General features: G+C 42.6%; 5 protein-coding genes across 5 annotated transcripts in view; 1 reads left to right on the top strand and 4 right to left on the bottom strand.

Annotated features, from left to right (window-relative positions):
* The window catches only part of ywhag1 (3-monooxygenase/tryptophan 5-monooxygenase activation protein, gamma polypeptide 1), a 16,758-nt gene extending 13,785 nt beyond the window's left edge, over positions 1-2,973 (bottom strand). The window contains exon 1 of the mRNA XM_079356040.1: positions 2,735-2,973. Within this exon, the coding sequence (XP_079212166.1) occupies positions 2,735-2,821 (87 nt within the window). The 5' untranslated portion in view covers positions 2,822-2,973. The remainder of the gene's footprint in view (positions 1-2,734) is intronic.
* Positions 2,974-5,069: 2,096 nt separating this feature from the next.
* Positions 5,070-7,531, bottom strand: atp5l (ATP synthase, H+ transporting, mitochondrial F0 complex, subunit g). Its single transcript, XM_079355937.1, has 3 exons — positions 7,370-7,531; positions 6,860-7,020; positions 5,070-5,265 (listed from the first exon to the last, which is right to left on the bottom strand). Exons 1-3 carry the CDS (start codon positions 7,419-7,421, stop codon positions 5,167-5,169), a joined length of 312 nt encoding a protein of 103 aa, XP_079212063.1. The 5' UTR covers positions 7,422-7,531; the 3' UTR covers positions 5,070-5,166.
* A 1,145-nt stretch (positions 7,532-8,676) lies between these two features.
* On the bottom strand, positions 8,677-16,750 carry nherf4b (NHERF family PDZ scaffold protein 4b). The gene is made up of 11 exons (XM_079355936.1): positions 16,649-16,750; positions 13,522-13,549; positions 12,788-12,852; positions 12,484-12,695; positions 12,193-12,397; positions 11,936-12,072; positions 11,625-11,829; positions 10,736-10,932; positions 10,332-10,544; positions 10,008-10,223; positions 8,677-9,904 (listed from the first exon to the last, which is right to left on the bottom strand). Exons 1-11 carry the CDS (start codon positions 16,680-16,682, stop codon positions 9,872-9,874), a joined length of 1,545 nt encoding a protein of 514 aa, XP_079212062.1. The 5' UTR covers positions 16,683-16,750; the 3' UTR covers positions 8,677-9,871.
* A 6,378-nt stretch (positions 16,751-23,128) lies between these two features.
* On the top strand, positions 23,129-62,106 carry cltca (clathrin, heavy chain a (Hc)). The gene is made up of 30 exons (XM_079355442.1): positions 23,129-23,489; positions 35,637-35,844; positions 39,756-40,024; positions 40,189-40,350; positions 40,459-40,572; positions 41,417-41,590; positions 44,233-44,430; positions 44,541-44,741; positions 45,303-45,455; positions 46,594-46,716; positions 47,378-47,515; positions 47,626-47,790; positions 47,914-48,094; positions 48,526-48,689; positions 50,578-50,703; positions 50,807-50,949; positions 51,772-52,006; positions 52,100-52,222; positions 52,308-52,453; positions 52,544-52,727; positions 53,187-53,379; positions 53,921-54,078; positions 54,293-54,565; positions 54,667-54,984; positions 55,137-55,268; positions 55,959-56,069; positions 56,165-56,335; positions 56,442-56,663; positions 59,222-59,297; positions 60,458-62,106. Exons 1-30 carry the CDS (start codon positions 23,448-23,450, stop codon positions 60,589-60,591), a joined length of 5,037 nt encoding a protein of 1,678 aa, XP_079211568.1. The 5' UTR covers positions 23,129-23,447; the 3' UTR covers positions 60,592-62,106.
* A 1,958-nt stretch (positions 62,107-64,064) lies between these two features.
* ptrh2 (peptidyl-tRNA hydrolase 2) lies at positions 64,065-66,167 on the bottom strand. Its single transcript, XM_079355628.1, has 3 exons — positions 66,061-66,167; positions 65,473-65,555; positions 64,065-64,810 (listed from the first exon to the last, which is right to left on the bottom strand). Exon 3 carries the CDS (start codon positions 64,798-64,800, stop codon positions 64,285-64,287), a length of 516 nt encoding a protein of 171 aa, XP_079211754.1. The 5' UTR covers positions 64,801-64,810; positions 65,473-65,555; positions 66,061-66,167; the 3' UTR covers positions 64,065-64,284.
* Positions 66,168-70,847: the final 4,680 nt, after the last annotated feature.

The raw sequence follows: 70,847 nt of genomic DNA, 5'->3' as shown, positions 1-70,847 counted from the left end.
ATTTACCAAGTTTGCACACATAACAAGACAACAGTCAAGACATGCTTCATGTGCAAACTTCTTCAGCTAGCTTCTGCTGCTCTTTGGAGCTCTAAGGATACAAAAAGATCGATTGTTGGGTTGATCATTGTGGGTTTGTTTTTTTATTATCTCTAAATCAGTTATAACCAGAAGCATTTATTCATTATCTAAATTCAATTAATAAAGATTTCTTTTAGTTAAGATGTCCTGTAGCTGTTACCTCGTTCCCTGTGTAGGTCTAACGTCCACTGGGTGGGCGAACCGGGTTCAAGTCCAACCTGATGTACTATATCGTCTGTCCTAAAAATAGATCTTTTTTAAAAGATGTCCTGAAGCTGTTTTCAATTTGGTGCTCAGGGTAAATGATTTTTTAGTGATCCAAAAATATCTAGCGTTGTACTCTGTGGGTTAAAGTGAGAGGAAAACAAAATGACACGACGAAAGACAGAATCAGGACACGCAGAGTGTGAGGCTGCTGAAAAAACCTGTGATGTCTAACACAGCTCCTCGAAAATCAAAATGATGAGAAGCGTGACTAAGAAGTATTTCCTTCAGGAATATGTTTGTTAGATGTTAAAAAAAATACTTCTCAATTACTGCAGGTATTAAAAAACAAGAGTCAAACCTTTCTGTCTCAACAAAAAAAATGTTAACTTCAAAAAATGAAGGAGAAAAAAAAGTCCTTGATAATGCCTATACCTTCTACGTTTAAATGAATGAAAATAAAGTGATCATGTGAAAGACGAGAGGTGAGCGCACAGCATGTTGGTTGACTCCTGATTTCTGGGTTAGAGTGAGGGTTGTGTGTGTCCTGGTTAGCCGGTTCATTTGCCACCAGCGTGGTTGCCATGTCTGCAGTGACAAGGGATTCCCCTGAACTGATGGGCGAGGCAGCAGACACACCCCACTGCCCGGTGCTGCAGAGAGACTGGCTGGGTGAGGGGCAGCTCTCGCTCTGACTCGGCAGAAAATGGGAAGGGGTGGAGCTGGGCCCCCTCTGGCATTAGCAGCACAGCCCGGTCCTATAGAGAGCGGTGTCAGAGCGTGGCCCTTAAACACGCTGACAGGTCACTTCTTGACTCTTAGAGTTGAAGCTGACGTGAGAAATGTAGCTTCTAATATTTGTTTTGTCCTGTGTTAAAAACATTTGTTACACCGCAGTTGCAGCAAACAGATATCAGAGAGAGTTTGAGAAATGAAGATATTCTGACATTAAAGGAAAGATATGGGCATTCAGAAGGTCTGTATATTGTCACTTAAAGGTCAGGATCACAGACAGATAAACTCCTGCACACACAGCCTATTGAGGCCTTTCTTTCCTCCTCACACTGCACATCATCTCCCCTGCTCAATCCATCCATTCCTCTATCATCTTATTGTCCGCTCAGTCCACCCATACAGAGATGCAGCCTTTGTGGAGCTGTGATAAAACGCTGCCCATGAAATGGTGCACTACGGGTGGGCCTGTGCTGCATCTTGGCAGATGCTGCGGCACGCCTCTGTGTGGGAACCTGCTGGAAGAGGTCGAGGACGCAGGGATGCGGTTGCTACACACAGCATCGAGTAACACAGGCTGTCCCTCGTGTTATACGGATTGCACAAACCCTAAGAAAAAGAAGCCTTTTTTTGCTGCAATATGACACCCAGAGAGAGAGAGAGAGAGAGAGAGAGAGAGAGAGAGAGAGAGAGAGAGAGAGAGAGAGAGAGAGCCTTCTAGAAAGATTTCTGTCCACCGACACCCACGTCTGATTGAAAGGTGAACGCTTCGTAGGTTTTTTCGTGCGCTGCTTCTGCGCATATCGATCAACCTTCAGCCAACATTGCTGCTCGTCAATGCGCCAATTACCGTGGAGCAAATATGAAGACCGCTGCCAGTTTGTCTTTCAGCACAAAGACGAAGAAAAGGAGAGGGGTTTTTTTCCCCCATCTGCAAATCAATGGTGCTCAGCATCATGTAAACCGGAACACAACCATCAGCCCAGCCTGTCACTCTCATCATCGTGGTACCACCGAGTGCGTCCTCTGCTCCGCCACTATGCGCATCTTTCCACGGGATAATGTCCATTCTCTTTCTTTACAGCACACAGAGTCACTAAGGAGAACTAAATACTGTCTTATCGACATTTAGTGTGTTATTCCCCTCTTTTCTGTCACAATAAATCAGCCTGGTGGTCGTTTGTAAAGGAGTGTGCCGAAAGGCACCGCCCCAAGATCAGACAGTCCGCAATTCAGACAACCACAATCCACCGCAGCACAATGCCAACCAAAGCCGCCTCTTACTGTACATATCATTACTTTTAATGGTGACCTTACAGGGTGGAAAAGGTTCGATTCTATCTGACATGGAAAGACGTTTAAGGCTGGGAGGAGGAAATAAGGCTTTACGGGCCCTGAGGTCCTGCTCAAAATGATGTTGCCCAAACGGCATTATAACAGCGCCTCATCCTCATCAGAGTTATCTCTCACTCACAAATGGAGTCTTTAATCATAAGTTTAATACACCATTTACATCAGTTTTTGTCTGGCTTATCCACTTAACTGGAATTGCTCCCTGCCAGCAGCACCCTCCTTGTCTGCGCCTTTCTGTCCCTTGTGCCAGGTTGTCGTATCTCTAACACATGTCTCACATTTACATGCAGATATGTGATGACATTGTCAATGCATGTGTTTTAAAAGAAGGAGACAGGAGGGGTTCCAGAAGAAGCCTACTTACCGATTTCATGGCAGCTGCCATATCATCGTACCTCTCCGCCTGCTCAGCCAGCCTGGCTTTCTGCACCAGTTGCTCGCGGTCTACCATTTTTGCGGAGCGTGTGTGTTTGCTGTCCGTCTGTGTCAGAGCTAAAATCAAGAGGTAATGTGAATGTTTCAATGCAGAGTAAAGGGTACCGGCTCCTCTTGCTGCAGCTGCTGCCTGCTGTCTGTGTGCCTGCCGACGGGACACCCCTCCCCCTCCGAGCACTTTCCCTGCGATTGTGTCACCACCCAAAAAGGCGTGTCTTAGCCGAGTGATGTAACGAGCCAGGCAGTCCAGGGAGTATGACAGCACAGCCTGTGGCCCCACACTTAGGCAATGTAGGGTTGACATTATTATATCTGATAAAAGAAGGCGATCACCTATGAAGGATTTCGTAGTGGGCAGTGGCGATGGTCGAATTTATTAGGGCCCTGTAGGCAAAAATGCAGGGGGCCTCCTCAGACTTTTGTGTTTTATCACAGGGATGGTATGAAGCAGGACAAAGCATTTAATTTCACACAATAAATGTGGGGAAAGTATTCTTTAAGGGATTAACAAGAGATTAATGTTTCATTTTGGTAGAACCTATATAGAGAAATAATGAAAAAACACCAATCGCAACCTCCAGTGATATAAAAAGGAAGCTGATGCAGAAAAGGACAATCCTGCAGTTCCTCGAGTGTCCACTTGAGGCTGGCTGCAGAAGTATAGGGAGTACCGTACACACCCATTGAAAAAAGCCATTAACATGTTTACAGCCTGGTTCAATAAACCAAATAGGTCTGATCATGATCGTCACACACTGTACACCTCGGCTCCAGCACTCAGCGCTCAGTCTGTCAGTAGGATGAGACAGTATTTCCAGCATTGGGAGACCGCCATCGATGTGACTCCAAAAGCCCCCTGCGGGACCAGATGGGTAACTTCACTTAGCCTTCGTCCACTAATATTTACAGTCTCAATGCAATATCTCTAAAGGGGGATCCCAAACACTGTAGCATCCTCTTCCAATCACTTCTGAAGAGTAAATGATTGACAGGTTTCATGGCACAGCCCCTCGATTTGTTGATCATTGGGCTAAAGTAATTCTGCCTGCAGGCCACCAACAGGAAGTGTTACAGACTGTAGAGACGCTAAAGACATAACTCAGGGAACAATCGAATTTTCTAAACACTGTCAAGTAAACAAATGTTTTTTGTGCAGTCAGAAATACAGCCATCGAGATGTTCATTCTCTGAGCTCGCTAATGGCAGATCCCTGTATGTTTAAGCGTCAAGCTGACGAGACAAGGCTGTAATTTTGATGGCTGAGTATTGTTTGTCAGAAACGTTGTTACCTGTGCTGCTGCCCTGCTGCTCCGCTAGCACACGCTATTTAATTCCAATGGGTTTTTTTGTCCTGATTAAAGAATGTGTGACATGCAACAAATAAAGGAGAAATCCAGCCTCTCCTGTGTAAATGTGTCTGTGAGTCGTGACTATCTACGATGAGAGAGAAGCTCGAGTCCCACTGGCTGTGTTGTTGTCAGAGCCGCGTTAACATGGACAGGACGACAGGCTCCTCCCCTTAGTCAAACACCAGAGAGCAGATCGAGCAAAGGACAGTTTTCTCCGCTGCTTGCGTTGATGGTGCTTAATTATGGTGCATTGTAATTCATAACTTCTTCATATAAACATGAGCAGAGAGGGGACAGAGGGATGTCACTGGTGGAGGCTTCAGTGTTGAGGAGGTGTCACCAAACAGCCGTTTGTTGTTGGGTTTGGTTTCATGCTGGTGCTCAATGGCGACATCTGCTGGATCAAAAAGTCACACATTCTTCCTTTAAATAAAGATTTTTTTTTTTAAAGTTACCTTTTGTTTAACTGGCATACATTTCTTCCCTTGCTTGCAGAAATTCAGCCACTTCGCTGTCCTACGTCCAAACTATATATATATATAACAAAATATATGCAAAAGAAACGCTTGATATATATATATTTTCTTTTTTACAAAATTCTATTCATCCCCGTGGGGCAATTCACGCACCAAGAAGTCGACCACAGGAGCAGCGACACGTGAACACCCTGACGGAGCAGAGGGAGCAATTCAGGGTTGAGTGTCTTGCCCAAGGACACATCGGACATGTTGCTCGCAGGAGCTGATGATCGAGTCCTCAACCTTCTGGTTTTGTAACACAACGACTCTACCCGCTGAGCCACAACCACCCCCACGTGCTAAAACTGTAGGAATCCGTTTAGACTCTAACATCCTTAGCTATAAGCTCACATGACTTATGTATACATACAGGATTTATGGACAATAAACAACAATGTTGGTTTATATACACAACTGTTTATTGGTTCCCAGGATTTTTGCAGGAAGTTGAGCGTACAGCGCTCAAAGCACAAAGAAAAGAAACAGTCCAAGGCTCAGACACTGTAACCAACGAGGCCTCCTTTGCCGATGCACTCTCCGATGTAGAACCACATCAACACTTCGGTGGCCACCAATCCATTCCTAAAAGCATCCTGTGAGGAAACAAAAAACAAAACTGGGATAAGACACAATCGCAGGGGAGCACGGATCGAGCTACGCGTAACACAAGCGTGTGACAGCAATGATGCAGCAACTAGTTTTTCACATCACCTCCTTTATATGCCTTTTTTTTTTTTTTTAGAGGTAGGAGAGTGGACAGTCAGAAATCCATTTTACGGTTTTAAGGTCTTGCTCTGTTAGAACTATAAACACGTTTCCCTCCTCGTATTTTAAAAATAAATGTGTCTGATAACTTTAGAAGTTCTCCGATCAATCCTCTACAATAACTATGAATATGCAATTCTACATTCAGGAACATAACATCTACTACATCAGTGGTTCTCAAAACTGAGGTCTCAAGATGCTTTCCATAAGCAAATTTGAAAATACTTAGAAATTAAAATTTTACCCATTACCCTGAAATTAAAACACTTTGAAATCAAACCAGAGTCCTCAAGTGAGATCTTTGATTAAAAACCAGTAAAAACTTTGAGTTTGTACTTTGTAAATAAAAATGCACACAAGAACGACATCATTATTTTAAGGCTGCTGCATTTGTTCATGTTGTTTTAATGTCCCTTTGAGGCCTGCTAGAGTGTGCAGCTTCTTTAACCACTTGCAGGGACAGTGGGGGTCTCTTGTGTCTCGCACCATTATTTTGGGGGTTGGGGAGTGAAAAGTTTGGGAATCCATGCCCAAAATGACTAAACTATATATAAAACCTGTAAACGCATAAGGAAAGCCGTTCTTCCACCTTCAGCGTGTTCAAGTTATTTCCTCTCGGGAAGTCTTCATTTTGTAAAACCTACCAAAAAAAAGCATTTATGCACAAAGACAATGTGTTAAAGTCTTTGTTGTAAATCATATGTGAGAAAAAAGTTGATGTGCACTAAGTAAATTCATAAAAAGAATCTGAACATTAACTCAGAATGTGGAGTGTGCATTAACGTGTGACTGTGGTGTGGGCACTTCAGCAGATGCTGGGAAATTGGTAGCAGGGATAAACCAATTTTCTGCTCATAGTAATTTGCACATTTATATTTGTTGTTTTTATTTGTTTCTTGTATCGTCTGCAGCAATTTTTCCAATATAGGAGACAAATGTCTCCTCAGGGAGGCAAATAAAGAAACTCTGACCTTGAACTAAAACACTTTTTACCCTCCCGTGTAATGACCGTTAAGATGGCAGGCGTTTATGTACTAATATTCCCGATGTGTCCGATACCACATGAATGCTCCATCAGGCCTATTTCCCTTTTGCTTTTAAAAACACTTGAAGGTAGAGATGCACCGAGTGGGAAAATCAGTGCCGACTGCTGATGCTCATTTCTTGGCTTCCTTTGGTGTCAGACTCCCACAGATTGTTTAACAGGGGACTTCATCTGCCCGATAAAAAGCCTAATCTCAGAATCAGAAGTTAGATGAACTAGATGTCAGCATTGAAAGGTTTAAAATTGGCTAACGATAATATCAGCAAGGAAAATATCATCTGATCCGATGAACCAGTGCATCCCCACTTCAGAGTAACTGTCACTATAGTAAACGGATGCTTTAATGGATAGTTCATGGACACTTGTTTCTCACGCACCCTCACTGTAGTCTGACCCATACGTCCGGACTGAAAACCCTTGACCAGGTTTGTTGCTCCCTCGATGGCCTTGGGGATCTCTGCAGGGGACGGGGGGACCAGCTCCACCCGGGCGTAGTGCCAGAAGGTGGCTAGCCGAGGTTTGGAGTAGGTGACAGCAGCTAGGATTGAAGAAACACTGCTATAAAATCTGGTGTAACTTTTCTGTTTCTGCAGCTTTTATACATAGCATTAGCATCTTAGCTTCAAGTCTTATTGAAGGTAAACAAACCAAGTCAAGCATGTCAGCTAACATTAACTAGTACATAAACAAAGCTTCACTACATCTTTTTGCAGTGTTTATTGAAGAAAACGGAGATAATCTGTCGTTAAATCCGGTTAATTCATCCAGTATCTCTCGGCCTTGTTAGCAGCACGACATGCCAGAAAAGATTTTTTTTCATGCTGTTTATTGACATTTCCAGACATCGTGAACAGGATTATAATCCATAAATAAAAAGGACAACTCACCACCAACCAGGGTTGGCACTTTCGCGACCAGTTTCTGCACAGCCTGTGCCATGTTGACCTGTTTTCTGCGGATGCTAAAGGCTGTCCCGGTTTCTGCTAAACACGAATGAATGTCACCTCCAGTAGCAGAAAGGACCCCGACTGTAGCTGACCGCGCATGTGCCTGAACAGAAAACCGTCCTTACGTCGGGATATTTATGGTTAACGTCACATTTGTTAGTTTGTTTTAAAGACGTACGATAGCAAGACGTTTTTTTAATAATAGCACAGTTTGACTCCCTCATCTTTTTGTTGTGATGCCTCACAGCTCAGTTACATAATCATTAAATGGTTAAACTAGCCTTTCAATCTCCACTGTATGGCCACTAGAGGGCGCCGTAAATCCGCATCGTTTTGCTCAAATGGTTCATACAGACTATTTCAATATTTGATTACAGTAGAACAGTGGTGTCCAAACTTTTTTTCTTGAGGGCCAAAATTGTCGCGTTAGAATCGCTCACGGGCCACAGGGTTTTTTTATTTTTTTTGTTTTAAATATTGGAAGGAACTTTTTGTATTTTGACCTCTTCAAAAAATAATGTAAATACACAATAATTAATTGCAGTGGGAAACTGTTGTGTTCTAATTTTTTGGAAAGAATAGTCAGGCTTTTATAGGTCTCCCTCGCTAACATGAAAAAGAAAAAAATGAATGAAATATGCCATCTGATGAGGCCTGGGGCCAAAATCTTCTGATTCTTCGATTTGAAGTCAAGGGCCACAAAAAATCCACTCAAGGGCCACAAATGGCCCCCGGGCCGCACTTTGGACACCCCTGCAGTAGAAGGTGAATATAAAAGGCATTACTGGTAGAAGGATTAAAAAGATTAAAAAGGAATTGTTCTCATTAGAGTTTAGTTTCCACAGGGCATAACAACAGGTTACATAGGATCAAGAAGGTTTTTCAGTGTTTGCAGGACTTGCTCCTTCAGACAAATCCTGTGGCTATGCTGAATTCTGTTGGCAGAAATTCATTGTAGGGCTCTCCAGCCAGAGTTCATCACCATCATTAGCAGCCCCAAGCAGTTTCCTGCCTTGCAGGTTCAAATCACTTCTCAACCAAGATCACAACATGAACAAACTTTCTGATAAATTGCATTTGGAACAAATAATTACTTTCACATTTCTTGAGAAATTGTTTCATGCTTTCATTTTTTTAACATTGATCTTTGATGTTTTTGTAATATGAAGGTTCCTTTAGGAGGTTCAAGGCGGCATTCCTTGGTAAGTAGACAGAAACAAAGGACAGATGACACTTAAGATGTGACGTAAAGGAGAATAGTTTTATTTCCAGCTCTTCGACACTTCCTTTCGCCCATATTCATAACAAACATTTGTCTATTCTAAAGAAAATACATAACGTTTTATGTGCAAGATTCAAACAAAATCATATAATTAACACTTTTTATAACTTAATACTTCACCAGTTAATTCTCTTTTCATCTATGACTTGAATTCACTACTGACCAAAACATAGAAAAACAACTTTACATTTCAGCCTATTTGAACTTCCTCAGGATAAAAGTTTCAGTTTGTTTTGTATTTATTTGAGCTCTTACATTAGGTTACTGTGCTAGTCTCAGAGTTCATGTTCTAAATGTACAGATGCAAAGTACTGAACTCACTGATGTGTTTTGAATCATGCAGACAGGATTTATTTGTGGCTTGTTTTAACTGACCCTGATGTTGTTTCATTCAGCGTATTGCCTACTTCTTGTTTTTAAACCCGAGCAACATGGTCGACATCTGTCATGATTTGTTCTTGTTACGTTTTTTATTCTGAGTGTTTTGATTTCATTTCACACAGACTTTGTAAAAAGGAAGTGTTTTTTTAATCTTATTTTTTGTTTAATAAATACATTTTCTTTTCAGCACATGGGTCCTCCCTTTTGTTTTATCACTCACCATGATAATGTCATGACGATAATAATCAACTTTATGCTCCAGAACCATCTAGAGCTGACCCTGTGCAAGACTGGAAATGACCGTGGGCTTCAGGAAAATGCTGTATTCATGTAGCGTGGAAGACATACAAGAAAAAAAAAACAGTGTCCGAGTTGGAAAATGCACATAAACACCTGCCCATGTCGGAACAACAACTCAAAAACTCAGGGGAAGATTCTGACTCCCCAACCTGACGTCAGAGTCGTCATCACATGAGGGGCAAAAGATGTTTTGTAAATGTTAAGATACTTTAGATTATTTCGCACATCGCACTTTCTGCTCAAAATAACTTTCAACATTCACACATCTTACATCGTAGCATGAACGCTGTTTGTTGCTGTTGTTACAACATTCAGACTTTCCGAAATGAAATCATGTTATCTCACTGAAGTCGGAAAGTAATGGAAAACCAGAGTCCAGTTCCTTTTATGTGCTCACATACTTGGCCATAAAACTGTTTCTGACGTTTCTTTCATTCAGCTCAGGTTTATTTCTTGTCAGCAGGCGTTTTCTCTGAAGCTCACAAAAACGATATCTCATCATTTTCTTCCTCCTGCAGAGATAAAAACAGGACAATGTTGTAAAGATATTACACTATCATTGAACTGATACAGGTGTGAACACGTATGTTGTATAAGCTGCATGTGTTTTTCTACCTCGCTGTCAGTGATGTCATTTGTGGGTGCGTCAATCTGCTTCAGTTTGCTGTAGGCAGTTTTATCCAGGACTTTCATGGAGACAAAATGTCCTCCATCCTTTATGAGCATAATCACATATTCCAGATATTTGTCCTCCACATTTTCTCCGTTGACTTCGATCACCACATCACCTACACGTAGTCCTGCGTCATGCCCAAAACTCCCATAAGCCACCTGTGAGGAGAAAAAAACCATAAAAATGAATGAAACAAACAATAATGTTCCAGCCTTTTCTGTTCTTTTTGCACCACGGGATATAGTGAAACTGTTCCTCCTCCTCACCTCGCTGATGAAGGTCCCGGGACTCTGTGGGGAGCAGGCCAGGTTAAAGCCAAACCCCAAAGGGCCTTTTTGGACAGTACAGACTCTTGGCTTGCATGTGTCATCCCTTTCTTCTTTTTGTGGTGACTGTTCTTCTGCAAGAGCCGGCGTCATCTTCTCTTTTTCTCTCTCAGCAGAATCGTCCTCACAGAAGAGAAGAGGGGAGAGGCCCAACTGTAGACATGAAACAAAGGAACGAAGAAATGCAGACCCTTAGAAACAAGCTGTACACCCACTCTAAAGGAGAAACGCAGAGTCATTTCTGATCATTATTGGACAACATTACAACAAGCAGCATCAGCTACATCTGGATATATGATGTTGTGTGTTTTGTAGAAAACTAGTATCCAGTAAGTGATGCCCACCTTGGAGTAAAAATCCATCCCCTGAGGAGTGATGGTGGTGAGGGAGACCTTCTGTCCGCTCAGTCTCACTCTGTCCACGATCTCCTGATGATTCAGTGACTCCACTAACTCTCCATTCACCTCCAGCAGAATCTCTCCGTCCTTCATACCCACTCTCTGTGCCGGACTGCCATCGTCTATCTCACGTAAAACATGAGCTGCCATTCAGAAACACACACAGACACGTTTAACACTCGGGGTCGTAGTCTATGTCTCCATAGAGACAAAGTGTTATGAACTGAACTGTAAGTAATATGGAGAAAGCCTGAGTGATGTCACCCATCTGTTCTTACCGGGAACTTTTAGTCCCATCGAGGAGGTTGAATTTTAAGCCTCCAGAAAAATCGTTTCATCTCGCCCGCCTGTCACTCAGCTCAGCTACACACCTTACTGTGAATAACTCTTATCCCTAATGAAATTCAAATGTGTTGTCATAAAAATCATCCCCCATGCAGTGTGTGCCAATTAAAACAAGCTAATCAACTATTCCCTTTTTTGAACCAGGCTGTAAACCAGGCAGTTTTTTTTGTTAAATGTGTGTTTGTGACTTTCTGTGCTTCTGCAGCCAGACTCTAGTGGACACTTGAGGTACTGCAGACATTTGCACTTCCACCTCAGCTTCACTTTTCGTAGGTCGTCTCTTGGTTATATCCCACACATTAAGAATCAGTGACATGAAGTCAGTGGTAACACACTGACAGAGTTGTCTATAATCTGAATTATTCAAAATCTGGTTAATATGGAAATCCTCTGGTGTCAGCAGGAACTCCATCATTTGTATTCAGGTTAAGTCAAACACAATGTCTGTTTGTTCTTTCTATTAAATTGGCAATTTTATCCATCCACTTACACGTGCGTCCAGATGGCATTTTCTCCAGCCGGAGCAGGAAGCCGTAGCCCCCGGATCCACCTACCAGGTGGAGTTTTCTCGCTCTATAAGGCAGGTTGTGTGGAACAGCCATAGAGGGCAGGATGGGCATCCTCTGTTGCAGGTAACACTTTTCACTTTCGCTGTCAAGCACTAGGATGGTGATGCGGTCGCCACATTTTTTCATCTGCAGCAAAACATTTTTTTCTGTTTGACAGGACTGGGAAACATGCACCCAAAGATTTTTATGTCCTCAATTTTGACATTTTGAATTACACAAGCAGATTTTATACCATCCTGCTGAGTGCAGAGTGTGAGAGATCAGACACTGCTGCTCCGTTCATCCACACCAGACGATCTCCCTTACACACCCCCGCCTTTGCTGCTGCGCCTCCTGCAACCAGGCTCACGGAGAAGCGACCTTTCTCTCCTGCAAAGCAGAACCAGGAGATCCACCTGATAACGCTGCGCACACTTCACCTTAACACCTCCTCCGTTTGTATCTAACCTCGAACATTGGACTTGTTGTGATTATCAGGAGTGGTCTTACCTTCCACAGGTGTGAAGTTGATGCCAAGACCTGAGCCAGGATCCCTGTTGATGTGGTAGAGTCTGGGTGGTTTGAAGCTCTCACCTTTGTGGGTTCTAGCCAAACCTCGGAGGTCTTGACCTTGAGACAAAGCCTGTTCATACTCCTCTCCATCCAACACGGATAAGCACAACTGGTTTCCACTCATCCTTATCTTTGCGGCCACCTGATAGAGAGTGAAACAAAGTGTGTCCAGTTAGGATCCTTTATAGCAGTTTCTGTCACTGTTATACTGTAGATAGCTCATCCTACCTCAGGATGGGAAACATCGTCTACATAACAGTTATTGACTTCCAGAAGTCGGTCTCCGTCTCTGAGTCCACTGCGCTCTGCCACCCCTCCTGACATCACGTTTCTGATGATGTGACCCTCGCGCCCCCCTTCTATCCGCAGGTGGAAGCCATACGTTTCCCCCTCCTCTCGTTTCAGAACACACAGACGAGGGCTGGGGCTGGACACTGAATCTGTGCAAAAAGAGACAGAGATGAGCTGTCGAACCTCCCCAGGAGAGTTTCCCCTTTGGTCTAAAAAAAACAAAAAACTATTCAGAATATACCCGCTTCTTCTGCCATGACCATCACTGGGTTGTCGATTCCCTCTTTAGGATTAAATGTAAATTTTCTGCAGAGACACATAAAGAAATATGTGACTTTATTTCATAATGACTGACTGATGACGTGAAGAGAATTTGTAGATATAAGACAAAAGAAAGGTGCACTGTTCTCTGTCTTAATGCAACAATCTTAAATAAACTTGGAGATTATGTAAACACAATAAAACCCAATGTCATGTATATTTTAGTGCTATAAAAACTCCTGCCTCAGACAACCTAGTGACAGGCAGAAAGCTGAAACTGAGGCAGGTTTTAAACCTCTTAACAAACCATTACACACACCTGTCAGTCAGGTCAGCCTCGAGCTGAATAACACTTCTGCATCGGCTTCATTTTAAACACAGGAGGTTGACTGTGTTCACTGTCAAATAAAGACAAACGTGAATCTAAATCTATATTTTATTACAATAGTAAGGTGAACTCCCAAACCTCACCTGTAATTATCATCACAGTAACAGTAGTGTTTATCAGTGCATGCTTGGTGTATCTTGGACCCAAAGTCTTAAGATTACTACGTTACAAAAGTCAACAAGCCCAGCAGCGTCAATAACAACTTTTAAATCCTGTGAAACGTACAATATTTACATAGATTTATGATGATATTTACAAAGTTATGCTGTTTTTAATATGAATGTTTTTGTTCTGTGATGTTGGTGTGATAAGTAAAGCAAACTTACTCTGTTAAACCGATGATTTCCACCAAACCTTGAAAAACAGAGATCATATTAATCGATTTAAACAACACAAAGTCAAAGTACTTACATTTGATATTCCTTTACATGTTTATGAGCATTTTTTTTTTTTAAAACATTGTGATTATTTTTTTTACTTTCACGCTGCATTGACACCACAATGACCAGATCACATGCTGCAGTGCAGCAACACGAAGACAGACATGATCGTTACCTGTCAATCCTAACGAGGGAATCTCGTTTAACTTACAGCTGATCTCCGTAAACGTCGATGAGCTTCTGTCTATTCAACTGTGAAGCTTCAGCAAAACAGTTTGACTTTTTATGTACCGGCAAAGGATCACATGTCTCCTGACTGGAGGCTCCATAAAACAGGGTTTGACTTTACATGATAATCTTTACTCTTTGTCCTCCTCTAAACAGGTGGGAGGGAATTAAAGAGCTTTAAATCTTCACAGTTTCACCGAACGCATCTAATGCCTGAGTTATGGATAAAAAGTCCGCAGGCTGAATATGATGAACTTAAGCTTACAAATAAAAAATCCAAAAGTCCAGGTACACTTTGATCTTCTCTATTTTGCAAATCTCAGCCATCGCATGCTGAGATAGGAAAAGTGTTAGAAGGTTACTGTAATTCAAGTCAGGCCATGACATCTTGTGGGTATAAACACAACTTCAAGGGATATTAAAGGAAAGATGTGCGACTCATGTCTCCTTCAGCTGGAAAAAAAACGTGACTATTTTACTCCTCACTACAGCCAGTGACAAACTCACAGTATAAACTCCATCATCAGTGATTTGAGCGTGGGCTATAGTGCACGTATAAGAGGGAGACAGGGAGGTGTGTGATTGGTTTATCAGATTGGTACCTTGTGGCAGACATTGGTTAAAGTTTTTTTGCTACAGATGATGGATTTTCTTTGTTATTTTTTCAGAGAACACAAGTTATTAATTTCTGTCAGGACCTAAAGATAATTTCAGCCAGCATCTCAAAAAGCAGATCTGGAGGAAATTACCAACCCTGCCTTTGAAATATGGAGAGTTTATCTTTTATTTGAATTCATTCTTACACACAAGGTGTGACTCAAGATCTGACCATTGACCAGGTATAAAGGAGTCTTCACTGTGTCTAACTGTAATTTAGGCAAACACTACTGAGTGGTGTAGTCGTGTCTGGAGAAGTGGGTATACTTCTTATTTTCCCCACAGATGTTTGTTTTTAATTGGTCTGTCCACCAGAGGATAAACAGCAGCTGACGCACTATACAAGATCCATCCATCCATTATCTTTATTGCCTTTTCCAATTCAGGGTCGCGGGGGATGGAGCCAATCCCAGCTGTCATTTGGGCGAGAGTGAAGGTAGAGCCTGCTGTTATTTAGTGTATCACAGGGCTGAACTTTAGAGATAGACAACCAGCCACACTCACATATCACCTACATGGGCAATTTAGAGTCACCATGTAAGCTAATGAGCATGTCTTTGGACTGAAAAAAAAGAGACCAACCCAGGATTAAAAAAAATAAAAACATATTAAAACAAAACAAAATCAAAATCTAATCAAAAAGAAGGCTTAAAACTCTATTTTTTGATAAAGCTTATAGTGAGGGCTGTCACAGGTATGGACAAGCTCCTAGTTCTGCTGCAGTAGGTTTAGACTCTCTCTCTCTCTCTCTCTCTCTCTCTCTCTCTCTCTCTCTCTCTCTCTCTCTCTCTCCCTCTCTTTCATGTGTGCATTCACACATGACGACATGTCACTATCTGTAAATCTTACGTACGTTATTAACTGCATATCTTCCATATCTCCTGAGCTCTGATAGGTTCCTCTGGACCGTCCCTTTCTTTCTTCATGCATCATTTTTCAAACCAGGCGCAATTTTTGCAGATGAGTCTGTTTTTCTCCAATAAGTAAAATCTTTTTCCTGCTCTTTTGTGAAGTGTCTTGAGATATCTTCTGTTATGAATTAGTGCTACACACACAAAGATTGATTGATTGATTGATTAGCTGTTGTATCCGCTGCCCTGGTTTTCTGTAGGCATATCACTGCTGTTAGTTATAATCATCCTTTGAAACCTGTAGAGTAAAGCTCAACTCAAATAAATGAATATATGTGTTCAGAAGACCTCTGAGCTCAGCCCTCTTCGGCTTGCTCACTGTGCCTGAGTCAAGGTCAAAGGGTGATCGAGCTTTCTCTGTGATGTCACCTCAGCTCTGGAACAGTCTTCTACTTATTGAGCTGACTCTGTTTCATCTTTTAAATCCTGCCCTCAGACTCATATTTACAGAATGGCCTTCTGAGAATCTGCTCCGTGGTGCAGATTTCTACTCTCCTGTTTTAATGTTTTTACCTACTTTTGTCTTCGTCCTTTTCTTAATGTGCTTCTGTTTTGACAGCATGTTGCATTTAGCGGTGTCTGTGTTCACGTTATTGACTCTGTTAAACTGTTTGTGCTCATGTCTGAGGTGGTAATAACCCTGATGTGTCGTCTACATCAGCTTATCTGTTCTGCTCATTAGTCAGTGACACAGAGTCCTTGTCTCTGCTACTCTATGATATAAAAACAAACTATTCTAACATTATGAGTAACACTCAGTCCCCAGATAAAGTCCCCTCCCTAACATCACTTCTACTGGAAGTGACGCAGCAGCTCCTCGGCTGAACAGCTCATATAGCACAGACACTTGGAGCAGCTAATGGTCCACTGTTTGCTTTTCCACATAATAAAAACCTTATGTTCTAGACCATCGTGGTCCACAACACACAAAGACGAGCTACTGGAGGTCCACTGGGTCGGCTGAAAAGGCTAAATCAGCCTCTTTGGTTAAAAGAAATAATAAATCATGTTGTGTAACTTGGAAGCATTTCTTTAAAGAAATGTATCTATTTAACAAGCTTTAAATTGAAAACGTGTTTTCCTGGCTTTAAATGCAATTATTTTTGGACTATGTGGTCCAAATGTGATCCAAGATGCATCTCAGTGGAGATGTCACACGCATGAGCGACAAAGATACTTAAAAAAAATTATACAAATCAGATAATAAAGACAATAAAACTGACAAAGAGGATGAGAGAACTAGCTGTGAATAAAAATCAAGACGTTTCACTTCTTACCAGAACTTGACCTCATGATGTGTTTCTTTCCCATCAGGTGCACAGAGCTCCACAAACACACACAGACACAAATGTGGAAAGCCTGTGTGTCCAAACATTTATTCTGACCACACAGAAGACTCCGCCCACTTCGGGACACTGCAGGCTTAATGTTTAATCTGTGTGTGAAAATTTTCAACACATGTAACTCTGGGTATTGTCTTCTTCTGTAATGTGCCATGGACTCAAAGTACAAAACACATAACGAGAAAGTTTGTGTCTTATCTATCACTGACTTTCATCTCGTAGGTCTGGAAATGTTGCACTTCGACGTGTGTGTGTGTGTGTGTGTGTGAGTGCGTGAGTGTGTGTGTGTGTGTGTGTGTGTGTGTGTGTGTGTGTGTGTGCGCGTGTGCACAAACTGTATCTGTGTTGCTCTTCCTATGAGTAACAAACCCACGACTGGGGGTCAGTGCCAAGGCCATAGTTCTCTGACAAATTGCACAAACAAATAAAGGATTGAGATTAAAAGTGTCGCTGTTGCAGCGAGGGGGAAGAATAAATGTTGCTGATGCATGTTATCAAAAGAACAAGGAACTGATTGACTGGAATAAACAGAGACAAGGAGGATGAAGGAGGGTGTTTTGTGTAAGATTATTAACCGTCATATCTGTTTCATGAGGAGTCTTACAGGAAGCCATACAACACCGAGAGTTATTATCTGTTTTTTAGATTATTTATTTGCTGTTCCAGAAATCCACTTGGCTCACATTTTCCTTGTTTCATAATATTGATCTTGCGCTCTTGAACTAAATTGACTGTGTCAGAATTTAACAGCCCTCAGATACTCCTTGTTTTGGTATCACTCAGTCGTGTCTATCTCGTCTTCAGCTTGCATAAAATGCAGCAGCCAGAGTTTTCAGAGAATCACTCTGATTCTGACCTCCCCACTTATCTTTCAGAACTCCAGTCCCTATATCAGCCAGATCTAAGGTCATCTGACCCGAACAAGGTGCAATGGAGACCCAGCCTTTTTTACAGCTGATCCAAAATTGTGGAACTCTCTACGGCCCGACATCCTTCTCTTACCCACAATGTGTGTTTTATAAGACTCAAAAATATTTCGACTCTTTCCTTCAATCATGAAAAACCCGCCAAGCTCAGGCTTACCTCTGTAGGTCTTGTGCCACACTGGGCATAAGTGCTCTTTCATTTTGATTGTTGTTCTTCCTTTCTGTTACTTTCTAATGTGTTGTTTCTTTTCTGTTCAACTGTGTTGTGTGTAAAGTGCTAAATAAAGAAAGTTACGAAGGATACGTCTTTAGAGAAGAGACAGAAGTTAAAGCTTTTGGAGTGTCAGCTGATGGAAACAGACTGAAGTTAGGATTAATGCCTCTTTATGACTTGTATGACTTCCTGTGCTTCTGCAGCCAGCCTCTAGTGGACACTTGATGAACTGCAGGATTTTGCACTTCAGCATCAACTGTTTTTTTCAACACCAGAGGTTGCAGCTTGGATTAAAGTCACTGACTGTTACATCCTAAAAATGTAGAAGTGTCACATTTAATGGCTTCCTTTTAAAAGTCGTTTGCTTGTTAATCATTTTTTGTTTAGTTGGAGAATGTGACATATTAACCATCAGCCATGCTGTCAATCGACATGTTGATGTGTACAAAAAATGGTGGTGGTGGTGTGTGTGTGTGTGTGTGTGTGTGTGTGTGTGTGTGTATGTGTGTGTGTGTGTGTGTGTGTGTGTGTGTGTGTGTGAAAATGTGTCCCTGTGTGTTCTAGAGGGAAGAAGGACTTTTATTTTTAGGGAATTTAGATTGTGTAGAAAGTGTTTTCATCATGACAGACATTTCTCAAAAAAGATCTCGACCTCAGGAATTGAACAAATCATTCAGAAAATATCAGTTCATATTTGATTTATTTTGAATTTTCTTTCAAAAATACGAGTTCAGTGGTCGTTTAAGCCATTAGAACATGTTAGTTGAACGTTTCTAGTCTTCTGACTACTCAAAGCACTTTTACACTGAGGTCACACCTACACACTCACACACTGATGGAAGAAGCTGCAGTGTAAAATGTCCATCAGAATAAGCTACACATTCATACACTGCCGATGAAGCAGCAGGAGCAACTTGGTGTTAAGTGTCTTGCCTAAGGACACGTCATGCATGTGGCCGCAGGAGCTGGGGGTCGAACCCTCGACCTACTTGCGATGCAACTGACTCTAACATTGAGTTACAGCCACACTTCAAGTCATTACAACTGCTTTACTTTAAGAGTCCACTAGATGGCAACAAAAGCCAGTTAAACATGTTTGACAGGTTGACCATTTTGATTTTAAATTGCATTGTTTCAATAAAAAAGAATACAGAGCAAAAAAACCCAAAACTTTTTACTCAGTCTTATTAAACTATTTGTAACAAGTTCAGTCAGAAACAGTCTCTAGCTTTTGTTGTTGTTGTTGAGCTTATGTTTCTTTATTTTGAAGGTAAACAGAAGCTTTGAATGTCCTTCAGTATCACGAGGGAAGTAACAGATTAGGAGGTCATTATTCAGATTTATAGTTCACCCTCCTCTATCTGTCCACACTTGTTCTGGTAATTACAACCAGCAGAAACTGTCCTTCCCTTTTGTGTGTAAGGTGCAAAGGCCCACACACAGTCAATTAGTAACTTCACCTTCACAAACGTTCAAAGGTTGCGCTTTAATGCACTGTGTGTGTTAGGGGAGATGACCTCTGAAGCCACGAGAATATATGTTACAGTTCACTCAGCAAATACAACAATAATTGTTGTCAGTATCCTGCTTGTGTGCATGAAATACTGTGACTTGTAAACACCTTTTCCTGGTTTCGATATTTTTCATTTTTTTGGTACAGAAGACAGTGACTGGGATGGCGAGAAAGTAAATCACACACAGATTTCTTTGTGGCCCACAAAAGTAACCAAGAACATGATCAACACGATTGATCGTTTCTATATTGTTGTCTTAATGTCTGCTGCCAGGGGGGTCGGGGTCAGCTGGGGTGATTCTGCAGTCTTGTTGGCAGACTAGGCACAAATTCACAGTAGCATTGTTCATTACCATGATGTTATAAATTATCAAACACCAACAACAAAATTCACAGATAAATTCTCAGTTAAAAGAAGTTGTTTTCATGGACAATAAGTTTGTGTGTTGAGATTCTCCATAACCTCTGCAGCAGGGAGGGTGGTGAGAGAGGGGAAAAGAGAGAGAGGGCCAGTGGGGTTTCTACCGGACTTTTAAGTCCTGGTTCTGATCCAAGTGTATGTCCCGCTCAGTCATCCCTGGTGGGATCCTCCCAGTCACAAGACACAGTGCTCCCATCTGCGTCTAAATCCTTGCCAAAGAGCTGGAGTGCAAGAACGGTCAAATAGATGTGAAGGACGTTTTTACTTTTTGTTAACATGATCTTATTTTCCACACATGTCAGGTCCAGGCATGTGGCTGCAATCTGCTGCAGACTCCTGACAGAGCTGGTGACACAGTGTTGTGGAGACACTATGAGGAAGGACAGATGCGACAGAACCACCAGTGTTGCCCTTCATTTCGTCGCTCCGGCGGCTCTGTGTGACATCCATGCAGAGAGTCCAGAGGCGGCTCTTTAACTGTGACACACATGGTCTCACTGTGAGTGTCTGTGTCCTGTGTATCCTCCTTGATCTGTGAATCCATGGCAACAGCAGCCTGAATGGTCTATTCAGGATCTCCTCCACTACAGCCTCTGCCACTCAGATCAGTAAACAAATTAAAGCACTGATTGGCCAAGGTTTATCAGACTTGGCCGCCGGTGACATCTTATTAATTTCATCTACGTGAAGGGTAAAAAACATTGGTAAACTGCTGTCCATGATCCATGCACTCTGTAATCTATTATTTCTCTGATTCATGACTCTGATCATTTTGTTCTTCTTGTGTTCAGAAGGGGCTGAGTCATAGATTTGGGGCAAAGATAAAATATGTGTTTTAGTTTTAAAGCTTTCGGGATGCTGTTCTTTGTGTTTTTACAATAGGCCTTAAACATTTTCTTTAGCATGCACATTAGGATGCAGATTTAGGAATAATGCAGGATCGTCAGTCATACACTCTAACCCCTACAAGTCCCCCTTAGCAATTGATTGCATAATATCTTTTTTTTTTTTTTTTAAAGCTTTGTCACAAACATGGCTCTGGGTCAGCCATGCTCCAGATGTTCTCTAGAAGGATTGTGAGGCTCGTTTATCAGTATATTATCAAGACAACCAAAGATAACAGCAAAAAATGACTATTTTTTACATTTGTTGTCCAGATTGATAACATTTGATTCATGCTGTTCAGATGAACCCTCTTTAATCTGTTAATTTAACACCAGTGGATGTCTGTGTAGGTCCTCAGTCTTACGGGTCATGGTAAATCAAAGTCTTCATGATGATAAATGAGAATGGACTTCAGCTTGTATAACGCTTCTCTAGTCTTCTGACTACTCAAAGTACATTTACACTGCAGGTCAAGCCTACACATTGACACACTGATGGTAGAGGCTGCTGAGTAAAGAGACCATCAGAAGAAACTAATTCATTCGACGAAGCAGTGGGAGCAATTTGCGCTTCAGTGTCTTGCCCAAGGACACATGGTGGGGATCAAACCCTCGACCTTCCAGTTGAGAGACGACCTCCACAGCCGCCCTCAGATCATCAACCAAGTCGGGTTGCATTCTGATCAACCTTTGTTACACTGGTGGATGTCATTCACGTCATTTTACAACAACATGTTACTAATGCACAAACATGTATCTCCTAAGATGTTTGACGTTGAGCTTCTCCTTTTTATTTGGGTTGCATCTCCGTGTTTAAACATTTGGATTCATTTCACTTGAATTGCCCCCCAGGGACAAATAAAGTTTATTGAACTGAATTGATTTCAAGCTTCACTGACACTATCCAGACAATACTGACAAAAAAACTAGAAATAATAATAATATAAATTACAATCAGCCATTGCCTTAACACAACTTTTATGCATACTAGCCTTTTCTGATTCCTTCTGCATTCCTCAGGCATCACAACAATTGACAAATAGCCTACCATATACTCATATCCTGCAACTGCAACCATTCATTTCTTCAGAAGCTTTAACTGCTGGCTCAGCAGGATGCCATCTCTGCTGATAGGTCAGCTTGTTTGAGGAACGGTGTTCCCAGCATTCAGTTTGACATTGAGCAATAAGGTTACATCCTCTCCCAACAGAAATTGTGGATGTTAAAAACGGGAAATGATCCCTTTGGTGCACACTATACCCAACAGATATGATTTTGTAGCCTTTAATTTGCAATGTTTAATAACATAAATAAATGTCAATAACAGATGCTTATTGTTGTGAGACGGACAATTTTGTCCTAAAAAGATGACAGGATGACATCAAGTCCTTCACACATATGAGCATTATTTTGTCTTTCTTGGACAGATGTTGTTGTTGTTAATTTTAAAACGTGCAGCAACACCCGGCTAGTAAAAGGCACTGGGACTTAAATTGGGATGTGCTTTTGTTTGAAGTTTTACAGTACACACTTTCTTTTTTCTTATTCTTTTCTTAAGATTTATTTTTGGTCATTTTGTGCCTTGATTCCAGAGACAGGAGAGTGGAAATTAGGGAGAGAGAGATTGAGGAATGACTTGCAGGTAAGGAGCCACAGGTCAGATTTGAACCTGGGCCGCTTGCTTGGAGGACTCAGCTTCCGTATATAGGGAGCACTCACTAACCACTGAAGGCTAGCGGCCCCCCGTACACGTTTTTCTACATGTTATATACATTTTGCAATCATCGATAGTTAACTTGGACATATTGCACTTTTGATTTCTATCTTTGATTCATTGTAGCAGCGTGACCCCTACTACTAAGTGTGACACTGACACGCATAGGTACTCTTTGCATTTGTTTGTATGCATACAAAAGGTAACCAATACTTTGAAAACAATCTGGCTTCAGGACTAGATCAAAAGAGTAGGTGAAGGTTCACACCTTTAGGTAAATTGAAGCTATATTGTTAAAAATATCAAACTACAATGGATTGGATTACGTTTTTTTGTTCTTATGTTAAAGATTATGTCAATCATATGGATTGGGAGCTTACAAAACCTGATTAAATAATATTAATTGTTTGATTACTGAGCACAAGATAAAGAAGTTGAATATCCAGGTCTCTGTGATTAGATCGCTCTGATTGGCTGGGAAGAACAAGTGTACAACAACGTAGGAATGACGTTAATTTACAAAGACGAATGATGTGGCAAAAATCAAAGGGCGAATAGAAAGAAGTAGTCCCACTATTGTATTAGTGCCATTTATATTTTGTAAGATTGCACTGTAATGTTGCTGTTCCTTTTCGCAGAAAACACATTCAATTATGAATTTAAAAACAATAAAAGACGAATTATACACGCCGGTTTGCGCTTATTTTAAATGTAATAATGTGATTGCGTATCCATCCGCCTCATTGAGAGGACTTCCATTTCCGGGATGTTTTCACCGCTGACCAACCTCCGCCGCCATTGCAGGTCCAGGGAGTCGGTGTAGCGGCAGTCAGTCGTTAGCCAGGGGAAGCCAGCAAGTCAACGCTTTCGGGACGGATAAAAACAAGTATCATCACACCGACAGCTCGTTTTTGAAAAGGCGTTAATTCGGGCTTTAGATTAGAGGCTCCCTGGCTGTGCGGCTGGGATCTGAGAGAAGAAGAAAACGAAGAAGAAGAAGTCGTAGTTTGTTAGCAGAAGAAGAAACCGGAGGAGAGTGTGTGTGAGAGAGAGGAACCGCCATGGCTCAGATCCTGCCTATTCGCTTCCAGGAGCACCTGCAGGTACATGGATGAATGAATGTCAACATCGTTGCCTTGCGTTTTTGTCACAGTCTCGGCAGCGACCGCGGAGACTTTTCAAAGACAAGCCGGGCGCTTTGCTAGCAGGCTAGGTTAGCATCCGCGAGCTATGCTAACTTAGCCATGACAGGGTGGATGACGTTTATCTTAAGTTAGCATGTAGCATTCCTGCTAACACTTTGACACAGCCTCAATTGTCCGATGAATATTTGACGAAATACGACATTTCACTCAAAGGAGAAAACGTATTTCCATGTTACTTGTCGGTCTCTACGTATTTATCTTTTGAATTGTTCCGTTCTATTGAATATTTAACGCAATAAAATGCGTTTGAACAGCTACACGTTAATTCAGAGTAAAGATGGCTCGACGGTTAATATTGCGATAAGGATGTCCAAAAATGTCACAGATATTACTTTTTAAACATCCTGACATAAATCGCATCCCACACATCACTTCATGCATATTATCATAAAGTGACAGCTGATTGTGAAAGACGTTTTCACCATCGCAGTGTGCTGATTTGATCGGCGTTGACGTGTTAAATAAGCATATAACTGTAATTTATTTGACAGTGATTACCCGAGCTCAGTGGGAGATCACGTTGGCTGGTTGTAGAAATGATCATGTGATGTGGTGTGGTGTTGGCTCGTTGAATGACTTTGTCAAACTTGGATGAGGCCCAAGAAATGCACCGAAAAAGACTTTCTGATCCTGTCTGTGAGGCAAACCCTCCCTTTGATGCAGAAAGAGGAATACTACAGGTGACACCCAGGTGTTTGAAGCCCTGTGGATTGCCTTATCTGTAGACTACACTGGGCATCTTTTATGTATTTAAAAGGCCACACTTACTATAATCTCGATTATACTCTGGTAGTGATTTACACTATAAATCATGCACATACTTTCACGGCTCCTCCATTGCACATTTTGTACATTTAATGTTTATATTTTATTTTTTTCTTAATCTATTTAAGTTACCTGCAGTTTTATAGCTTCATACTATTTTTTGCTCTAGTCCGTCTTATTTTTGCACCAAAACAAAAAAAAATGGACTCAAAAGAAATTGACGGGTATAAAAGGAATTAGTCTTCGAGGGACTGCGCTGTGATATTCAATATTAAACGAATAAAGAAAAATGAAGGCATACAGTTCTACATGAGACATTAGTGCAGATGTGAGTACTGCAAAAATTGCTGAAACAAACAATGATAATTCTGTAATGTTTAAAATGGGTTCGCTTGCATAGGGTAGATCATTTTTCACAGTATTTATTTACTTTAATGTAGCATGCAAATATTGATGTCTGATGAGGTACACCACAGTGATTCCATGATTATTAAATGAGTGACCATAACATGTTAAATAATCTTATTTACATTCAAAATCGGTTACTTAGGGATTAAGTCTGAAGTAGGGCTGCACAATATTGGGTGGGGGAGGGGGGATTATATTGTGATAGTGCTGTGCAATTAAGTGATATTTTATCATTAATTGGAGTTGTTTGGAGGCCAGTGCATAATGGCTGTGCTTTCACACATTCTCTGATGCTCAGATGATGCTCAACTCGCTGCCAATTCAGTGGAGAATAGATTGAAAAAATTAAACCAGATAAAGGCACTTTTAATGCACGTTAGGCTTACATGTTATTAGAATCTAGTACAATGTGCTGTTACTTTGTTCAATATTTAGATAACTATTATACCTGGGCCTCAATCAAACAGGTAAAATGTGCACATGCTGAGTGAAAATACATATCTTTAAATGTCATGTTTTTAATTATTGCTGTAAATTCAGTTTTTTGCAAGGCTCACTTTGTGATCATGCACTTTTAGTCTGCAGTGCTAACTCAAGCTGTAATGAATAAATGATTGGGACTTTTGGTGTTGCTATCTAGCTTTAAAAGAGAAATGTGATCCCTCTACCAGTTGACTTCAAGAAAATAATTGGTATTTTTGCACAAGAAGGCCTCAGTCTCACAGGCTTTTGTGACTGTTGACCTTAATGTAGGTGTTAACGATATGATCAGTGTTTTCCTCACCTCCCATTTTAGTTCAATGAGGGTTTTTGTTTCACACTCCTGTTCTCACTTCTGTTCCAGCCCTGTTCTGTCATTTCTAAAATATTGTCTGTAAAGAATTAACAATAAAAACTCTGAAATGGGATGTATTACATGACCCTTAATCCATAGTATTTAATAATTTAAGAAAAAATGATCTGCCATTGCAGGTGTCAGGAGGTTTTGGGCCACATGCAACATTTACTTTTAAATTTGGCAGATGCTTTAGCAATTGGTTACTTGTCATCCTCCTTGCTTTTCCAAGTTCCTTCATTGCTATCAAGCCTGAGTCTCTTCTCAGCACTGAGTTATAAAAACAGGGTTTTGACATTGACCTCTAGATAAAGGTCAGAGCGTGTGCCATTAAGGGAGATGATTGCAACTTTCAATGACTTGCTCAGTGACAGTTGAGCAGCGTAAATGTTTGACCCCACAACCTCTCGTCTTCATTGTATCTTCCTGCTGCTAAGAAAATGTCACATTGCTTGTAAGAACAGCGATGCCATTTCTTTTTTCTTGAGCCGGGTGGATGTAGTTGTTAATAGGGCTGGGCATTTGTATTTGTGACATTGTCCTTCTGCATCTTCATACAATCTGAGGCGCAGCAGTTTTAGCAACGAACAGACAGAGTGGGGATTATGCAGCGTGACTCGCTAATTAAGCAGCTGCCCAAAGCCTTCGTTAACAAATATGCTACACGGCCGAAGTCTCTACAAATAAATCAGAGAAGTGCTTTTGTGATCTTTAGTGCTTGTCAAGAAGAAAGTGCCATTCAGTGGCGGCTGGGACGTCACGCTCTCCCCGTGAAGCAGACCTGCCACTTGTCATGTGTAGACGGAGGTTGGTCGTGTTGCTGCAGTATGTTGCTTTGTTTTTTGCACAGCTTGCATATTGCATGACTCATGCCCAACTCCCGACCTTGTGCAACAATCCAAAATGCTCTAGTATCTTTGAATTAAGTTTTTCTGGTTCGCGGGAGGAGTTTCTCACCCATGCTCTTTGTTTTTATTCGATCACGTCGTTTGCCTCCTACTGCCAATTATTGGTATTGTTGTGAAATGCACCAAAGACGATGTGTCATCAAAACTACCAAAGCTGTTGGCTCTATTATGATTGGTTTGTCAGCATTTGCAGCCATAATGATTATGTAACATCTGCACGTATTTGCAAAAAATACTGACGATATATTGCTGTATTGATTTATTTTTATTATATTTTTTTTTCCCCACACCCCTAGTTGTTAGGTTGTCATGTGTTTGCTTTTAATTTTGTTGTGGCCAAAACGTTTTTTAACTCCTCAATAGATAATTAAAGGACGCACAGGGCATCAAGGCACTCTACATTAGTCTCCAGCCTAGTTTTTGTGACAGAGGTTAAGTTTTTATTCAGCTGTATGATAACTTACTGAATGTTGACTGAGCAGTGCTCGTCAAAGCTCTTTTGTGCACGCAGTTACAATGAAATGATTATGGAACGAGTTTTGACTCCTTTGTGAAGTCCTCTCGTGGGAGTGCAAATAGGAAACAAAACAGAAGAGGATTGAACTGTGTTTTTTGTCTGAAGCAAAGAGATGCATGGCATCGAAAATCACGTTTCATTTTTTCAATCAAAATCGTTACTATGTTTGTATTTTTTTGTCTTAGTGCAAACTCCATTTATTTCCTTCAGATTACTTAAAGCACTGCACTCTGGTTATAAGGTGACTGCATCTAGCTTTCCCGTATGTGTGTCTTTGCCGCTTCTCAAGGTCATTTGGATGACTAATCGACACCCAAGGGATCTACAGCAACTGTCACGAACGCATGGCCTGCATATGCTGTTTCATACATGTTCCACAGCATGCAACACAAAATACAAACACAGATATCAATATTGAGATATTAAGATGCATATCTTGTTATGATTACACATTGGATTCTCCTCCTGTGGGCTCCCTTCTGATTGGTTTGTCCGTTCATCCTGCTGGCTGTGATGCAGTAATAGAGCAGGAGGAACCCCTGCTCGCTTATTGGCACACTATAGAAGCTGGATCCTGATGAGATAACCTTGACTGCAGCTCATGGCACTGCTTTGGTACTGTCATGATTTTTCACACAGCTTTGATTGCATGCAGGTTTAGCAAAGCTGGCATACATACAACCGTTTTGGACAGCCTAGTTTTTGACTCACTGTATTGACTGTCAGGATAAATGGCATCAGTAGGGCGACTATGATGCACATTTTCAATTAGTAACCGTGTAATTGTTGCGTAATTATTCTGAAACCGGCTGTCATTTCTTGAGTGATGGTAAACTTAACATGGGAGAAGGATGTGATGACGTAGTTACATTGGCCTTGTCACATTACAAACAAAGGTAGTGTTTGTTCACAATTGTATCCTCTCTATTTTATCAGACTGTGATAAACGGCATATCTGAAAATGGGCCTCAGTTGTCACGTTTCAGTGACTTTAATAAAGGTTCATTGCAGCTTTGCGATGCACTCTGTAAATGGTTTGCATCTCAAAATTAGGGACTAAAAGTAATCATTTGATGTTTCAAAACAGAGCTTACGCAAACGATTCTCACTGTAACATTTTTAACAGGATTAAAAATCTTCTAGAAGAAGGGTTTTGAGCTTATGTTGTGAACCAGCTTAAATTTAAAGCAAGCATTTGCCTTTGTCTGCTGTCGCTTGTCTTTCTTCCTCCTCCTATCCTTTACTCCTAACTTTACAATTCTGTGTCCTCTGTCTTTTCGGTCAACTTGCACAGTTTGCAGTTTCATATGTCATCCATTTATATAGTGTAGTGTAGACTCCAGTTAAAGAATTTTAATTGCACCAGTTTCGAGCAAAATCTCTAACGTTTGGTCTCTCATCTTTTGCACACACACGCTACTCCTTGCAAACGTAATTCTAGTAACTAAAAGCAATCTTGAGTTTAATAAATGAATGAATGACGCAAATTAAAGGAGCAGTACTGTAAAGAAGCTTTAAATGATCAGTTTTAATTTGAAACTTTTCTTCGATATCCATTTGCAACATTAAACCTATTTGTTGTCGTCAGAGATTTCCCAAGCAAACAATAATTAGTGAGCAGGATTTTCCAGGACCCTCTGCAGTACCTTAAAACGATTTGTTGAGGGTAAAAGCAAAGTCTTAAGCTCATCAAGTATGACATTTAATCCATAAAGTTGCTCATACTTGCACAAAACTTGTGAAAACCTCCTGAGGTGTTATGGGTGAGTTGCTTGTGTGAACACGAGCAGATTTTTCACTCTGACTTTATCCAGAGCTTCTCCTGCCAGTCTGCGTGAGCCGATGTGAGAACGCAGCAGGATATAATCAGGAGAATTCACCGCGAGCGAGCGAGTGGGAGGGGGGATGACGTTTATTCCCTGCAATCAGCGCACGACCATAGTGAACATAGACTGTTATGCTCTCTGTGCACATAAATAAACTGTATTATCCGCTATGTTCTTCCTCGCTTTGTTGTTGATATTGTGATTCTGTTGAACTCCATGAAGCATTGCTATAAAGGCTCATATCTTTATTGTAATCCAACAGTAAAACTGCCTCTTGGCGTTGTGTGTCAACAACCAGATCAGGAAAATTTCAAGGACAGTCCTCCTTAAATTTTCCCCCAAAAAAATCAGGATTGCATGTGTGAAAACGGCTTCATGTGAGTATTTCATATGCATGTCCATAATGACATTTTACAGGTTAATGGACTTTCCCTCTTTATATGGTTTAAAGTAACTTAAATGTAAATACTGTGATGTATACAAAACATGTCCTCACAGCCGACATGAACATTTTCTGTTAAACTTTTAACCACAAATTCCAATTTGGAGGCACGATTAAGGAAATGAACGTTTGTTTGCAGGAGTTATTGCAGTAATTAATAACAGTTGTAGCACATTAGCCCTTTTCATCACAGCCTAGTATCATTTAGTGTCCACAGATCTCACCATTCAGTATTAAAATAATATATTATCATAACCGCAGAGATAAAACATAACATCTCCCTGATCACATGTAATAAGTATACAACATGTTTAGTTCAAATGTAATGTTTGTTTCCTGAGAAGCGATTTAGTTCTTTGAATGTTTGACACCATAGGTCTTGAAATCTTGCTCTTAATGTATCAAACTCAGATTGAGTCATGTTTGCTGTAACCTTTGTGGGAGGGCCTTTAGTTTATTGTGCCATGCTCTTTAAATATCACCTTACAAGGTTAGCATGCTGCACTTTGGACTGTGCTAGTAACTGACCAGCTGATGTCCCGTGACAGGCTGCTGAGGATACAAATCTGCTGAACACTTGACATTTTGCAGCACTGTCTAAATGTGAGATAAAGGGAGCATTTGAGAGAAAAAGGAAACTGCAGTCCCAAAACCACCTCAGCAGATCTGGCCAGGAGTGAAGATGGATAGGGTCCAGAAACGCATGCATTCCTTCCTCCTCTACTCCTTTATCTTACATTAAAGGCAGCCCTCTTGCTCCTCACCCCTGGGCTGGTCACATGTCCCCCACCAGTGTCACATGGTGTTGGAGGAGGCAGCACTGGGCAGGCCTGTTGTTTCAGTCCCGGTAGACAATAGGTCCCTGGTTTCCTGTTGTGGAGCGCTGCAGTGAAGTGCTGCAAGCCTCAGCACATTACATCGCACATCCTTCCCTGCCCTCCCTTGAACTTTACATGTACAGGGCACACAGGCCTTTTTTTTCTGCTGAGCAAGATGCTGCTTTCCTTTGAAGGAAGAGCACATAGGTTAAATCCACAGATGAGACTCCCTGTAGGTCAATATGAATGGGCCAAATCTGCTGAATGACTCTTTATCTCTATCTGTCACTTACAGCCGTCAGCTCTATTTTAATGGGAATTTACTGAGCTGAAGGCTGCATTTTAGTATTGCTTATTTGCATTTGGCAAGAGATGAAGAGGAATATTATTGATTTTTGGACTTTTATCAAACATATGCATGATATGTTATTCACCAGCTGCAGAGTAGCTTCAGTAAGAAAGATAGTACATGCAAGATGAAGGACTTTAAACCTTTAAAAACACTGTAGTACTGCAACACAATCCATTTTTAATCTGTGTTTACCAGTTTATGCCAAGGTAATCCCAAGGACCCCTTCTTAAATGACATGTTTGTGAATTTTGTTCTCATCCCCCGATAACATGGTGGGATTTGTTTAGACTTACGGTGGCGTGTTTTGGTTCTCTGCACTGCACTTACTCACACTGAATGGAGTTGATAATAGCAGAGAGTCCTGCGTCACCGTCCAAGCTCCTCCTTTATCCTCAGTGAGTTCTCGGGCTGCCACCTTAAACTTAACAATTAAAATAATCAGTCAAGAAATGCCCAAATCCCCCAATCAGCTGCTTCTATGGCCGAGTTCCCTGCACTGATACTCTCTGCTCCAGTGATGATTATCATTGAAGATAGCTGAACTACTTTTCTACTAGACACTGCTACAACATTTTTAAGTGCTGGGCAATTAATTGAGCTTCGATTTCCATTCTTATTTTTATTTCCCACAGTCATGAAAACATGAAAATGAAGATATTTCTGCCATAATGGATCAGCCGTAATTGTGACATTTTTTTTAGGTGAAACATGAGCTCAAACGCTCGTGGCCTTCCTATAAACATCATTTCTTTAAGATTATTTTCAGAAAATAAGTGATTAGGCTGCAGTAAGGCAGAGAGGTAGAGTTGATGGTTTGTCAAGGGACTAATAATAGTGACACGTGAGTGTAATAGTGAACCACCACCTTTCAATGGTGTTCCTGTTGCTGCCATTTCACTGGCCAGCTGCCCATGTTCAGGAAATTAAAGCAGGGCTGCATGCAGGCTGCATCAGCTGCTAATGTAAATTGATTCCTCCTCTTGACTGTGCTTTTAATTCTGTGATCACGCATTATTCTACGTCCTTTCTAAATTCTTTTTTGTACTGTTTTTATTTTTAATATCTGCTGTTCCAGAGTAATTTTCTTCATCACAATGCGAAAGTGTTTTTGATGATCTCCATTTCACTCAACCCTGATTTATATTTCTGTGTTGAGTCAAGTCAGAGCCTCTGCAATTACCTCTAATCACCCTCAAAGTCGTGAGCGTTTACCTGTGCGCTGGCATGCCTGCGTAGCTCTACCAATATATCTCACAAATTGTTAGTTTGCAGCAGGGTTTCCAAGCCCCTTTGTAACAGAGATTAGACTTTCCCACAGCACGTTCCCCCATGGAGCTACAGTAATAGTTTTACTTTGGCAAACCTTAGCATTTCCTGCTAATCTAATGACTCAGTTACTCGTCAGACCTGTTTATCCTTTACACAACTGTTCATCTCTGTTCAGTACGTACTAAATCTCCACCATCAGTACCTCTTTGTACTTTTATCATGAATCTGCCATTCCGTTATTTTATTGTCCAGTGTATGTTTATGTTAACAGAAAGAGGCCAACCGAGCAGGTCCTCATCAAGAGCGATGCATTCAATAGGCTACTGCAGAGGCTTTTGCTTTCAAAACGATGACGGCAGATGAACGGCATGTTATACTTTGTCTTGCTTTGAAAATACCAGACCAATTTCCAGACATGGTCTGCAGCAGGACTTGAATCAGCATACATCCGGTTCCCAACAAATCCCTACAGACTGAGCGCCTGCTGCCCCAAATATACAGCACCAGACAGTTTGCTACCGCTCTGCTGCTACCGTCCATGTGTCGAGATGACGTCTGCAGCTACCATGCACATTACCGTGCAGAATCACTCCAGAATTTTACATGAGTTTTTAGCTGATATCTAGTTTTTCCCCTGTTGATATCCTTTTGGGAATAGGCAGTTGTTGTTGTAAAGACATTGATACAGCATTCCCCAAGTTTAAAGCAGCTGTCCACAGCCAAGGCATGCTAAAATAAATCACAAGATTACTTCCTACATTGTTAGTAGCTCCACTGGTTTGACCTGCTTTCACCTAAATTCCTGCTCATTGAAGTCACGGCAACGTGAGCCCACAGCGGTCTTTTACTGCCAAGTCTCCATAGCAAACCAGTCTGACAGACCATACTGTGGATGTCCGTCTTCAAAGCAATACAGCATCTGCTTTTCTGTTGTTTATCGTAATTCTAATGGAGCGGGGTACCTTATTCATTGTGATTTAAGCTATTCAGCTCTTCCTGTTTTACGAGAGCTTTTCATTATGAATGAAAGGGCTTCCTGCATATCCCAGAATAGATGAGAGAGAGAGAGAGACCCTAAATCTCAATATAAAACTATTGTCTATTGATGGAGGGTAACCTTCCTCTTCTGTCTGGTTTTACGAAATACATGTTTACTCTTGGTTTGAATCAACTATCACTTCAAAGCATATTGAAGGTTTTATAAATCTCTGATCAGTCAAACTTCTGAACAGTGATGACTGAGCAGATTCATTCCATTTCCTTACAATATTTTCTGAGCATGCTCTTTGTCTGGTCTTTGAGTAAACACTGCATGAGTAAACATGGCTGCCGGCTCTTGACAATTGCTGTGATAAGCAACTTGAAAGCAACGACGACGTTACCCTATGATGTCACCCTTGACAGACAATAAAAAAAACCTGAGACACTGCGATGAATGCTAGCTACAGATTAGCTTTTAGTCCTTTCCTAATAGCTGGTTGGAGGACTTGTGCTGAAAGGTCAGTTAATGCAGTGTCAATGAGAGGGAACCAGGTTACACACACACACACCAGAGAAGAATGTGGGTGGAGTAGAGCTGAGGGTGTGTCCTGTCATTGATAAAAGGTGTACTCCTTTCGTTGAGCAGTTCCTGGAACTGTGGTTTGTGTTTGCTGATTAGGACTCAACTTTGGCAAGTAGTCACACATTATCAGGCCTTGAAATGAACCAATACAGGCCAGGGGCAAACTGTGCCTATGGATGACGAGCCAAGGAGCTCTTCTATGGATCACAGAACTGACCTGACATTTTAAAGTCTTACATTAAGAGGCCTTAAATGGTGACACTAACCAACCTAAATGGCAACTGAAGGAAGGTAGTCGTTAATACTAACCTTTCAGCCATTATCTTGATAGTCTTTGTGATTTTATTTGAGAGTTCACAGTAATTCATCATAAGCAAACATTTAATGCTACAAAGTGGCTTTGTCAGATTTTGAAGCGGTTAACTTTTCTCCTGTGCAGCTGAGCACACTGTTAATGACTCGTGTCTTCCTGTTATAATATATTAATGACCATTGACAGTCCTCAAGTCACATGATTTTTTTTTTTTATAATTGAACAGGAAGTATTTTACTTGCTGCTTTCCATACAGCCGCAGCGCCTGAAATTTGGTCAGGAAGCTTCAGGTAAATTATACAACGTATGTAGCGGGGTCTATTGCTGATGGGTTGGGAAAGAAGAGGAAGTTGCAACACTAACACATGGGCCATAGAAAATGATGTTGGTAGTTTCATTTCCTCCAGACTTACTTCACTACATTTGCAGTTTGTCAGCAGGAACGCTCTGGAGTTCTGATGGTGTAATCATCACATCGCCACGTACACTGGTAGAGTTACAATACAGCTTGCAGTGGTTTCCCTTTTATTGTTGCAATCATGATGCATGGTTTGTACTTGTTCAACAGTCTTGACAATCCTGCCCAGAGCGGTTCTGGCTCTGCCCTCAGCAGGTATTGCTGTGTCAGGGTTTGTGTGAGGCAGGCAGGATACCCTGTTGTTCCAGCCTTGGCAGCACAAACCAGCCGTCAGCTTTGCAGAGCGGAGAACGGCCAAGTTTTAAACCAAAATTCTGCCCTTTTTTATTGCATTGATTGTTCTGCCTAGGTAGAATAGCTTTTGGACTACCTTTTAGATTAGTAGTTTATGTAAGTAAGCTAAGTAACATAATCTTTATAACCGCTTATTCTGTGGCAGTACAGACATACTCACACACAACTGTAGAACTACTCCAAGCTTTGCATCCTAAACTACTGCAAGAAGTCAGACCTTGAAACCCTGCTGTTTTTCAGGCTTCAGTGTTGTGTAATGTGGTTGTAGTTTCCTCTTTGGACCTACTCTTTGAGAATTTGGCGTTGGAGTAGCTCTCCACCCAGTCCAGCTCTCTAATTGTTGTGACCACTGCACAGCTCCATGTGTCCAAAGAGCTGCTGCTCAGTGTCGGCCCTGTTGACCTCATTGTCTGGCTGTGCTTGTGAGAGACAGCTGAGCAGGGCGTCAAAGCTCTCCTTATTAAACTCTGTTGTTGTTTGGTCAGCACCAGGCATTTCTACTCATTTGACTGTTTCACATTATCAGAAATGCACTCGATCAAAAGGGATTTTAGCATTATTCCAATATGAACCTTTGAAATAAACACACATTTTATATTAACTTTGCACTTAGTTAATAGTGTTGTTATTTTTAGTTCAGGAGACGGGACATCGGCCTCCACTAACGGAGCCTGAATGGCTCTGGATGTTTGTAACTGTAATCGTGCACTGGTGAAAACGCACATGGAGATAAAAGTTTTTACACTAACTACATTTTATTCAATTAGTGTTTTATCTAGTGGCCCCACGGTAGCTCTCTGTGGCCTCGAGCCCTTAAAACATGCTAAATGTAGTCATTAATCCTTCTTGTAAACTACATTTCACTGACCCTCTGCAGGCTTCTTATCTAGTTCAGTTGAGTTTATTCGTTTCTTTGACAGAGCTCATGAACAAAACAATTGTTGGTCCAGAGTTAGCTACGATATCTAAGCGACGCCTGTGGTCCCTGGCCTGGAAGATTTAAAAATCATACTACACAGTTTAAACGGTTCAAAAACAATCTAAGTTAGCATTTCACACACACAGTGCATTACGTTAAAAATGACAGTCATTAGCTTCCCTACATGTTGGAAGACGGTTCAATACAAGTAATAGCATGATAGGTTTGCTTTAAGACAGGTTTTGTTTTTTAAAGATACTGAAGCTTTTGCAGTCTCTCATTTGGGGTTATGATTGTATTAAATGTTCCTGTCGCTCCCACTGAAACACAGCCCATAAAAAGTTTTCTTCAATGTAGCCTAGCTCTAACACGACCGCTGTTTGTTCTTTCTCCTTAGCTCCAAAACTTAGGGATCAATCCTGCCAACATAGGCTTCAGCACCCTCACCATGGAGTCGGATAAATTCATCTGTATCCGGGAGAAGGTGGGCGAGCAGACTCAGGTGGTGATCATCGACATGGCCGACCCCAATACACCCATCCGCAGGCCCATCTCGGCGGACAGCGCCATCATGAATCCAGCCAGCAAAGTCATTGCACTTAAAGGTAAGACTGTTTCTCTGCTTCACAAAATATTTGTCAAAATCAGTCTAGGCACCACCAGAAAGAGAGAGAGCTACTTTACTTCACATCACTGTTGTATTTAAATTAACTCCACTGAAGGAATCTGCAGCATTCAACTGTGGCATGTTGTTTCAGTTTAGCAACATTATCAGTTTGTTTATTCAGAGTATTTATGAATTATTTCCATCTATTTATGTCCATAAACATCCAGCTACTTTATTTCTCCACTGAGGTAGTTTTTTATTGACCAACAAACATTTGTCCTGTATATATTCAGTATAGCATATTTTTATTCATTTTGTCTAGCATCCATGATTGCTTTGACTTTTTTGTTGTTTTTTGTTTTTGTCTTTTCTATGTTCCTTTATTTTTCTTTACTGCTTTCTTATGTGTTTGCAGACGGTGAGTTGAAATTTAACTACTTCATTGTGGAAGTGAAATCCTGTTTTCAAGACAAAATTTATCGAAATGATCCCATTCAGCATTTCCCTCTTTGGTGTACACATGAACTATAAAGTAATTTAACATTAACCAACACTGTGTACCTTTTGGCCGTGGACTAGTACGAAAATAAAGATGGCCTAGCTTGGATTGTTTTGTACACATTTATTGATCTATTGTTAGAAAAAGATCTTTATCTTCGAGGCCATTCAAACAATTTCTTCGTAAACAGGATTTAGCTTTCACAGCATTATAGCTTGCTGGCCTTTCATCATTTTTATTACATGTACAAGTGATTTAGAAGCTGTGGTAATACTGTGGGTAAAACTGATTTCATTTTAATTCACATTTCTTTTCGATTTTCATTTTGACGATTAATGTCTCCTTCTATCTATGTGTGATGTGATAATTATCCACACCCGCTCTTTCATGTGATCCCCATACTGTGTTTAATACAACTCATCGAGCAACATTTGACACACCCATTGCTCTCTTTACTGAGACCTCCAGTTTACCGTCCAGCCTCCCAGAAAGTGTAGACATGATGGCTTGTAACCGGCGTGGAAAGTCTGATGGCATGTGAACGCTGCATTGATTTAATCGTTTCTGATGGGACCTCCTTGTAGCATAAGTAGTTCCAGATGAGGAATGAACAGCAGGGACAGACTTTGGCCTGCGAAGCTCACTTGTCAGGGTGTGAAAAAATAAAGTTAAGCTGTCGAGCAGATCCGAGAGCCCAACAATCCTGTGTGTCCATCTGTCTGCGTTCAGCTCCTCGCCTTATCCAACTATTACAACAGCAGTTTGTGAGCCAACAGCTTGTGTCTTAGGATTTGTGGCTAAACTCTTTCTCAGTAATGACTGGACGTCTGAAGCTCCCTTCAGCTCTTTTTGTTGGCCTGTTGTAAAATTACCAAATTATTGATTAGTTATGAATATCTTTAGCACATTGGCATAACCATGTTGTTTTAATGCAATTTGTTTAACTTGGATCGATACGCAAACCTCTCACCAGGCTTGGAAGGAATTATTTCAACCAAACATACTTGTTGATCCTCAGTTAGTGTTAAGTAACAGCTTTAGTTTGGAGCCAAACAACAAACTTATCCCTGAGATATCTACTTTGTCAAAGTTATACGCTCAACAGAATGTTATCTCAGACACTTCCTCTTTGTCCATTCACAACATGAACCGTTTCAACTCTTTCTGCGGCATTCAAAAGCTCACTTCTGCAAGGGGAAGTATTGCAATCTGCACAACCACTCCGGCATGTTAGGTGGCCTTTCATTCAGTCTCTTTGTTTATAAAAGGAATATCTGCATAGTTATAATGATGAAGCAGATTATAGGGTTGATGCTGACATGTTTACAGTAGGCGAGCTGTCCCTCCTCTCTTTGATGCATTCATCTAAAGAAGTCGGACAGCTTTGCTGGACTCATGAGGATGTGGTGCAATATGCACTGAGTAACACATTGTGTACTTAAACCTTTATAGAGAGAGCTCATTGCTGTCAATCATGTGACATATAAACTCATTACAATAGTTATCTCTGCATGGTTACATTTTGCACAGCAAACCCACAAGCCTCGTACAGTTTCTCAGAGGAAGCTGATTGGATGAGTGAGTTCAGCCTTTTCATTTTAAAGTTAAACAGAAGCCAAAAAGGTCACCTTAAATGGTTCATGGTGATCAACTCGGCTGGTTAACCTGAGGAAATACTGTCAGGCTTTTATTTGGATTAAAAGTAATTTAACATTTCTACAGTGCAAAGGATATGTTGTGACTTAGTGAACAGCAGCATTAAGAAGAGTTTTAGGTGAAGTTGTAGCACCTGTCTTTAGCTCAGTGTTAAAGCAGCATAGGATCGTTAAACCCCTCCTCCCTCCTTCCACTCCCCCACTGTCTTTCCTGCTCACTCTTCCGTGATGATGCCTCTCAGCCGACCTTGTCATGTGACTCAGTATCAAGCCTTAACCTTTTCATGTAACCGTCTCTGAAGAACCGTCGCAATGCACACACACACACACACACACACACATGCACACGTTCAACCTCTGATCGTGGAAATTAAAAAAAAAAAACAAAGAAAAATCCTCTGCTTTGCTCTCTTAAATTTGGCTGCTGCTTCGAGTGGTCCATCCTCTACCTCTGATCCCTCGGCTTAGTGATGGCAGAATGATCTTGACGTTTGTGCTCGTGCATCGGTCTTTGCTTCTTCTTTTTTTTCTCACACAACGATGAGAACTGAATAATAAGCAAACAAGGAAGTCACACTGCTTCTAAATTAAGCTTTAGCTCTCTAAATTAACCTGAACTAATAGACAAAAATATCCAGGTGAGTGAAACTACTTTTGAAAATCTAGCTTCTGATCTGTTACCTGAACGTCATCAAACGTAACTTCAGTTGTTCACGACTTCAACATAATCAACCATGGAAACATACCTGACCCCTCTCCTCTGAAAGTCTCTCACTGGTTTTAACACTCTCCCACATCGATGGTGCCTGTATAACTGTCCCACTCCACTGTTGTGTATTTGACACAGACGCAGATGTGTTTACCTTTTTTGTGAGTTGTTTGTTGCTTCTACCCTCTTCTTTGTCTGCTTTGTTTTTCTCTCGATGAAGGCTGTTCTTTTGGTGGGGCGGGCCACGTAGTCGGATATAATAACACATTAAATGTAGACTGAGAGCATCAATGAAACTCCTTTGAAAAGCTTTGATAGTTTAGGTTAAATTCTGTGCGAGGTGTGCATGTAGCTGTAGACTTTTGGGCTCATTGGATTGTGAAGTGTATGCACACTCAAACTTCTACTTTTCATTTTGTTTAGAGACAAATATTTATGTTGCATTAAATATAGGATTACAACTTTTATAATAAAACAACTTAAAACGTAAATAAATCTGCAAAACAAATTTGTAAAAAAAAATCAAGCTAGCTGTTTGTTAGCATCACTTTAAGTGTCTTATTTTAAGTCTTTTTGAGAATCCTGTTTATAGAAATTCATAACGATCAAGATATCTTTAGCATTTCAATCACTATTTATTAATCCTTAATGTCCATATTTACTGTCACTAGTGTGTTGACGATAAATACATGGCACCAACTTAGTCCTGAACCTGCTTCAAGTGCACATCAAGGACGACTTGTTCAGCCTCTTAGAAGTCCAAAATTTTATTCCCTTGTTCATTTATTTCTGTGCAAACTGTCTCTCCACACCTCAGATTTGACACTATTTCCGACTACAGCATGTGCGGCACCCCCTTTTTATCCCTCATGGCGTCCTTGCTTGATGTCCTCTGTGCCATGACTGCCAATATTTCAAATTTGAATCTTTTCTATTGAAATTTGGTGTTTTTCTTTTCCTGTGTAATATTGTGTGGACGCGCTGTTGTCAGAAACTATAACCTTCTTCCGGGGCCCGGCTCCTGCCCCCTCTCTCCCCACATGTAGCCGCCAAAACTCTTCAGATCTTCAACATCGAGATGAAGAGCAAGATGAAGGCTCACACCATGACGGACGACGTTACCTTCTGGAAGTGGATCTCCCTGAACACAGTGGCACTTGTGACTGACACTGCCGTCTACCACTGGAGCATGGAGGGTGACTCGCAGCCTGTGAAAGTCTTTGACCGCCACTCCAGCCTGGCAGGCTGTCAGATCATCAACTACCGCACTGATGCTAAGCAGAAATGGCTGCTGCTCATCGGCATCTCAGCCCAGGTGACTTACCACAAATGTCCTGGTGGAGGTTTAGAGCTTGAAACACATCTTCCTCACAGAGAATAAACGGAAAAGAAATGTTTAAGAATACAAACCCGTTCAGCGCTGGGGCACCAGAAGCTTTATTTTGCATTAATCTTTTTGTATTATTTGGTATTTTTCAGCAAAACCGGGTGGTGGGAGCCATGCAGCTCTACTCTGTCGACAGAAAGGTCTCTCAGCCCATTGAAGGCCATGCTGCCAGCTTCGCCCAGTTCAAGATGGAGGGAAACACAGAGGAGTCCACTTTGTTCTGCTTCGCTGTCAGAGGCCAGGCTGGAGGAAAGGTATCAACCATCTGAACAACTTGTTAAATAGTCTTTAATATCGTTCCCATTCTTTAACCGACCCCTTGACTCTCCTTCTGCTTCTCATGATTGCTTGGCTTCTCCTAGTTGCACATCATTGAGGTGGGGACGCCACCGACTGGTAACCAGCCGTTTCCAAAGAAAGCAGTGGATGTGTTCTTCCCTCCAGAGGCCCAGAACGACTTCCCTGTGGCTATGCAGGTACGAGTACATGATTGACCGCCCGGCTCAGGATTCAGCTGTCGCTTCCTCAGAGATTCAAATCTAAGCAAACGTATAAATAGTTTGAATTACTTTATGTGCAACCTTTAACCAACGAGAGACATACTGTCTGTAAAGAGGAATAAGATGCTCCGTTAGAATGTAATCTAATACTAATGATTCCCTGTGTGGTGTCATGTAAGTACACATGTTCTGGCTCTTGTTCTCGTTCTCTCATGAACCTGAAAACCTCCTGCAGATATGCAAACAGCATTCTATACGTCTGGGTTTCTTTAAAGAATAATATCAGACTCCTGAAGTTCACTGCTTCACTTTGAAAAGCCCTCCGAGTGATCGTTGTTTGTAGCGGCAGCTGCTTTCAGATATGTAACTTTATTTGTAAAGGGACCATGTGCAATGAAAACATAAATGTCACCTTTTGATGCATTGCACCAGAATTAGCCTTAAGCTAATTTACAAAAGCTGTGTCCATGTTTGTAAAGGTGTTTTGGGTTCTTCACTGTAAATGGCAAACTGACAGTAATTGCTTCCCAGGTACTTAGTGATTATATGAACAGAATTTGCTAGCTTGATTTCGTTTTCTTTTTTTAAAATTATAATCAGGTCAACAGGAAATGTGGTAGACCAAGAAATTAGTTTTTTTTTTTTTTTTCTGCTGGGCCATTTTGCTCATCTTTTTAATTGATTTTGTTTTTCCCTGTTGATGAATCATTTTTCGAAATATCATAAAGATATTTGGAAAACGTGAATCAGAAGACTGTTGAGGATTTTATGAGATCAATTTGTCTAACTTTAGAAATGTTATCTTTGTTTCTTTTGACAGATAAGCTCCAAGCAAGATGTCGTTTTCCTCATTACCAAATACGGCTACATCCACCTGTATGACCTGGAGACGGGCACTTGCATCTATATGAACCGCATCAGTGGAGAGACCATCTTTGTCACCGCTCCTCATGAGGCCACCTCAGGCATCATCGGGGTCAACAGGAAGGGACAGGTAAGGATGTCATCACACAGTGCTCATGTCACGACAGGTCCGTCGTGTTCACGTCTGGATGGAATTGTCCCGATGAACAAACAAACCATCTTTTTTTCTTTCTTTTTTTATTCACCACATTCGTCGATCCAACACAGCTAAATAAATGTAAACTAGCAAAACGTGAACAGTTCATGTGCTGGGTGAACAACAACTCGTTGTCTGTCATCATGAGGCGAGCTCAGACGCTGCGAGAGGTCATAAATAATCCAAGGTGTAGTGTTCCTCAGAGAGCGAGGGGAGCGGGTTGTGTCTTACTGTTTTTGTGAAGCTGAACCAGAGAGGAGAACTGGATCCAGCCAGCTGATGAATAATGTTGCAGCCAGGCCACACACCACATGAATAATTGAGCAGAGAAAGGAAAGCTGATCTGAGCCAGTGACGGGTCTCGTTGTGTGCTGGGGCAGTGAAGTGTGTGTGTGTGTTTATGTCAGGTGCGTGCACACACACACACACACACACACACACACACACACACACACATACATAGTGATCTCAGAGATAATGGGTCACTGTCTTCGTACCTCCAGATAAGTGTGTTAGTGGTTAACAATGTTGGTAACTTGATGCTAAGTTCTAAATGAATACAGTGGTTTTCCAATAACTCTATTCTAAAATCCACTGCTGCCTTTGTTCGACGACAAATACAAGGAAGACTGACAGAGGATCTGAAACTTGAAGTTTGTATTTCATGCTGTTTGATGTACTGCTCCTTTAAGCAGAGCAGTTAGGGATTCCCAAAATGGATCGTCTGCTTCACGTCTTGTTGCTCAGAAAAGTTCACAAACAGAGAGTTAGATATCTGAGGCGAGTTGTTGTTTAATGTTAAAGTATTGAAGTTGTTTAGTTAAGATTAATTGGGTGCGTACACATTGTCAGAACCCCCTGGAAAAAAGCATTCAACATGTCCACACACATGCAGTGTGTTAGTCAGTAAGATGAAAACATAACCTCAGGGATGTGCAGATGAGAAAAAATCAATACCTCCACATCCTCGCTGCTATTTTAAGGTGCTGAGATGTTTTCATGAATGGACATGAACAGAAATAGTTTCTACATGTTGGCGTTCTTCTTATGAACTATGAGGATTCACCATCTCATTTAGTGTTGCTTGCACACGACCTGCATTGGTCCCTTTCAGGTGTCTTCTTGATACATCATTATAAGTCCTGATTTTCTTTTCTTTCTTTCTTTCTTTCTTTTTTTTGTTTCCTATAACTACTATCCTGAACGACTGCTGTGTAGATTTAAAACACCAGCTTTTTGTTTTCAAAGTCATCCATTGCATGGGAAGGAGAGACAGAAGGGAGTAGGAGAGGGACAGAGGAGGGTAGGAGAGATGGAAGAGGGTAGGAGAGATGGAAGAGGGTAGGAGGGAAGGAGAGACAGAAGGGGGTCGGAGAGACAGAAGGGGGTCGGAGAGACGCAGAGGGACAGAGGAGAGACGCAGAGGGACTGAGTTAGAGGTGGGAACGGGTGGGGGGTTATGAGCCAACCCGACTTCCAACACCACATGACCAAAAGAGAGGCACAGCCTGGTGCCCTCAATCCTCTTAGTGCGGGTCCTCTCATCCAATCACAACCTTCTCCTCATCCACGTCATCTACACGGCATAGACCTGTGAAGTGTGCGTGTGTGTCTTTCTTTCCCAGTGTATCACTTGATACGAAAGCTCAGGTGTCATCTGATGCTCGGTGCTGCAGTTGAGAAGAGATGTTCTGGCAAATTGGACCTTTTTTTCTTTTCCATCAGGCTCTGCCACGTTTAATTCCCGTCTGTGATCGTGGCTGACTTTGATGTTAGCTTGTGTCTTCCTCCCTGATTACACCTACATACAGAGCTTCTATCAAGAGACCTTTTATTACTCTTTACTTTTTAATTTAAACAACCTTAAATGAGTCCGCCCACATTATGCCGAGTGAGTGCCTCTACTTCGGTGGCAGGAAGAATGAGGTTTAGTCACCCATGCTAAAAGCCAGGGTGCTGACCTGCTGCTCTTGTTTGTGGAGGGGCAGACATTGGCTGTCTTTCTCCTCCGGCCCCCCTCCCCTTTCCTTCCTCCTGCTCTTTTCATTCAGCTCATTCTCCTCTCTCTGTGGCCAGACTGCTCACAAAAGCTGTGCGTTACACTGACCCACTAATAATACATTTGCATTCTGCCGCCACAACCCAAGGCCAGACAGGGTTTAATGGATTTGAATGCTTTCGCACACAGTCAGATTCAGCTGAGCTTGGATTCTCTGCTGATTTCTGGCACACGGTGTGAATAGGGAATTTGTTGATTTATGACGACGTCTGAAAATGTGTAAGATTAGCTGGCTAAAAACAGACCTGAGTTCATTTTTCAAGACGATATATTGAAAATATAAGCAGATGGATAAATGTGATTACATAACTAGAGCTTTCAAATCGCTCAAAATGTCATTTGGTAGGATGGATATTAAAATAATTAATCTTCACAAACTTTTAAACTATTTTCATCAGAATGATCCAAGCCAAATACTTTTAGAGAGAATGAAATCAAATTGCATGATCAGTGTTCCTGTAAGTCTGCTATTGAGAGAATGTCACTACAACATTGTGTATTCGTCCTCGTAACACAGGTGCTGTCAGTCTGCGTGGAAGAGGAAAACATCATCCCCTACATCACTAACGTGCTGCAGAATCCAGATCTGGCTCTCCGCTTGGCCGTCCGCAACAACCTGGCTGGCGGTGAGGAGCTCTTCGCCCGCAAGTTCAACAACTTGTTTGCTGCTGGCAACTACTCCGAGGCCGCCAAGGTTGCTGCAAATGCACCAAAGGTATGTTGCCCCCTGAGAGATTCTGAATAAACTATGAAAATGTCTCCCAATCCACTTTTGAATTCATTAGGATTTGAGATATCCGCTCACTTTCACATGTCACCTTTCAGGGTATCCTGCGAACGCCAGACACCATCCGCCGCTTCCAGAGTGTTCCTACCCAGGCAGGACAGACCTCCCCCCTGCTGCAGTACTTCGGTATCCTGTTGGACCAGGGCCAGCTCAACAAGTTTGAGTCCCTTGAGCTCTGCAGGCCGGTCCTCCAGCAGGGACGCAAGCAGCTTTTGGAGAAGTGGCTGAAGGAAGACAAGGTATTTCAGATCTTCATCTCTGCATTCACTCACAGGAAGAGGCTCTTCCTGATATGCCTGTTTGTTTATATGTCCCGCCTTTTCTCCTGGATCATGTGACCACATCTTTTCTGTCAGGAATTTGTGACGCTTCTTACTTCGTACTTTAAGGCTGTTCCAAGCTGCAGCAATGATTTAAAATAGAATCTGGGAATCAAATCAAATCCCAGAAAGTGGGAATTCTCTCTTTGTATAAATATCTTTTATATTTTACTGATGTAGATAAGGGTATTTATTGATGTATGAATTTAGGAATTCATACATCAATTCCTCATGTTTATCATTTGATAGGAAAGTGGATAGAGCAAGAGATCTGGGAGAGAGAGAGAGTAGCATAAAGATTTCCATGCAAGAAAGAAGCCAAAGGTCGGATTTGACCCGGGGCCGCCTGCTTCGAGGACTATAGTAGAAAAATATGGTGAAGAGGAATGAATATGAGAAGTGACATATAATCCCTGAAGTAGTTGTTTTAAAATGCCCATGTTTGCTTCCAGTGCTGACGTTACTTGTCCTACGTTTCAGTTGGAGTGTTCAGAGGAACTGGGTGACCTGGTGAAGGCAGTGGATCCCACCTTGGCCCTGAGTGTCTACCTGAGGGCCAATGTTCCCAACAAAGTCATCCAGTGCTTCGCAGAGACCGGTCAGTTCCCCAAGATCGTCCTGTACGCCAAGAAGGTACGTCTTCCTCAGAAATGCAACCCATTTAAGAATGCTTCCTTTTAACATTCAGCTCCAATGAATTTCAGTTTAATTTAAATACCGTAAATTCCGTACTATTGAGCGCACCTGGATATAAGCCGCACCGGCTAAAAATAAGTAAATAAATGTATTTGTACATATATAAGCCGCACTTGATTATAAGCCGCAGGTGTCCACGCTATAACAAGAGCTATTTACACAGACGTAGGCTACCGGTAACATCCGCAAATACTGTAGCGTCCGTACGGACGTTAAAGGACGACGAGAGCGTTCAAATAATAACTTTTAATAACCCGATCACTGTCGGCCGTGACCACGCCGTTTACAGCAGAGAACAACACACATAACTTGCCGTAACAATCCAACTCTCTCCCCCAGCGTTCTCTCATACAGCCACTCAACACGTTCTCGCTGGTGCATTCACTGACTCTCCACATAATCGGAATTATGAACACATTATCAACAACTGACTTTACAACATGAACCGTTACAATACGAAGCCTAGCCGACGGTGTCTGTAACACGGCTGATGAAAAAGATGACCGTAATATATTTCACAAGAAAAAGTCCATCCATTCACTGCCTCAGAATGACTTCATTACTCACTTCCTCAGTCTCTGTTGTCGCTGTCAGTGTCATCTTAACGTGCAGCAGCTCTGTTAGCTTCTTTGACAGCCAGGTCGATCGCCTTTAACTTGAAAGCTGCATCATATGTATTTCTCTGTGTGTTTTCCATCATGAGGGTGCGTGCATGAAGCGCAAAATGACTGATATTAAGATCCGACGTGACGAAGTCAAATGTTTTTGCGGCAGAAGCTCATTGTCCCCCATAAAAAATCCATGCATTAGCCGCACCGGAGTAGAAGCCGCAGTGCTCGAAGTGTGAGAAAAAAGTAGCGGCTTATAGTCCGGAATTTACGGTAATTAATCCAATTGGCTCTGCAATGGAAGCAAGTCGAGCATGGCCTCGACTGGTGCTTTTTGCAAATCACGATAGACGTTCATTGAGCTTTCTGTTTCCTGATTGGACTGTAATAGTCCTAACAGGCGTTTCAACAGGCCGACGCAAAACCGTTCCAGGTTAACGGCATCTGTTCTTCTTTTATTACTCTAGGTGGGCTACACTCCAGACTGGATCTTCCTGCTCAGGAACGTGATGCGGATCAACCCCGAACAAGGCCTCCAGTTTGCCCAGATGCTGGTCCAGGATGAGGAGCCGCTGGCTGATATCACACAGGTCAGATGAGGGGACTTACCTGTCAGCATAGATTTACACACCTGGGTTCTTCTGCCCATGGTTTCCCGTCTTGTCTATGTCGATCCTTTGCCTTAGCGTGTATCAAAGCTCTTTGCAGACCCGTGTTTTTAAAGGTGCGAGATGAATAAAGTTATTATATATGAGGCTAATAATCTTTTAATTGGCATTTAAAAATGAATTGTAAAAGGCTTGTACTTGTGGGTCCCTGAGGAAAAAGGGAGACCTTAACTTCCTTTCTTAAGGTTAAGATTCTATTTCTGCATTTAACAAGTCCATCCCCCAAATTTCCTTGAAATCCGTCAAAGTATTTGACTAAGTCACATGACAGGACGTGTGTGAGCGCCTCAGCTTTCCTGTAGTGTAAAGGAAATCAAGCTCATCTGCTTCCTGCCACTGCAGACACTCTGCACTGCGATTGTCAAATGCTGACGCAGCTTCTGTGCGGCTGAAAGCCTCACCGAACGAGTTTTAACCATAAAACAAGTTGGCTTTCTTCAGCTTTTCATTACCATCCACAAGTGGTCCTCTTGCATCGTTTGGTTTCAAGAGGGCGTCACATCTTAAAAAACTACACAACCATGTTGTTTTTGTTGTTGTCATGTTGTTAAATTCTCACCTGTATGTGTCCTTGTCTGTGCAGATTGTGGATGTGTTCATGGAGTACAACCTGATCCAGCAGTGCACCTCCTTCCTCCTGGATGCTCTGAAGAACAACAGACCCTCAGAGGGACCACTGCAGACTCGCCTGCTGGAGATGAACCTCATGCATGCTCCACAGGTCGACATCCAACAACTAAATCACATCTCATTCAATAATCCCGGCTGTCTTTTTTTTTTTCTTCTCTCTCCTCTTAAACTTTTTTAAAATTACTTTTGTCATGGATGCAGGTTGCTGATGCTATCCTGGGAAACCAGATGTTCACCAACTACGACCGTGCCCACATCGCCCAGCTGTGTGAGAAGGCGGGACTTCTGCAAAGAGCCCTGGAGCACTACACCGACCTTTATGACATCAAGCGTGCTGTTGTGCACACACACCTGCTCAACCCAGAGGTAGGATTCATTTTGCAGAATGGGGATGTGAAATAAACAGAAGGGTGTTTTTGAAGTTTCATTGTTTATTGTGAAATGTTCTGATAGCATCATGATCAACACATATCCTTGCTATTCCTCCAGTGGCTGGTGAACTTCTTTGGCTCGCTGTCAGTCGAGGACTCTCTGGAGTGCCTCAGGGCGATGCTGTCGGCCAATATCCGCCAGAACCTGCAGATCTGCGTCCAGGTGGCCTCAAAGTACCATGAGCAGCTCAGCACTCAGAGTCTCACTGAGCTCTTTGAGTCCTTCAAGAGCTTTGAAGGTGAGATCCTAAACTAATGCTGACATGCTGTCACTGGGATATTTAAATCTTGTAGAGACGATGCACATTGTTGTATCCAGTTTAAAGGTTAGAGCGGTATCTGACTCTTCCTGTAGCTTTATGAATGCAGCCATCACATCCCCTCCCCCTGTCTCTGAACTGATATAGATGCCCGCTTGATTAGGCCAGAGCAAAGGCAGGACAATCAATAGATTGTGGAGCGTGGCCCGGAGGAAGATAAGTTAAAAACTAGTACTACCACTGGAATAAGGGTTAAGCAAGGGGAAGAGGAAATGCTGTGTTTTACTGTCGGTTTTATATTTTTAGGTTTGGTCACTGAATCAACGATGCTGTCATTTATTTAAAAGGAGCTGCAGACAGAGCTGCTCTTCTTGTGAAGCTGTGTTTAAGGGACTGTCTGTGTCTCTCAGGTCTCTTCTACTTCCTCGGCTCCATCGTGAACTTCAGCCAGGACCCCGAAGTTCACTTCAAATACATCCAGGCCGCCTGCAAGACTGGCCAGATCAAAGAGGTGGAGAGGATCTGCAGAGAGAGCAACTGCTACGACCCCGAGCGCGTCAAGAACTTCCTCAAGGTGAAGCCGCAGTGACGGCAGAAAAGATCAAACCCTCAAACTTTCTATAACACTCGCACTTTATTCCTCTGGTCCTGATCCAGCTGTTGTCATCTTTAAATCTTGCCTAAACAGTCACAGTTTTTCATCATCGTTGTCCCAAGCCAAAGAATTTTCTATTTTCACTCTGATTCTGATTTTGTCCGTCTTTAAAATGCTTCGCATTTCATAGTTTAAGACCCCGTTTTATTAATTCAAACACAATCACTGTCACTAGATGAGACCGACTAATTTGCCTGTTTTGGTTTTGAATGTTGAAAAGCACCATCCTGATGGTAGTCCATTATTTTTTTTGTGCTTTTCCTCTTGTGCCTTTGGAATGGCAGGACATGTATCAGGTAAATTTTAACCCTCCCTCTGGTGCAGGACGTCCCCTTTCTTTTCTCACTTTCACCCTTCCCTTTAACTTACGGCCCAGGATTGAAACTGGGATTTGTATGGAGGCGTATATGCTTATATACCAAAATCCATACAGCTCTCTGAGCATACTGTAGCTCTAGTCATTCAGTGGATGTTTTTGTGTGTATTTGCAGTCAGTGGTGAACAAGTTGTGCTCCATTTTTGAGGACATGAAAGATATATATGTGTTAACCGTGTAGCCCCATCTTAGGAGATTGTATGCAGTGCAGCATGTTCTATGATGTTACCAGTGAGGTGCACAATCCCAGTTTGTTAATCCTGTTTGAGTGTGGAGGCAGCAGCGTGTCGCCACACCAGTGTGTTATCATTGTGGTACAGAGGACTAGTGGTCAGCGTTGTCTAGTGTTCACCTGAAATCTGTGTACAGACAGGAGATCCACTCTTTGTTAGAGGTCTGGTGATTCTTATGGGAGACACTAATATTCAATGTGACATCATTGTTTTAGTGACAAACCTTTTATTTCTCGTCATTTATATTGTATTAATCGTGGGATTTTTTTTTTTTTGAAACCACTCAAGGAAGGTTTACTGTTAAGATTGAAAATGATATTTTAAATTTCATTTTCAGTGACTCTCATGAATGCCACGCTATTCTACACAGTTCACCAAACATCAACAATAAGGGGTGTCAATATTTTGATTCCAAAATCAATCAAAATAAGCATTGAAATTTTTGGCAGGGAAATTGGGGGGGGGAAAACAAAAGAAAAAAACGTATCTCCCCCACCCTTATTTCTGCCTGACGACTGTAACGCTCCAATGACAACGCTTACAGACTTAGATATTTTAGTCTGTGTCCCTATGCTGTTTACAAGCCTGAATATATATTTTTACTGAGTACATGCAGCACACTTAAAGCCCTGTAAACTTTTGGCTGGTTACATGGTGCTACTTTACCCGCTGTGTGCTTTTATTTTGAAATGCAGTAAGGCCCTTCTGGTAGATGATAGGTTACGTCGTGAAGTTAAGCACAGAAACGGGAAGTGATTAAAGATCCCAAAATGACGTCAAACAGCTCAAAGGAGCGGTAACAAAAGGTCGATGTGTGATGTCATCAGGTGGACATGACTCTGTCTGAGAGTTTGTGAGACTACAGGACACACTGAGGATGACTATCTACGGCGAGCCTGAAGGGACAAAATAGCATGAGATGAATTAGTTAATGATGACAGACATAATTCCATGCTTCAGTCAAAATGATGATCCTGAGGTAAAGAATGAAATTGCATTGTGATTTTGGAGAATCGTGACACCCCTGTCAACAATCCAGTCATACCTGCTGCAGAGTAAGAATAAGTGCGGAGGTATGAGATCAACACGGTTGCATCACATTGTTGGCTGATGTTTCGTGGCTCGTATTGAGATGCCTTTTTTTGGTTTTCTATCTTACTCAATGTGACCTCTTTCTCTCTCTCTTTGTTACCGACAGGAAGCCAAACTCACCGACCAGCTGCCGCTCATCATCGTCTGTGACCGCTTCGACTTCGTCCATGATCTGGTGCTCTACCTGTACCGCAACAACCTGCAAAAGTACATCGAGATCTACGTTCAGAAGGTGAGGATCAATGAAGCGTTGTTTAAACACAACATGACGATTTATACTGCAGCCTTTTTCAGAGATCACATACGAGGTATGTCATTAAAAATGTGCATCTCAGGTGAACCCAAGCCGTCTGCCTGTTGTGGTCGGGGGTCTCCTGGACGTCGACTGCTCAGAGGACGTCATCAAGAGTCTAATCCTGGTGGTTAGAGGACAGTTCTCCACTGATGAGCTGGTTGCTGAGGTGGAAAAGAGAAACAGGTGAACAATTCAGCCTCTGTGTTTCCAAACCTTTTAAACAGAACTGAAGATTTAGAAACATTTTCTTCGCTGCTGGTGGTTCAGTTTGACAACTTTATGATCAGGCGAGAGACTTTTACAGCCTCTAGCTGCAGCTTTGTCTGAGCATCAGGCAACTCTGATACCTGAGCCCTGATGAAAAGGATTATCACCCCACTTACAGTGTGCCCCACTGATACCACAAGCCCCTTAATGGCACCAAAACCCAAACTGCATCGGGGTTTGCTTCGTAACATTACAACAATCTGGAACAAGTTTTCTACGGCCAACTGACTATCTTTTGGCTTTTTCACAAAACGCAGTTGAAGCAACGTGTGTGATTGCTGTTGCTGGTTAAAAACGGACATTTTTTGTAAAAAAAAAAAAAAAAAAGCCATGACTTTAGAGTTTTCCACCAAAGTAACAGCTTTTCCTCAAATATAAAATCGGGCCTTTATTTTACTCAAATGCAGAAGTTTCTTTGTTGCCATGCCGATACGACAGCCATCGGGAGTGTATCCACCCTGGCTTGGTTTTTTTTCCTCAGCTATTTTGGAAGCTTCCTTCATTTGTTTGTGTTGGCCACATCCCCGGCTATTATTCAGACTGTTATTTGTAGGAAATATGCTCCGTGTGTGAACAGTCGTTCAGCAAAGCAGATAGACGCAGGGGTCTGTCTGCATGCAGGTCCATGGTTAAAGTCTTACAGAAGTAGTGTTAAAAAAACCAACCATGTTCTTGGAAAGTAAAGAGTTGTGACACGACCTCCCCGAAAGACTTCTGACACCATTTCCTCTCTCACAGACTGAAGCTGCTGCTGCCGTGGCTCGAGTCTCGTATCCACGAGGGCTGTGAGGAGCCCGCTACCCACAATGCTCTGGCCAAGATCTACATTGACAGCAACAATAACCCCGAGCGCTTCCTGAGGGAGAACCCGTTCTACGACAGCCGTGTGGTGGGAAAGTACTGCGAGAAGAGGGACCCCCATCTGGCCTGTGTGGCCTACGAGAGGGGACAGTGTGACCAGGAGCTCATCAATGTGAGGAGGAGATTTTGAACTCACCGTGTTTATTTTAGTATATGTTTTAAGCCCTCACTCAGGACATTTCTTCATTTTTGTTCTTTTCTGCAGGTCTGCAATGAGAACTCCCTGTTCAAGAGCTTGTCTCGCTACCTGGTCCGCCGCAAAGACCCCGACCTGTGGGCCAGCGTGCTGCTGGAAACCAATCCCTTCAGACGACCACTCATCGACCAGGTAAGCTACAACACACAGGATAAGTCTTTTCTCATTTCTTACAGCTTCCTGGTGCTTCTCTAAGTTTTTATTTCTCTTACCTCAGGTGGTGCAGACTGCCCTGTCAGAGACCCAGGACCCAGAGGAGGTGTCCGTCACAGTCAAGGCCTTCATGACCGCAGACCTGCCCAACGAGCTCATCGAGCTGCTGGAGAAGATTGTGCTGGACAACTCCGTCTTCAGCGAACACAGGTGCGCAGCAGACATATGGTGATTGGTTTCCTGTTATATTATAAGTGAGAAGTGTGCTGAAGCTTCTGTGCCCGCCGATCTTTGTTGCAGGAATCTGCAGAACCTGTTGATCCTGACCGCGATCAAAGCGGACCGTACCCGCGTGATGGAGTACATCAGCAGGCTGGACAACTATGATGCTCCTGACATCGCTAACATTGCCATCAGCAACGAACTCTTCGAGGAGGCCTTCGCCATCTTCAAGAAGTTTGACGTCAACACCTCTGCTGTGCAGGTCAGTCATCACCTCTCAAACAGCCTTTCAGCATGCGAGTGCTGGATGTCACAGAAATCACATCCCGCAGCATCAGGCGCTCACTGTCCACACTGCAGCCCTTAAATATTAACTTCTGAACGTGAGGTCAAGCGACTTACTCAAATCACAACACTCAGAGGCTCGTCAAAAAACGGCTCCATTGAGCTGAATAACGTTTTTCTCTGAAGTCATAACAAGTCGAGGCACAACATTTTACTCCCAGATGTATTATGAATGAACCACGGTCTGCATGAAGAGTATAAATAGTAATTTTAGTTTACAGTGGGTTTTTTTACTCCAGGGACTGACTCTGGAAACTTAGATAAGAAACAATTAATTTAAGGTGATTTTGTCCCTGACGCTCGCTCGTTGTTGCAACACTGTTTTACTTTTTTTGACTGTAGAATTACTCATCATCCGTATCTTTTTCCTACTTAGGTGCTGATTGAGCACATCGGAAACCTGGACCGGGCCTACGAGTTTGCAGAGCGCTGCAATGAGCCGGCTGTGTGGAGCCAGCTGGCGAAGGCTCAGCTGCAGAAGGAGCTGGTCAAAGAGGCCATCGACTCGTACATCAAAGCTGACGATCCCTCCGCATACATGGAGGTGGTGCAGGCTGCTGATAAGAGCGGTAAGGAGACCAGTCTCAGTCACAATCGATAGCCGGGCATTTAAACAGCTTGTATCACTTTAGGAGCTGACTTTTAGTTCCCTTTTTTTAGTCAGTTCAGGACCACACTCTCTTTTAGCAACCAAACCATGAGTCATCTCTCTTTTTTTCTTTAACCTTGTCCTTGTATCTCAACATGAGTGTCAAAAAACACTGCACTCAATAATAATAATAATAATGATGCATTTTATTGAAAGGCGCCTTTCAAAACTCTCATGGTCACGTTACAAAGCAAAGAAACGGCAAGCAATAATGTCCAAATGCTTCATTCAGTGTTTTAACTACTTTCACTTATGGATGTGTTTTTGTAGAGTTAGGGAAAAAATTGATTTAACTAAAAATCGTCTCCATTCCTGGGACCGCAGTGTAAAAGACTTAAAGCAGACACAGTGGACTAAAACAGCGTTTAATCGTTTTAAATTGTGAATAGATGAATAAAGCCTGCGAGATATACTGAAATGCTACTGTAAAAGAAAATGAGAGATGTGTCCGTGTGGTTCAGGTAACTGGGAGGACCTGGTGAAGTTCCTTCAAATGGCTCGCAAGAAGGCCCGCGAGTCCTACGTGGAGACAGAGCTCATCTTTGCTTTGGCCAAAACCAACCGGCTGGCTGAGCTGGAGGAGTTCATCAACGGACCAAACAACGCCCACATCCAACAGGTCAGCCCTCTCACACTCTCTCACTCACGCACACACACAGAGACACACACACACACACACACACACAGAGACACACACAGAGACACACACACACACACACACACACACACACACACACACACACACAGAGAGACACACACACACACACACACACACACACAATGCTGTGTGATGACGTTTCCAGGTCAGAAACTCACATGTCGTGTCTTTGCAGGTCGGTGATCGCTGCTACGATGAGAAGATGTACGACGCCGCGAAGCTGCTGTACAACAACGTGTCCAACTTTGGTCGTCTTGCTTCGACTCTGGTGCACCTCGGAGAGTATCAGGCAGCTGTGGACGGTGCCCGCAAGGCCAACAGCACCCGCACCTGGAAGGAGGTGTGCTTCGCCTGCGTGGATGGGAAGGAGTTCAGACTGGCCCAGATGTGCGGCCTCCACATCGTGGTGCACGCTGACGAGCTGGAGGAGCTCATCAACTACTACCAGGTAAGATGGAAACCAAGATTTTCACCTGGGAATATTGTGAGACATGCCAGCTTGAAAATGTCGTTATTAAAATACACGCACTCCATCGTCCCTCCCTTTAGGACCGTGGTTACTTTGAGGAGCTGATCACCATGTTGGAGGCCGCCCTGGGCCTGGAGCGCGCTCACATGGGCATGTTCACAGAGCTCGCCATCCTTTACTCTAAGTTCAAGCCCCAGAAGATGAGGGAGCACCTGGAGCTCTTCTGGTCCAGAGTCAACATCCCCAAAGTCCTGAGAGCGGCGGAGCAGGCTCACCTGTGGGCCGAGCTCGTCTTCCTGTATGACAAGTACGAGGAGTTTGACAACGCCATCATCACCATGATGAACCACCCGACGGACGCCTGGAAGGAGGGACAGTTCAAGGACATCATCACTAAGGTCTGCTTTGACAGGTTTTACCAGTTTGAGTCTGTTGGAATAATCCAAATAAATACTTACAGCTCATTACCGGGTTGTTGCAGAAAGTGACATCATCATGGCTCATTTTGCTCTCAGTATTCACCTCAATGATTGTTTCCGTCTCGGTGCAGGTGGCCAACGTGGAGCTGTACTACAAAGCCACCCAGTTCTATCTGGAGTTTAAGCCCTTGTTACTGAATGACTTGCTGATCGTGCTTTCACCCAGACTGGACCACTCCCGCGCTGTCAACTTCTTCAGCAAGGTACGCCTCAATCTCTCTCTTTCTTTACGATCAGGAGCGAGCAGTAATACTGACTTCCTGTACGTCAAAGTGTATATTTATATTTCCACTTACTTTCATTCAATAAAACAAAAAGTTAGTAAATGATTTGTTAAACATCACTCTACCCTGACACCTGAACTTCCAGCCCGCATGGACTGATGAATAGCCCCAAAATGATCGTCACCGTGTTTACGTCACTGTTTCTATCATTTTAGATTTGACAGGCGTTCCTACACGTCTGACACACTTCGCACTTTTTCTTTGCCAATGTTGTTTGTAGGGCTTTTAACTCTCATTATAAATTTGAACAATCATTCGAACCTGGAGGAGAAAGTTCACGTTCAAAATGTTAAGAGCTTTTTGGATTCAACATGTTATCGTCTATTAGCGATCAAGACGGTAAAAGCAACGGGCCGGGGTGTGAGTCAGGAGACACATTCATGAGGGGAGACTCCTCTCTCTGCAGACAGCAGCCCTCAGCTCTGCAAAACCCGCCACACTGACTTACAAGCTGACTTACAAATAGGTTGTTTTGTTGAAAGAATTACAGCCTTAGACATTTGTCAGCTCCTGAATGGGATCCTCTTGACCTTATCTGCAGATATGTTCAGTCTTTTAAGTTGAGGTTAAATGTGTCTGATAAGTTGGATTGTACATGTGTATCCACAGGTGAAACAGCTGCCTCTGGTCAAACCGTACCTGCGGTCAGTACAGAATCACAACAACAAGTCAGTCAATGAAGCACTTAACAACCTCTTCATCACAGAGGAGGACTTTCAGGTGAGAGAGCCTCGGACACTGCTCTGTTCGAATCTATTCATTCAATCAATGTCACAATTCTTTCAATTTAACGTCCGCTCTTTCACACTCGTTAGGCACTGAGGACATCAATAGACGCCTACGACAACTTTGACAACATCTCCCTGGCGCAGCGTTTGGAGAAACACGAGCTGATTGAATTCAGGAGAATTGCTGCATACCTCTTCAAGGGTAACAACCGCTGGAAACAGAGTGTGGAGCTGTGCAAGAAGGACAAACTCTACAAGGTGACGCTTCGCCCTCCAACATAACCACCCCCCCTCCCCTTTTTTTTTTTAACATACATTGACTTCTTGACCTTTCCTTAACCTGTCTGTGCTGTCTCTCCTGCAGGACGCCATGCAGTACGCCTCAGAGTCCAAGGACACAGAGCTGGCGGAGGAGCTTCTGGCCTGGTTCCTGCAGGAGGACAAAAAGGAGTGTTTCGCCGCCTGCTTGTTCACCTGCTACGACCTGCTGCGGCCCGATGTGGTGCTGGAGACCGCCTGGAGGCACAACATCATGGACTTTTCTATGCCATACTTCATTCAGGTCATGAGGGAGTACCTCAGCAAGGTGCGTCTGACTCTCCTCATCAGTTATGTTATCATGCCTGTTTGAGGCTTTAGGCTCATTAACATCCTTCCTTCCCGTTCTGAATGTCAGTTTGAAAGACACTCAACTTTGTGTGATATCTCTTCATATTTTTCTCCTATGCTGCACCTCTTCTCTCCAGGTTGACGCAGTTCAGGAACAGGTGAAAGCTTAAACGCACTGGTTTTGATCTTCAAGTATTTAGCTTGAAACGTTGTGGCCTTGAGTGTGCATGGTTTTAGCTCCACGCTCACTTGGACACAGTCACTGAGAAACTGTCAGGCTGACGTTGTGAAATATAACTCGACTGCAGCTGTTTGTCGTCCTTAGAAAATATTTTTTAAAGAGTGACGACAGGCCCAAGGTTTTACTGTTTATGACATTAATCACCTTGTGATATGTTGTGTTGACAGAGGTGATTACATATGATTATCCTTTTATCTGATAAACTGGCGCACGTTTATCGAATCTCTTTAAGGCTGGAGTCAGATTAGTTTGACTGTTGTATATGAGGAGCCAGTCACGGATGAGACAGAGAAATATTTCAGGCACAAGTTATTTGGAGAAAATGATATTTAATTTATTGACTGTACAGTCTTCTCCTCCATCCTAGCTTCACAAATCGAAGCTAACTTACCGCCGCAACAGGCCTTGACATATTGCACTGGTGCTAACGTTAGTGGTTGTGCGTAGTCAGAATTGACCCAGTGGAGCCACACAGCCGACTCCGCCTCTACTTCTAACCAAACCACACTTTTAGCTTACCATTAAAATCCCCTCAGGTGGTTTAAAGGCTCAGGTATACTTGCTGTTGAACCACGCGCACGCCAGGATTCCTCCACATAAATCAGACGACGCAAAAACCTGAAGTGGAAATGATCTGTCACCAGGCACGCACGTTTGATTGGCAACCATTCGCCACCATTGCTGTAGCGGCTCTCTGGCGTCTTTGAGGTCTCGTCTCATCACCGTACATCTGTCCCTCACGGTCATATTTGCATATAACTGTAGGACACAACGTTAATTTCTGAGGACGCTCCAAACCACCGCAGGCTATTAAAGGCTGATGTCATATGTTCGTAAACGTAGTTAAATCAAATATATGTGTCGTGTATGGAATGTTTAAGGACTCTTGTTGAAGTGTTAAAGTTTCAACCCACTGTTCCTCTTCTACTGTACTGACCCGGTGCAGAGAGAATCACTCCCATGATTCCCCACTAGCCTTGATGTTTGATATTTTTTTGAATGAGTTTTTAAGAGACCACAATCGGCCCCTATTTCATTCAACAAACAACCAGCTGCAAACTACAACAGAAATGAAAGTTAATCAAAGGAGTATACACATGCTGCACTCTAAAGCCCCGTTTCCACCAAGCGGTCTGGAATGGATCAGTACAGTTTAGTTCAGTAAAGCCTAAACCTGTTTGTGTTTCGACCAATCAACGGACTGCAGTGTTTAGCTCCAGCTTTTAGGGACAGCTCAATATTCTTGGCACCCCACCAGAAGGATCTTTCCCGGCTTTAGTCAATGGAAACACAGAGACGAACTGAACCGAACTGAACCGCCTGGTGGAAAACGGGGCTTAATCTCACATATGCTGGAGAGCTTTTACCTTCAATAAAAAATATCCAAAGTGTTCTCTCTCGGAGAGAAGCTTCAACATGTCAAGAAGTATTTTCCTTGCAGAGATGAACACTGCACATAGTGGACTTGAATGTGTTTTTCAGAGATTGTCATGTTTGTTCTTAGAAGCATGTGTGGAAACATCTCTGGCTGGTTCTTAGCAGCAGGCTGTTGGTCTTTGCCTGGCTTCTTTAAAAAAAAAAAAAAAAAAAAACGAGCTGTGGGGAGCACCTTGTCTGAGACTCACTCCTCTCCCCTCCTTTCTCTCCCCTCTTCTTCCTCCTCCTCCTCTTCCTCCCCCCTCCTTAACTGCATCTCAGTGCTGCAGCCTGTTCCTCACTGCCAGCAGTTCATCACATCGACAAACGCATGGGACTGTTTCTGTTTCAGTGACTCTAAAGCTCAGTGGAGATGTGTGCAGAGAACTTTCTGCGGACGCATGTGGGAGACTGATATAACATTTTAAAGATGAGACTGCACCGCTTAGCATGTCTTCTTTTACGTCTTAATGAAACCTTCATCCAGGGGCTACTGCTCCCAGCGAGGACCTTATGTTTACACTTCTACCTGACATGACTTGCTGCCTGATGCTCTTCTTGTTTTAACTTTACATGCTTGTCTTTGTGCTGGTTCTGTTTTTATAGTCGGAACAGAGAAAATGAGAAAATCCAAATCGTATAAAGCATGAACGTTCAGAGTAGATGATTCAGGTTCAGTCGTCTGAAAAAGTCTTTTTGTTCCTCAAAGTTTTTTGTTTGGGGTAAAAAGTGCTCAGAGGTTTAGCACTCCCTTTCTGAAAACACGTAGCCGACTTATTAATCCGTCTAAAGATCTGTACAGAATCATCTGAAACTTCTTTAATAAGATGTCATTCTGTGCTGTCTGTTCTGAACGCTGTCATTTCTTTGACTTACAGGTAGATAAACTAGAAACCTCAGAGTCCCTAAGGAAAGAGGAGGAGCAGGCGACAGAGACGCAACCCATCGTCTACGGTAACGCTCCTCTCATTACACATGACCGTGTTTGTTTGAAAGCAGCTTCACTCCACATCCCACAGCTCTCACACGACTTAGAGTAACGAGTCATAAACGCGTCTTCAAACGACTGAAGAGAACACAGAAAGGAAAATGACTCTTAGAATCAGAAGGGAATCTCTTGTGCTCCAGTCGCTGTGTGCTCTCAGAGAAGGTACAGCTTCAGATTTTAAAGAGCTAAATGCACTCCTACTCGCAGCATGTCATCACTCATTGGTTAATGGAAGAGGCAGGTAAGCAAGGATTTAACTGGAGCTGTGACAAATCTCTATAATATATATATATATATATATATATATATATATATATTTATAAAACAATACAGGAGCGTGTCCCTCACATTTACAAGTTTCTTTAGTTATAAATGAAAGAGGGAGGAGTTGGACGTAGGCTCCTTTTAGATCGGGCAGCAGTGCACATGACTAATTACAAGTCAGGATGTATTTAGCTCGTTTTTTTGATGTACAAGACGGTGCGATGATTCAAAGACCCGATCGGCTGTTCCCGACCTGCGCTTGTCATTTTGGTCGTACGACAGCGGTTCACTTCAGGTTAGGTGTTTGTCTGAGTGCGCAAACTGGCACAGGCAGAGAGCTCCATGGCAACAGTGGGCATGTTTGACATCTCTTCCCACTCTTATCACGAAGTCTGTGGGAAAAAGAGAGACGCTGGTGTGGAAGAGCTCGTCCAGCTGTCAGGGAGTAGGCCGTTAAGTTTATGACGCAGAGTGTGCAGGACAGAATCTGTATTTGAGCTGTGCGTCCCAGACGACCGAAATACACCAAGATGTGATGTCAACTTCTCTCACAGGAAACAATAAGATGCTGACTGAGCAAAGCTCCATCCAGAGTGTGAGCACTCGGGTCGTGCTGGACAGTCAGGTTGTAACGTAACTGTTCAGCTTTGTTTGTGCGTCGTAAACAATTCTCTGGTATAGTGCCAGTCGTCATGTCGCCGCCACATTTTCACAATCAGCGTATCCACAACTGTAGTGTCCTTAGTGAGAAGAATGATTCGTTGATGGACACAAACGTTTAAATGTGACTGAATCAATCCGGGTCATTATTAGAACTGTGGCTCTGCTTTAAATGACATCTACTCCTGTGTGTTTCTTTCAGGCACACCCCAGCTGATGCTGACAGCGGGCCCCAGCGTACCCGTGGCCCCTCAGCAAGCTTACGGCTACGGCTACCAGGCGCCTGCAGGATTCACTCAGCCAGCACCTCAGCCAGGATTTGGCTACGGCATGTAAAGACCCCCCCGATCCCCCTCTCTTTTCTCTGCACACGCAGGCTGGAGCTACCATCCATCCATCTCCCACAGTCCTTCACCAGACCATTATTATTATTATTATTATTATTATTATTATTGTCTCGCTCTGCCCCCTACTGGCAGTGCAGGATAATACAGACAAACCCTTTTCCTTTTTTTTTTTTTTTTTTTTTTTTTTGTTTTTACTCTTTTGAAACTGTCATGAAGGACTCTTGTTTTATTTCTGTTGTCAAAGAAAAAACATCACAAAGATTAATTTTCTCACATTCCATATTGACTAGATTAATTCTACTTTTGTCTATTTTATTTGAATGGGAAATGGTTTATGTATCGTGGGGGTGGGGTGGGGTGGGTGGGGCTTTTTGTGGGAAGAGCTAGTCCTCTTCCTGGTTTAAAAAAAAGAAAAGAAAAAACAAGGTCTGTTGTGAAGCATCTGATTTGCACTCTGTAGTGAGAAGAATTAATGTAGAACCTTTTTTTTCCCTTTTTGACGTGTGTGAGCAGCTTCTTCTGTCCGACTGTAAAATGCATTTAATTATTGTATATTCAGACACAAAAAAAAATGCTTATATGTTCCTCTATATTTGAACATGAGACTGCCGCTTCCATGACCTCCATCCTGAAACACTACGTCGTACCTGTCATGTCCCCCCCCCCCCCCCACACACACACACACACACACAGAGACTTCAGCGTCTCGTGATGAACGTGAGAGTATTTTACATACGATTTACAGGAGAGGTTAAATCTTTCCAGCAAAACCTATGCAGGACTCTCCAAACAAAAAAAAAACCATCCCCACAACATTTCCATGTGCTCTAAATACAGCTCTAACATGGGACCATTTCACCTCTGAGGGACTACAGATGTGTTTGTGTTTGACTAACATCCCCCCCCCCCCCCCCCCCCCCGCTCCTCCTTTATGCTGCGGTTTGTTTCTGCTGTTTGGTCACTGTTGTTAAGTGTGCAGGAGATCTATTTTTCAAACGTTATCCTCCTCCTTCGTGTCCTGTTGAGGGATGTCTTTTAACCTTGCTCAGTTGACCCCGCCCATCCGCTTCAGATGCACAGGACTCGTGGTAATTTTGAAGATTTTATCAAAGGCTTGCGTGTATACCGGAATTCAATCATTAACTCCTTTGAACTTATATTCTTATCGAAATTACCTTAGATTTAAATTGTGCACTTAAGAAAGTTGATTGTGCATAGTCAGGATCATAATGAATGAAACAGCGGTTTTTGTTTTCCACTTAAAAATAAAGGCTTCTTGTTTGTCAACAACAAACGTCTGATTTGTGTCGTGAATATAGAAATGTATGCTCCTGTGCAGAAACACAATGTAACAGTGCTTCAGACTGGGCTTCAGCTGTAAGAAAGGGACCTGATGTGATTATTGTGAAAGCTGACAGATAGGATGTGTCATCGTGATGAAAGAATGACTGTACTGTGTTTATGACATCTGAGTAAAATGTGGGAACACTTCTTTGAAAAATGACCCCCCCCGACTGTGTTCATTTGTTTGTCTGGGTTTCAAGGCGCCGAGGGGGGAGGGGTGGGTGGTAGCCTGGGTCATTCTTCTGAAACTATCCACCATCCTGTAAATAATAAAGGTACCAAAGAGCCCCAAAAACAAGTTTGAACTGGAAAACTGAGGGGGGAAAAAAACAGGAAATAGAGATTAAAATTGTTCAGGCTTCAGTTGGAGTCAATGGGAATGTTTAAATGCACGTCTTGACCTTTTTCTGTGCCAAACAAGAACATCTCTCTGCATCCATGAGCGCCGGGCTGCACAGAGAGTGACAGGCTCCAGCAACACTGAGCAGTAAGAGGATCTATTGTGTTAACTTAATGCATTCATGTGCACCAAAGACACACAGAGTCACAACATGAACTCAGATGTGTCAGACTTTATTGTCCAGAAAGTTGTAAATTGTAAGATCACTTCACATGGACACTGCAGAGACCTTAGATGTTCACCTTTAAACTGAAACGAGAGCAGCAGAGACGAGCATAACACAAACTGAATAAACGTGTTTAATCTTCTTGCTGTTGCTGATGTACATCCTACAGAGGAACTAGTACTGACAAACTAGAAAAGTTTTGTCCCCAACAGATTTCCATCGTTGTTAAAGCTGTGACTGGCTCATTTATGTAACCGTGCTGTGAGATCTCAAACTACAAAAAAACAATCAAATAGAGCTGGAAATCTTTGGTTCTCATTCGAGAATCAATTCCAGCTCCAGTCAGCTGTGAAAATGGCTGAATTTTTTTTGCTGCTCCAATTGATGTTTTACTGATTTAAATAGTTAGCTTTAGCACTTAGCAGGGAGTGACTAAAAGATTTTTTTTAATTTATGAATCGATTTAAAGAATCTAGAATTTTACATGTAATTTTTTCTCCACCTCTAATCATTTCCGTTTCCTCTGAGCGTCATGAGTTCACACATCTCTGAGCAGGGTCTTGTATAAACTGTATTCTTGTTTTGTTTTTTACACACTGATCTACTCGACCATAATAAAACCACTCAGCTGTGATGATTAAATCTATTCCATGATCAAATTCAGACGAGCGTTATGCTGAGCGCGAGCGCAAAACACTGCGCTCATACATCCCGTTTCTAATATGTCGTTGAGACGATTGTTGTACAAAAATAGAAACTCCTGGAGTCTCATTTACAAAATGTTTCTAAATCAAGAATAAATCATCCTGGAAATGTGTGCACGCGCCCACATTCACAAACTGTGAATGTTGTGAATGAAAATACAAACGACGGGGCAGATCGAAGGTTTCCAGCAGGCGAAAACCGGAAGTTTAGACGAAGAAAATCAACTTTCTCACCTAGAAAAGGAGGAATTTGTGGATGAGGTGAAGATTAGAAAGCAAGTATCTGCTGTTTGCTGCAGCAGGGGGGTCACAAACTTAAGAAATGACTCCACGCTGCTTCAGCGTTGACACCGGTCATCATTACACACGAGTATGTTTCTATATATACGGTAACGGGACCCTATGATTCATATATAGTAATAGTGTAGTCTCCCTCACTGTAGGATCAATGAACAACTTTTTACTGTTGTCCACATTTTGTCTGCTCTGTGACTGATGATTGTTGAAATGTATATTAGGATAAGCACATTGAGGTGTATCACAGACAACATGGGTGACAGCATGTTGATATTTATCGAAATAAAATTTCAATTATCTTTTTTTTTTGGACAAGCTTTCTGCGTTTACCTGATGTTATTAAATGGTTAAATAACTTGCTTGCTTGCTTATTTTCATGGTTAACAAATAAAGTGTAAAATCTTAATGAGGCCTCGGACCAAAATTTTCTGATTCTTCGATTTAAGTCAGGGGCCGCAAAAATCCCCTCAAGGGCCGCACTATGGAAGCCCCTGGGTTACAAGAAGCGGTCTCAGATTCAGTGTAACAGAGAACACAGACATGACTACAACTTCACTGACATGGCTGCTTTATTTTGAGTCGTTTTGGTCTGATATGAAACTTTTATGTTCTGGATTTTTCGTAGTAATAGTTTGTCACGTTGGGTATCCGTGCTCGTGCACTGAACGATGGTGCGCTGCAGAGGCCCAACAAAGTGTCCAATTGGACATAGTACGGATTGTGTGAGTGAACCCTGAGACACTGTTAGTCCTTCAGATGCCGGCAGGACCTCTAGTAGAGCTTCAAGCCTCCTGTGACTTTGTCGATCAGATCAGCAGGACCTGGTCCGATACCCAGCACTGTGCGTGATCCTGGTGCGATCTGAGTCCTTCCTGCGTCCTGAATCAGGCTGACAGGAAGCCCCACTTCTTTGGCGTGACCGAGCAGATCAATCAGAGTTTCCTCATCCGGGGCTTTCACCACCACCTTGGGCTGGCCGCAGTACTCCCACTGTTTGAGCATCTCAGGGTTCCTCCGCTGGACCTGTTTGTACGCTGAAACAGCGGCATGGGAGCACTGGGCAGCCACTTTGCCTTTCCCCATCTTCAGGTCATTTCGGACCACCAGAATCATCTTGAACTCGCCTCCTTCTCCCATCACACTCGCTTCACCCGTGCCGTTCCCCAGGGCTGCAATCAGGTTTTTGGACGCAGGGCCAAAGCGGGACCGAAGGTGCCAGCCAAGGAAGAGGCCACAGCCCAGTCCTGCCACGACACCCAAACCCAGAGGACCACACAGCAAATCCATGTTGTTAAACCTACAGAGAGGACAGACCAGTCTGATCAGTCACACGTTCACATATAAACTTACTTGAAAGACGTCAAGTGTTTTTCTTCATGATGTAAAAAATCAAGATGAAATGCAATATCTTTTTTTTGCAAGAGAAATGAATGTGTGATAAGAAAGTTTAGCTGTGGGTTAAAAAGCTATAAGAAGCAAAAAAATAAATCATCGGCACAGCATGAAGGTCACATTGAAGGATTTATCAAAGACTCTCTCCCTCCGACACGTACGAAGACAAAGACTTTCCACTTTTCTTTTTTTGTAAAGCGCAGACCAAACCTGTGTGAGATTAGCCGCATTAAAAAATAACATTGTGAAGTTTGAAAGAACATGTAGAAACTGAACTTTGCATGCTGACGTTTTTCTTTTTTTAGTAATGATGTTTGAGAGCCACACACTCAACAACACACACACACACACATCCTGTGATGTTTAAGCACTGCGCATGAACGTCCAACACAGTTTGATAACTGAGCGGACCGTTTGACCTGTGAAGAGTTCTGATCAGTATGAACAGAGGTGACTGCTTGGGGCCCCGGACCAGCAGGGGGCCCCTGAGAGCTGAAAACAAACGTTAAAATGAAAGCAGTGGCTCAAAATATGTACATAGGTGGGGCCCCATCTGACCACACTCACTTCTGTCGCGTCTCTGGGTGTTGCACGAGTTATCGCAGCGAGTTCGTCAAGTCAACAGAGAAATATTGAGAGGAATTATCCGCCTACAGGAGAGAAGAGAGGATAAGGAGTGAGCGACTGGCAGACAGGATGGAGATGAACACAGGTTTGGGGGCCCCCACAGACTGAAGAAGCTACACTGAGTATGTAGACTGAGTCTTTATTTTGCAAATATGTGCAAGACAACAGCACCCATGGACCCAAACAGGAGCAAACTAACTTAGTGATCCAAAGTAAACCTGAAAACCAGATTTACATATTTTATTCTGCAGGACTCACTTCCTCTTCCTGTTGAACACCAGCTATTATTCCCATTAAACACTTGTTTTATGAAGTTATATCACCTTAGTGTGAGGCTCACTAAACAAACTTTGTTATGGGGAACAAGCCGAGCTAACGTTAGCTTCCTGTAAAGAGAGACTGACTCTCCTAAAGCTCACATTCAGGAAGTGAACGTGTTTTACAAAGAGCTGTGTTCGTCTTTAAACGAGTCACGGTGTTTCGACAGGCTGCAGCTAAAGTTACACAAGAGTCTCTTTTATTTCATACCTGCAAGTTTGTTAGTCAAGCTGCATGAATGAAGCTACTTCGTCTTCTTCTTTGGTTTTATTGGCGGTTGGAAAACCCTCTTAAAGGTGACACCTACCGCCACCTATCGGACTGGAGTGTAAAGCAAGTTTTTTTTTTTTTTTTTTACTCCACTTTATTTATAATCAAAATCTGACTATTACAAAAATCACAGTTTACATCAAAAGTTACAGACCGAGCTTGACTTAACAAGACTTAATACACCAACAAACAAACAAAAAAAACCAAGAACCATGAACAAATAGAACAATAGAACATAAAACACAAATATCTGAGGTCTAAGTTGGAAGCAATGACTTTAAACTTTGAGTTAGTTCAGCAGCTTGTTTAGTTCTAATCTTTATAATTGATTTTTGTAAATTTGTTAATTCATTCATGAAAATGAGAAAAAGTGGTTTGACTTTTAGAAATCTGCATTTATGAATGTATTGTTTGGCCAAGATAATGACTGCATTATACAATCTCCTCTTCTTTTTTTCTTCCATTAAAATACCCAATTTTATTTTGTTATATTCTAAAGTTGGAAAATTTGGTTCTTTTGTAGAAATCCAAATTCTAAACGAACCCCAAAAAGTTTTTGTAATATTACAATCATAAAATAGATGTTGTTGGGTTTCAATTTCAACATCACAAAACACACAGTTATTTCTTTCAATATTGAATCTTTCTCTAAGGAACTCATTACATGGGTAGATGTCATTAATTATTTTAAAGTGTGTTTCTTTTGCTTTCGGTGAGATGGGGAGAGTGAGGTACTCGGTCCTAATTCTTGAAATATTATCAACAGAATAATCTTTTAAAAGAAAATTTCTTTTGAGTGGAATTGGGAAGAGTTCATATGTTAAAGAGTGTAAAGCAAGTAGACTGGCAAACAAAAATAAAATGAAGAGATTTTTTTTCTGTTTCTTCCAACAGTTGTTTGACTCTTACTCTTTCCATTTTTAGTATTTTAATCTTAATTCACACAAATAGGGGCGGCTGTGGCTCAGCGGCTGTGTCTCAGCTGGAGTCGTCGTCTCTCAGTTCGATCCCCAGCTCCTGCGGTCAGTCCGATGTATCCTTGGGCGAGGCACTTAACCCTAAATTGCTCCTGCTGCTTCATCAGTGTGGATGGGATTAGATTGATGGTCTCACTACAGCAGCCTCTATCAGTGTGTGAATATGTAGACGTGACCTGCGGAGTAAAAACCCCTTTAAGCAGTCAGAAGACTAGAAATAGATAACCTCCCTTTATCAAGTCCATTTACAAGTGCAGACTAGAAGTATGTTATGTGACACATATTTAAGTATGTTGCTTTGGGCTTACTAAGGATGTCAGCGACAAAATAGTGTAAAATCATAGCAGACCAACACAACCAACGTTCAAAACGAAGAAGAAGAAGAAGAAGAAGAAGAGGGACACAGCAAACACTTAAGCCTTTAGGGTCAGATCAGTACCCTTGGCCCCAAAACAGAAGGGGAACAAAAAAAGTAGGACGGTGAAGTGACCCACAAGTAAGACTGAAAAAGAGACATTTACCATGAGACTGTACCTATAAGAGAGAGGTGTTGTGATTTCGAGTATCTGGGTTAGAGTTGCGTGATGTTTGGACGACTGTGTGACTGTATGACTGAGAAAAGTACAGAGTAAAGTGATTCGACACATTTCCGTCTTATTGCACTCCACAACGATATGGATCCCTTATTTTGGTACCATTCCCAAATTTTGACAGTGGAAACACCAATAAATGTGTAAAGTACCAAACTGAACCGGACTGCTTGGTGGAAACGGGGATAGACACTGTAAATACTAATTGGTCTGCAGGATGCAGTAAATATTCAGTATTTAGAGTATGTGGGAGGCAGTGTGTAGTTTTAGGTTTTGGACACAGCTTGCTTTGGATGGCTCTTTTCAGTTTGTCTGTCTTTCATAGCAAATAAAACATATGTTTATAATGAATCATTTGTACAGGCAGCATTGTGATTAAAATGATAGGCGTGCCACAGGTGATATAAGAGAGTCAAACTCAGAGGAAAAACACAATGGCAGTGTTAGTGTTTCCGATATTGTTACGATCTCCGACTGGATCGGACCCAAATGCACCACTCGTAAAACAAGTTCAAGCAAGTGTCCAATTTAATAAACAATTAAGTGACAGTGAGGGGGAGGGGGTGATGAATCCAGGAATCCCAATGGTGAGGTGAACACTCGGTCCGAGTGTGATGTGAGTCTCCAATCCCGTGGTGCAGTTCCTCCTGAGAAAATCAGCAGGCAGTGAGCAGGTAGTGAAGAACACACACGAATCCAAACAACGACGATCTAAAGTGGGGAAGCACAGAGGAGTTAGTTCCCAGCTTAACCAAGCCAGATAAACAAGCAAACAAGGCCGTGATCCACAAAACACTACTACCACACTGGTAGACGCAACGATCTGGCGCTGAGGCAGAGGAATCACAGGTTTAAGTGCAGCCAGGGTTGATGAGGAGATTTGGTACACCTGGTGCAGCCAGCACCCAGTTAGCCACGCCTACAGCCACACACACACAGAGACTAACAGGGGAAAGAAACATGAGGATCACAGACAGGGAATACAAACAACACAACGGGGAAGAAGGGACCTGCCATGATGGGATCATGACAGTACCCCCCCCTTAATGAGCGCCTCCAGGCGGTCCACCAGGCTTGTCAGGATGAGCTTGATAGAAATCCCTGATCAATGAGGTGTCGAGAATCAGAGCCCGAGAGATCCAGCTCCTTTCCTCTGGTCCATACCCCTCCCAGTCAACCAGATACTGAAACCCACGACCCCGACATCGAACGTCCATGACTCTCTTTACAGTATAAGCCGGATGGCCATCAATGAGTCGGGCGGGTGGTGGGGTGACGGCTGGAGGGCATAAACTGCTGGAGGCTACTGATTTTAACTGAGACACATGGAAGGTGGGGTGGATCTTGAGAGCACTGGGAAGCTTAAGGCGAACAGCAGAGGGATTGATGATTCTTTCTATGACATAAGGACCAATAAAACGAGGGGCCAGTTTCTTGGATGGAACGGAGAGTGGAATGTTTTTAGAGTTAAGCCAAACCTGTTGACCTGGTCTAAAGTCCGGAGCAGGAATCCGATGACGATCCGCCATCCTGCAGTTCAGCTCACGGCTGCGAAGAAGAGCAGCCCGAGTCTCTCTCCAAATTCTGCGGCCTCTGCGCAGGTTAACCTGGACAGAAGGTACGGCAATCTCTGTTTCCTGAGCAGGGAAGAGAGGAGGTAAGTACCCTAATGAGGCCTCAAAGGGCGACATACCCGTGGCAGCGCAGGGGAGGGAGTTGTGGGCGTATTCCACCCATGATAGTTGAGAATACCATGAGGAGGGATTGCGGGCGCAGACGCATCGTAGCACTGCTTCAAGGTCCTGGTTGGCTCGTTCAGTCTGGCCATTAGTTTGAGGATGATAACCAGAAGACAAACTCACAGTTGCTCCCAGCGCCCGGCAAAACTCCTTCCATACTTGAGAGGTAAACTGTGGACCACGCTCGGAGACTATGTCGGAGGGAATCCCATGGAGGCGGAAAACGTTGTCCACAAGGAGCCTAGCCGTTTCTGTGGCTGTTGGTAGCTTGGGAAGAGCCACAAAATGAACTGCTTTGGAAAAACGATCCACAACCGTTAATATGGTATTGTTACCTCTCGACGGCGGCAGACCAGTCACAAAGTCTAGAGCAATATGGGACCAAGGACGGCCAGGCACTGGGAGTGGACGGAGGAGACCAGCCGGAGGACGATGTGAAGCCTTTCCACGGGCGCAGACGGTGCAAGCCTTCACATATTCCCTGGTGTCTGTGGTTATGGTGGGCCACCAGAAATGTCGACGGATGAGACGCAGGGTTCGAGCAATGCCCGGGTGACATGCAAATTTAGAAGTGTGTCCCCACTGAAGGACCTGGGAACGAACAGTGTCAGGTACAAACAAACGACCAGGTGGACCTCCACCAGGGTCAGGGTGTGTCTGAAGTGCTTCTCTCACCTCTGACTCAATCGCCCAGGTCAATGATGCCACCAGGCAGGATGACGGCAAGATGGTGTCCGGAACGGCTGGTTTGTCTTCCAAGTGGATGAACTGCCTGGAAAGAGCATCCGGCTTCACATTTTTACTACCTGGACGGTAAGTCAGGGAGAAATTAAAACGGCCAAAGAACAAAGCCCATCGAGCCTGTCGGGAGTTTAGTCTCTTAGCTGTTTGAATATAAGCTAGGTTCTTGTGGTCAGTCCATACCAAAAATGGGGTCTCAACTCCCTCCAGCCAGTGCCTCCATTCCTCCAGAGCCAGTTTTACTGCCAATAGTTCACGGTTGCCCACATCGTAGTTTCTCTCAGCAGTTGACAATTTTCTGGAAAAGAAGGCACATGGGTGTAATTTATTATCACCTGCTGAACGTTGGGAGAGCACCGCTCCTACCCCAATATCCGAGGCGTCCACCTCCACAATGAACTGTCGGGAGGGATCAGGCTGCACCAGAATGGGGGCTGACGAAAACCTCCTCTTTAACTCCGAGAAGGCCTTCTCCGTCGCACAAGACCAGAGGAAAGGAACAGATGGAGAGGTGAGTTGAGTGAGTGGTGCTACTATCTGACTGTAGTTACGCACAAACCGTCTGTAGAAATTGGCGAACCCCAGGAATCTTTGTAGCCGTTTCCTGGAGGAAGGGGTTGGCCACTCTGTCACCGCCTTGACCTTATCTGGATCTGTTCTCACCTGCCCACTCTCAACAA

Source organism: Symphodus melops (assembly GCF_947650265.1).
Source record: "Symphodus melops genome assembly, chromosome: 11".
NCBI lineage: Eukaryota > Metazoa > Chordata > Actinopteri > Labriformes > Labridae > Symphodus > Symphodus melops.
The sequence above is the reverse complement of the archived record's forward strand: the minus strand, read 5'-3'. Positions and strand labels throughout refer to the sequence as shown.

Excerpts from the sequence above, each read along its gene's own strand:
- nherf4b (XM_079355936.1), bottom strand. The coding sequence starts at position 16,682 with ATGGGAAAGAAACACATCATGAGGTCAAGTTCTG. Across the intron at positions 12,398-12,483 it reads ACGATGTTTCCCATCCTGAG|GTGGCCGCAAAGATAAGGAT; the intron begins GTAGGATGAGCT and ends ACTCTCTATCAG. Across the intron at positions 12,073-12,192 it reads CAACTTCACACCTGTGGAAG|GAGAGAAAGGTCGCTTCTCC; the intron begins GTAAGACCACTC and ends TCTGCTTTGCAG.
- ptrh2 (XM_079355628.1), bottom strand. The coding sequence starts at position 64,800 with ATGGATTTGCTGTGTGGTCCTCTGGGTTTGGGTGTCGTGGCAGGACTG.
- atp5l (XM_079355937.1), bottom strand. The coding sequence starts at position 7,421 with ATGGCACAGGCTGTGCAGAAACTGGTCGCGAAAGTGCCAACCCTGGTT. Across the intron at positions 7,021-7,369 it reads AGTGCCAACCCTGGTTGGTG|CTGCTGTCACCTACTCCAAA; the intron begins GTGAGTTGTCCT and ends CTTCAATCCTAG. Across the intron at positions 5,266-6,859 it reads TGGGTCAGACTACAGTGAGG|GATGCTTTTAGGAATGGATT; the intron begins GTGCGTGAGAAA and ends GTTTCCTCACAG.
- cltca (XM_079355442.1), top strand. The coding sequence starts at position 23,448 with ATGGCTCAGATCCTGCCTATTCGCTTCCAGGAGCACCTGCAG. Across the intron at positions 47,791-47,913 it reads CACACCTGCTCAACCCAGAG|TGGCTGGTGAACTTCTTTGG; the intron begins GTAGGATTCATT and ends CTATTCCTCCAG. Across the intron at positions 54,566-54,666 it reads AGCTCATCAACTACTACCAG|GACCGTGGTTACTTTGAGGA; the intron begins GTAAGATGGAAA and ends CCCTCCCTTTAG.